Source organism: Polyodon spathula, chromosome 6, assembly GCF_017654505.1.
Source record: "Polyodon spathula isolate WHYD16114869_AA chromosome 6, ASM1765450v1, whole genome shotgun sequence".
Classification (NCBI taxonomy): Eukaryota; Metazoa; Chordata; class Actinopteri; order Acipenseriformes; family Polyodontidae; genus Polyodon; species Polyodon spathula.
The window spans coordinates 44,108,766-44,180,854 of record NC_054539.1 but is presented as its reverse complement, the minus strand read 5'-3'; the positions used below and the strand labels follow the sequence as shown (position 1 = coordinate 44,180,854).

At 39.1% G+C, this 72,089-nt stretch overlaps 2 protein-coding genes across 4 annotated transcripts; both read right to left on the bottom strand.

Moving 5' to 3' along the window:
• Window positions 1-16,779: 16,779 nt before the first annotated feature.
• Window positions 16,780-24,031, bottom strand: LOC121316559. The gene is made up of 4 exons (XM_041251604.1): window positions 23,845-24,031; window positions 22,155-22,284; window positions 18,525-18,706; window positions 16,780-17,505 (listed from the first exon to the last, which is right to left on the bottom strand). Exons 1-4 carry the CDS (start codon window positions 23,988-23,990, stop codon window positions 17,304-17,306), a joined length of 660 nt encoding a protein of 219 aa, XP_041107538.1. The 5' UTR covers window positions 23,991-24,031; the 3' UTR covers window positions 16,780-17,303.
• Window positions 24,032-34,549: 10,518 nt separating this feature from the next.
• Window positions 34,550-63,369, bottom strand: LOC121317223. Of its 3 annotated transcripts, none has more exons than XM_041252922.1 (9): window positions 63,230-63,369; window positions 50,792-50,892; window positions 49,563-49,695; window positions 48,057-48,106; window positions 47,102-47,210; window positions 45,149-45,307; window positions 42,236-42,350; window positions 37,852-37,911; window positions 34,550-34,622 (listed from the first exon to the last, which is right to left on the bottom strand). In XM_041252922.1, the coding sequence occupies exons 1-8, from the start codon at window positions 63,324-63,326 to the stop codon at window positions 37,884-37,886; spliced, it is 792 nt and encodes a 263-aa protein (XP_041108856.1). In that variant the 5' UTR covers window positions 63,327-63,369; the 3' UTR covers window positions 34,550-34,622; window positions 37,852-37,883. The 3 variants fall into 3 exon arrangements, with proteins under 3 accessions (XP_041108856.1, XP_041108857.1, XP_041108855.1); XM_041252923.1 differs by lacking the exon at window positions 34,550-34,622 and adding an exon at window positions 37,152-37,320; XM_041252921.1 differs by lacking the exon at window positions 34,550-34,622 and adding an exon at window positions 37,153-37,320 and having other exon boundaries at window positions 37,852-37,916.
• Window positions 63,370-72,089: the final 8,720 nt, after the last annotated feature.

The following is a 72,089-nucleotide window of genomic DNA, read 5'->3' as shown; positions in this document are numbered from 1 at the left end:
GATTTTTACATAGAACGATGCATGTATTTACACTTTCTTTTGACATCTGAAATGGATGACCTGAAATTATGAAAATGTGTGTCAGCTGGGGCACATTAAAACAACACTTCCTTTGTCTGGTGACGTGGGGTCCCATTTTGTGCATTAAATTAGTTCAGTTTGTTTAAGGTGATAAAGAATTTGGAAGGCATTGTTGCATGTATCTAATAAAAAACACATTTTATAAATAATCTTTATTACAACGCACACTGCCTGGCCAATTTGGTTCAGTCTACCTAGTTAGAAATGCAAATTGGGTGTTTATGTGATTTGACATGTGAGTGATCCTTGCAGCACTGTAAAGGTCTGGGAGCAGCACACTTACAACCAGAAATGAGGAAAGACAAAGATCTAAGAGCAGGTGGCACAGTAACAAGCAGTCGTGTTGGTAGACTGCTCCAAGACACCAGTCATCGCAGTGTATCAGCAATGGCAAGTCAAAGGTAAAGTGGTCGCCATGAAAAATAGCTGTGGCCTCAAACAGTCAGTGACAGTCTTAAGAAATGTTAATGACTGAATAAATTACATCCCTCGAGACACCTTCCAGCCCCTTGTGGAGTCTATGCCACGTCAGGGCAAATGGTGGCAAAACACGATATTTGGTAGAGGTTCTAATTAAGTTTGTTTTGTTATATACTTATTTTTCAATTTGGTTTGAGATTATTGTTTCTGAAACTGTATATGCAATGCATAGTTATTAAAAACTCTCCAGAAGCTACAGTTTGTGATAAAATAAATATTTAACTCTGTCCTTCCTCTATCCCATAGTTTTACAAAAGCAGGATGGCACATGATGTTCTAACTGGAAAGGGACTCTCTGTACAGCATAAAAATGGGCACCCTCAAAGGGTATGGACTAACTTGGAGCAGAGGGCTATTTTATGGGTTGTCGAAGAGAAGTTGCTAAAGGAAGCAGTGAAAAGGTATCTCCAGAGAGGGAGACTGACAGAGAAGGCGGCAGATAGTTTGTAAAGAGTACAGGGTTTCATCTTTGCTCACAGAATTTCTGAGGCTTGTTATAAAATTGTGGATCATGGAGTGATTTGATCAGATGCTGAAATCAAGGAGAGATGAAATAGGTCAAGGAGAACTTCAGAGTTCAAAACAAAATGCACAAAATATGATGAAATGTACCTCGTGTTTTTAAGAAACAAAGCCGTAACGTTCATGCAAAGAAGTTCTACGTCGTCCGTGGGCACTGGCTCTATATTTGCCAGGTTGTAAACATAAAATACAGTGCATGGTGGGATAATATCAGATTAATTCCTCCTGTAGTCCACTGTGCTGCTACAAACTAACCAGACTCTTTTAATAGTGTTTGTATGCATTATGCCCGACTAAACATGAAATGGTACTTCAGTATGGATGCTTTGAGCTGGATTAATTAAAATGTTTTTGAGTACATTTCTCGAGAACTGTATAATTTTATTATTTATTTCCATTTTTATAGCGCTTTTTTATACTGTAGTACCGCAAAACACTACAGCATACAGTAGAAAAATCAAACCACAATACATTTATAAAACATCTACCACAACCTTACCATTTAAATAACATACTTAACAACAGTATAATAAAAATAGATATGGGTGGGTTATTTCACTTATAAAATGGCTACGTTCTTTTTTCTTGAAAATAATTACACAAATTAGCTTTTTTAAGGAAAAAAGAAAAAATGTGTTATGTATCCTTCCACTCAGAAAAAAATAGTCCCCAAGATCTGTTTCATTGTTACATATATATTTTTTTACTTTTTTATTTGCCATAAACATTAAATTGAACACTGCCATTTATAGTAACATTTCTGAGATTAAATGGCATTTAGTAATAGAATGATTTCCTACATCTGAGGGAGGATTCACAGAACAGGTAGCCACTGCACTGGCACTTGGTGCTGACATCAAGGGAGGGGCTTCTGAGTGTGAGGACGTGGATGGAGGAGACCAATTTCTGTTTCAGGTTGCACAGTCCTTCCCGTGCGCAGCGACCAAAATATAATTGTATGTGGAACCAGACCTTGCTGAAAAGCCCAACCGCTGTGTCAGCAGAGAGAGCAGGAGAGATCTGAATTTTGTTTAAATCTGTTTCTGAACTCAGAGGGTGGTGATGGGATGTATCTTTGCCAGATTTTCTGTAATTCTTAGTGTTGGATGATTTGAACTCTGTTTCAGTTATTATGTTGACATTTCTACCAACAGAAACACTTCTAACTGTTGCATAAAACTGCCTTAGGACATTGTTCATGAACACTTGACACAGTTTTACAGTCTAAGCTGATGATTGTTTTTGTTTTGTTTCAACCATTCATTAAAACATTCATTGGCATGAAGTTGTTTTTCTCGTTTTCTTTTCAGTTTTGTTCTCCTCAACGTCATCTAGTTTTCTGTTACAAATATTAAGGTGTCTACATACAGACTCAGGTTTTCTTTTTTTTTTTCTGAGGAGGAGTGTGGCAGGCTGGCGAGTGGAAAGAGGCCCAGAGACAGACTGCAGTTCAAAAAAAATAACTATTTTATTATAAATAAACACAAAAATGAAAGGGCACAAGGGCCAAAACAAAGCAATTTCAACACAAAGAAAGACAAAAAGCAAAACTTACAAAAATAACAATTTCCAGGCTGGGCAATGCCTTCACTGGATTCAAACTTTCCAAGCAACCAAAAAAAAAAACCAACCTGCTTCCTCAGCTCCCTCTCTCCAAATGAGAAGCAGAGGCCTCCTTTTATATCAGGTGGCTGGGCGCTGATTGATCGTTAATCAACCTAATCAACTAATCAACCCCAGCCACCTGAACATAATAAACCCAGGCAGGTAGGGGAAGTTAACCCCATCCCTGCCAATTTAAAAAGGGCAGAGCTTTGCTCTGCCACACACCTCCCCCCATGTACAACGTACACCGGCCGCAATCGGCCAACTCCCCCCTTCCCCCCACCCTCCCCCCCCCCTCCCCCCAAGAGTCCAATTATGTCCCTTGGGTGGGCTGGTGGGTGGTGGTGGGCGGGGTTGATGTCGGAGCCCCCAAGCCTTCTTTGGTTGAGGGGGCCCCGAATCTCCAAGGTAGCACGGCGACGGCGGCCCGGCTCCCTCTGGTGGCGGAGGCGGAGGCGGCGGCCCGGCTCCCTCTGGTGGCGGAGGCGGCGGCCCGGCTCCCTCTGGTGGCGGAGGCGGCGGCCCGGCTCCCTCTGGTGGCGGAGGCGGCGGCCCGGCTCCCTCTGGTGGCGGAGGCGGCGGCGGCGGCCCGGCTCCCTCTGGTGGCGGAGGCGGCGGCCCGGCTCCCTCTGGTGGCGGCGGCGGCGGCCCGGCTCCCTCTGGTGGCGGCGGCGGCGGCCCGGCTCCCTCTGGTGGCGGCGGCGGCCCGGCTCCCTCTGGTGGCGGAGGCGGCGGCGGCGGCCCGGCTCCCTCTGGTGGCGGAGGCGGAGGCGGCGGCCCGGCTCCCTCTGGTGGCGGAGGCGGCGGCGGCGGCCCGGCTCCCTCTGGTGGCGGAGGCGGAGGCGGCGGCCCGGCTCCCTCTGGTGGCGGAGGCGGCGGCGGCGGCCCGGCTCCCTCTGGTGGCGGAGGCGGAGGCGGCGGCCCGGCTCCCTCTGGTGGCGGAGGCGGAGGCGGCGGCCCGGCTCCCTCTGGTGGCGGAGGCGGAGGCGGCGGCCCGGCTCCCTCTGGTGGCGGAGGCGGCGGCCCGGCTCCCTCTGGTGGCGGAGGCGGCGGCCCGGCTCCCTCTGGTGGCGGAGGCGGCGGCCCGGCTCCCTCTGGTGGCGGAGGCGGCGGCCCGGCTCCCTCTGGTGGCGGAGGCCCCTCCCTCTCGGGCTCTGGCGGAGGCGGCGGCTCCCTCTCGGGCTCTGAGAGGCGGCGGCGGCGGCTCCTCCCTCCCTCTGGCTCTGGTGGCGGCGGCGGCCCTCCTCCCTCTCTGGCTCGGGGAGCGGCGGCGGCTCCTCACCCCTCTCTGGCTCTGGGAGCGACGGCGGCTCCTCCTCCCTCTCTGGCTCTGGGAGCGACGGCGGCTCCTCCCTCTCTGGCTCTGGGAGCGACGGCGGCTCCTCCTCTGGCCCTCTCTGGCTCTGGGAGCGACGGCGGCTCCTCCCTCTCTGGCTCTGGGAGCGACGGTGGCTCCTCCTCCCTCTCTGGCTCTGGGAGCGACGGCGGCTCCTCCTCCCTCTCTGGCTCTGGGAGCGACGGCGGCTCCTCACCCCTCTCTGGCTCTGGGAGCGACGGCGGCTCCTCTCCCTCTCTGGCTCTGGGAGCGACGGCGGCTCCTCCTCCCTCTCTGGCTCTGGGAGCGACGGCGGCTCCTCACCCCTCTCTGGCTCTGGGAGCGACGGCAGCTCCTCACCCCTCTCTGGCTCTGGGAGCGACGGCAGCTCCTCACCCCCCTCTGGCTCTGGGAGCGACGGCAGCTCCTCACCCCTCTCTGGCTCTGGGAGCGACGGCAGCTCCTCACCCCTCTCTGGCTCTGGGAGCGACGGCAGCTCCTCACCCCTCTCTGGCTCTGGGAGCGACGGCAGCTCCTCACCCCTCTCTGGCTCTGGGAGCGACGGCAGATCCTCACCCCTCTCTGGCTCTGGGAGCGACGGCAGATCCTCCTCCCTCTCTGGCTCTGGGAGCGACGGCAGATCCTCCTCCCTCTCTGGCTCTGGGAGCGACGGAGGCGGCTCACCCCTCTCTGGCTCCAGTTGTGGCCGTCCTCCTCACACCGGCCACACCAGTTTGCCGGTGGCACGTCTGGGCAGGACCGCCAACGATGGTCCTCCTTCCCGCACCAGGAACACCAGGGGAAGAGGCTGGCCGGGTCCTCCAGCGGTGGCTGCAGCAGCTTACATTTTTTTTTTTTTTCAAAAAAAAAAAAAAAAATTATCCCAAAAATTCCACAAAACAAAACAAAAATACTGCTCTGAGCCTCTAGGTGGCACTATCCCACTTCTGACACCAAATGTGGCAGGCTGGCGAGTGGAAAGAGGCCCAGAGACAGACTGCAGTTCAAAAAAAATAACTATTTTATTATAAATAAACACAAAAATGAAAGGGCACAAGGGCCAAAACAAAGCAATTTCAACACAAAGAAAGACAAAAAGCAAAACTTACAAAAATAACAATTTCCAGGCTGGGCAATGCCTTCACTGGATTCAAACTTTCCAAGCAACCAAAAAAAAACCCAACCTGCTTCCTCAGCTCCCTCTCTCCAAATGAGAAGCAGAGGCCTCCTTTTATATCAGGTGGCTGGGCGCTGATTGATCGTTAATCAACCTAATCAACTAATCAACCCCAGCCACCTGAACATAATAAACCCAGGCAGGTAGGGGAAGTTAACCCCATCCCTGCCAATTTAAAGGGCAGAGCTTTGCTCTGCCACAAGGAGGTTGAGAAACGTTTTGTTCTGCATCACCCTCATTAAGAAATTGTTCAAATGGCAATCCTCCTAAAAGGTCAAAATTAACTTGTTGAAAACCACTAATTTTTTATTATTATTATTAAGTACCTCCATCCTCAGAGTTCAGAAACAAATTTAACGCCGTTGGGCTTTAAACAAGGTTTGGTTCGATATACAACTCTATTTTGCTCACCGCGGATGGGAGGGACTGCACAGCCTGACAGAGAAGTAGTTTGTCATCAGTACAGATGAAAATGGTCTGGAGTTTATGACCCTGTTGTTTAATGCACAAAAAAAACCCCATAAAAATATCAATTACATCAACCACGAATGCACTTGTGGTTTGTCCAGCCTGGTGATTCTATGTGCCTTAGCTGTCAACAGTTTAAAAAAAAATGTTTACAAAAGTACCTATTGATTTGGATCAAGGGCACAAGTGGTAGGTCTCATATGCATAACTAATATGGTCAGGTCTTGTAAGGTAAACAGAGAAAGCCTCCAACGTCGTTCTATCAGGTCTAATAGGTTCAAGTAAGAAAGAATGGTCTATAATCTGTTATCCGATCTCTAATATCAATTTTATTTGGGAAAAACTAGTGTGGACAGGGCCAAAATAGTTAAACAGAACACAGACAGTCTTCAGGCTTTCAGACTGAACAATTAATTGATGGATTGATCGGCCCACCAATCAAGACCCAGTTTCCTCCATTCTAGACACATTTTTACATGGCTGGAAAACAGGGAGCCAAAAACCATTTGAATGCAATAGTTGGGATTTTTGACGTATTCCTGCTAAACTAAAACAAAATATAATAATAGTCAGTGGTGTAGTGGAGCTGGAACGTGCCGGAATGCCATCATTGTTCCGCCAATGACACACAAACATGTAAAGTAAAGCATTTTGACAAGATGGAGAAAGACACTTAGATTTAGGACTACACCACTGATAACTAAAACAAAATATAATAACAATGTGAAAGAGGACACCTCATCCTGCCACATAGGTACAGTAATAGGATCTAATCCTACAGCAGATGGGGTCAAAAAACTAAACCTTACATTGTAAACATAGTACTTTCCTCTCTTCACATAATACTTATTTTTACCAGCAGATGTCAGTAGTTCCATTTGCACTGATGTAAGATGGTTATATCTGAAACAAAAACACATTGGAAATGTGAAAAAACATCAAGTTATCAAAAGTGCCCAACCATTTGAAGTAGAGATATCAAAAACACATGCCAGGTTTCAAGAAACCATTGGGGCAACCTTGGCCAGCACCAAGCAAATTGGCACAATTGTAAAAGCGGTGGGGGTCAAAGTTGTCCAGTTTATTTCTTACTTGGCTTGTGTTTTTGATGCAAGTTCGATACGCAAGCTAAGTTAGAAGAAACACACACACACACACACACACACACACACACACTGCGTTGTCAATTCAACGCTTGTCTTCTTTCTATTCCTTAAGGATATTACCTTTAAGTGTTGCTCATCCTTGTTAGACAGCTTTTTGGCTCTTCCAGTCCTGGGTTTGTCAATTACGGATGATGTTTCTCTGTACTTGGTGATTATGCTCCAGATACCACACCTTGAAAATCGAGTGATGCAAGCTATTTCACTCAATGTTTTTCTTTCTTTATGCAAGTCAAGGTTGTTATAATAGTAGAAAAAACTAGTGGAGGCTTTGAGTAAATTGTTGCTCATAATGCACAAGAGTAGAAAAATGCAACATGTCTAGGACTTTTGCACAGCAGTGTGTGCGTGCATGTGTGTGTGTGTGTGTGTGTGTGTATATATATATATATATATATATATACACACACACACACACACACACACACACACACATATATATATATATATATATATATTATATATATATATATATATATATATATGCACGTTAAAGTTATGTGAGCAAAACTATGTATGTTCAGTATAGCAGTATATTTAGTTTTTAACAAGTAACGAGACAAACAAGATTTTGTAAATAATGATTATGTATTATCCTGATTGTATTGAAAGCTTTCATCTGATTTTGCAAACTATCATAATAAGCTTGATCCGTTCATTTAGTATATTGTAACATTTTCATGTTTAGGAAGTAGTACTTGGGGAGACGGTGTTGAATTCTCAGAATGTTTGTTTTAATTGAAACTACAGAGAATTCCTGTTAGGGGGCTGGAATTCACGACACCAAAATAATAATCCTACTTTTTAGTCTTGGCACTTTCACTGTATATTCTCTCCAGTCATAGTTCACAAGCTCGCTCAGTCGCACCCTTAGTTTCTCATTCAAGTTCAGCGCCGGACTGTCTCCATTCCCCAGACTCATGCACCCCCTTATATAACCTCCTGTCTGGCTCATCAACCAGTCACATCCATGCTCTGCACCCCCCGAAAACAGCAACACACATTCTCCCCACTCATTCACTCACTCCCCTTCCCATGCTAAGTAACAGCATGACCCGTTCCCCTTAAAATACATGTAACATAAAAGACAGATGAGACAAATTGAACAGACAAGTCCTGCAGCAAAGCAACTGTCCAGGTTATTACAATATATTTTTGAATTTGAAAGTAAAAATATGTAAAAAATCTTTACTAATATACAATTAAACAAAAACTATTGAGTATTTGTTTTCGTTTCATACAGTATATATGCAATGTTTATATCTGATAATGGAAAATAAGTAAATATCAAGATAGATAAAGAAATAAATATCTATGTTTTGATTTATGTATTCATTTAATTTCAGTGTTTATTAATGTATGTACTTATTTATGTTTTACTTTTACCAAATCTTTCAGCACAGCTAATTCTCAGAAATTTCATTTTTGTCCAGCGGGGATCCCAAATCCTGTTACTCTCACCAACCAGTATCGAGAGGAACCGTACTTACTTGTGCCAATAGTGACCACAATGAGTGTTGCACTGACAAGAAACCAATATTTTTCAGAGATTAAGATCTGAATGGCAGTGATGATAATAATGATGACGACGACTCAAATCTCCAAATTGTAGAAAATAACCAAGTCCTGAGAATTCTCAGCTGGCTGACTTCATCTTTCAAAATACTGCTTGTGTAGCACTGATGATAGTTAATATAACATGCTCACAAACTAAAGGTTATAGCTTCAAATCCAACGCATGCTAGGCCTTTTATTATATTATATAAAAATGATATTTTTTGCAGGCAAATGTGTAGTATATTTCCATGTTGACAAAACAAGTTAATTGTCATTACTTGGATGTCCTGTACTATACATATGAATGAATAAAAGTGCTTTGGGTCTGCAAAAATCTGCAAAAAACTTTGAGAAAAAGAACATTTTTACCTTCCTTTGACGACTTATTTCTCTTAGTGTATGACAAGTATTGGCTTTTTTTTTCTACATTTCACCCAAGAGTGTTGGGAAACTCACACAATGGTATAACTTATACACACCTCAGTGAATAATGTCTTTATTTTAAACTCATAATGCAATACGACAACAAAATATAGTTAGGGTATTTTATTAACATGCAAAATTACAAGAAAAAGTGTTAATAATGAATAGCATTTTAGGTGTGCTATTGTGCTATGTACCTGGCGGCATCATTTTTCAAACAATTTTCATTTTCTTTATTGGGTTATGATTTAATTGTTGTGTGTCAAAAGGTAATTTGGGTAAAATTATACCAATTACAGTATGGGAGTGCCTTAAAAAACAATGATTGTTGTGTACTGTATTTACAATAAAAGGGATTGTATAAAGAGTACTATAAGTGTTTCGTGGATAATCATATTGGATTTTCTTACTATCTGATCAGGTCTGTCATACAAAAGGTGCAAGATAAAACTTATAATCATATACAAAGTCATTAAAAAAGAAGAAAAACAAAAAAACTACTATAAAATACATTAAAACATTTAGTAAAATTGTAAGTCATTAAACCCACTTTGGTCATTTCTAACTTATTCCTGCTAGTCATGGTTGAAATGTGCTTTCTTTCTTGATGGGCAGCATGGCAGCCCCTGATGCTATGGTTTAATTATCTATGTGCCCAAATCTTTAGGTGACTCACCAAAACTTATCTGCTACTGTTTGTGGGCAGTGATGTCAGCTGAGATACCAACCTTGAACATGGTTAATGAGAACATGAGATTGTCTGGATAGGTGCCCAATGTCTTCAATAACATACTGCAGGGCAAGAAGAAAAGTTATAGAGCTGCAGAAAACTAACTGATGACCCTATTTTAAATCAAGGCCATGTTTTCTGGAAATAATTAAATGGTAGGAATGAGTGACAGGCTTAATCATTGCTCATTTTGTGTAATGCCAGTTATTCTTTTGCTCTTCTGAGTAACTAAATGCTTACTAACTGTCATTTTTAATAATTTCTATCATGGGTAGTCGACCTGAAAATCTACAAATTGTGATCTTCTTACAAACATATATTTTTTTATGCTGTTTGAAATGTCAATACATCTCCCCCTGAGTAAACATCAGTGGGAATAATAAAAGGCTCCAGTTTTTAGATCTGCCACAGTTTAGATCAAGGGGTTTCAATCAGGGATATGCATACCCCTGGGGGTACTTATAAGGGTTATAAGGGGTGCGCAGGATGACCCAGAAATGGAAAAATAAAAATGAAAGTAAAGAAAATAATGATCTTGAATTGATTTTTTAACAGCATTATAGAATATATTATCCCTAAACCCAGTGCATAAATGTTTAATTTGCGTTTAGCATCTCAAGGGTATACAGAAGTACCTAATCCGCAAAAAACAAAAAAAAAACAAAAAAAAAAAACAGTATCTACCACATACAGTGGCTCTCAAAAGCATTCACCCCCCTTGGACTTTTCCACATTTTATTGTGTTACAACATGGAATCAAAATGGATTGTTTGCCACTGCTCAACACAAAAAAACCTCCATAATGTCAAAGTGAAAAATAAAATCTACAAATTGTTCTAAATTAATTACAAATATAAAACAGAAAATAATTGATTGCATAAGTATTCACCCCCTTTGCTATGACACACCTAAATAAGCTCTGGTGCAACCAAATGTCTTTAGAAGTCACATAATTAGTTGAATAGAGTCCACCTATGTGCAATTAAGGTGTTTCACATGATTTCAGGTTAAATACACCTGTCTCTGGGAGGTCCCACAGTTGGTTAGTACATTTCCTAACAAAAACTACATCATGAAGACGAAGGAACATTCATCCGGAATAAGGTTCTTTTAAAGCACCAATCAGGGGTAGGATATAAAAACATTTCCAAGGCATTGAATATCCCCCGGAGCACAGTAAAGTCCATTATTAAGAAATGGAGAGAATATGGCACAGCTGTGAATCTGTCTAGAACAGGCAATCCTCAAAAACTGAGTATCCGGGTGAGAAGAGCACTAGTCAGGGTGGCCACCAAGAGACCTATGGCAACTCTAAAAGGAGTTACAGTCTTCCACTGCTGAGCTGGGAGACACTGTGCATACGGCAACAATAGCCTGGCTGCTTCACAAAACTGGCCTTTATGGGAGAGTGGAAAAAAGAAAGCCATTGTTGAAAAAAACTCACATCAAATCTCAGCTAGAGTTTGTCAGAAAGCATGTGAGAGACTCTGAGACCAAGTAGAAGAAGATTCTATGGTTTTTGTTTTATTTATCAGGCGCAACTGCATTTTAATAACAGCATTAGCTGCTTGTTGAATTTGTTTTGTGTTTGTGTTTGAAATAGATTCATTTATTACTTGCAAAAGAAAAACAAAGGAAGAAAACAGTAAAGTACAGAAAGTGTAAAGTGACAAAGTTACAGCGAATCACTTTGGATCATGTTTATGTTGGCTTTAATAAAAAAAAAATTTTAAATTCATTGATAATTATTAGTGTTATTTTGAAGTTAATGTTTTTGATATTGTAAAGATTTTAAATGACCCACAGAGTTATGCTGAGATGAGAAGTAAATAGTAACGTAATAAACATTTAGTGTCGATTATTTTGAATTATTTATAATTTTGCCTAATAGAAAGTGAATACAAGTGTTTTCAAAGAGATTCCCAAAGACTGACTTAATTATGTTCATCCAACAACTTGTAATTAAATGTTTTAAGAATTAAGCTTACAGTTTGGTGTTCTGCCCTTCTTTGTGTTTTGGTAACTACTGCATATAGACAGAATTAAAATATACATATAATTTTGTACATGCGTTTCTCATATTGAAATAATTAAGACAACTCATCTCCCATGGATTGAAACTGTAGACGTTTGTTTTATTTAATAATTCAGTATTATCCTTTGATTCCCTTCCTGGTTATACAGAAGAGTGTGTCAGAGGAGCGCCACAATCCCAGTTAGCTATACAATTCTACTTCTGTTCTTGGTACTTTCACAAGCGGTTGTCGGAAGAGCTTCTGAAGCAATGATTACACTTTCATCAGTGTGCTTTGCTTTAGTTTTTTTTTTTTTCCGACTGCTTGGGTGTACAAAGAAATTAAGAAAAAAAGTTAACTATTTACAGCAGTGCCAATGGTGCTTTTTATCTTTTAATGCTTGGACCATCTGCGGTTTTACATGAAGGTCTTCAGATGGTAACCGCCCGTCTTCACTGCTTGGGTGAGTCAGTAGAGAGAGGTCTGCTTTGGCCTAAATTTAAAATCCGATCTGAACCTGACTCGACCAAACAAATCCACGCCCGACTCGAGCCTGAGACCTTTGAAATATTTACATACCGACCCGACAATCTCCACAAACATCTCCAAACATACACTATTGAAACTAAGTACCTTCTCTGCAGTTTATTCATGATTTCATTATAGACAAGCCTATATCATATCAAACCGCAAAATTAATGTTCAACAACAAATATTAATTTACACCATAACTATGGCTCATGAAGTCTTCTTTTAAATTAAGTCTTTTTGATTTGAAATAAGTTTACTGCACATTATCCTGTTGATAGTTTTACTGACTTAAAATTAAAAACGCTCTATAATCCAATCACTGATAACACAGTGACCCGACTCGATCTGAGCCGAGCCTGAACTCTAATACCCAGCATGCCTCTTTTCCACTGTACAACCGAGCCACACCAGAGCCGTACTGAGCCCTCATGGTGAGGTTAAAGGGGGCCTGGGTCGAGCTACTGACGTCACACAGAAATACAGTTGTTATTAATTATTGTTATTAATTAACTCAGTTTGCAAAAAGATCTGCAAACAAATGGCATTCAAAAATGTAGACCAACGGTGCAGCTGTACCTTGTAGCACTATATTTTGTAAATATATTTACAAATGTATTTATAATCCACAAATTTTACTTATTATATCAACTTACTAATGTCTAATTAGTTGTGCTGAAGGGGAAAAAACAAGGTTTAAAAAATATGATTTGCCAAAGCTATCTTGTTTTAAGGATAGTTGTTTTTTCTAGAGTTTTTTTTTGTTTAGGTGCTTTAAAAAAAAAAAAAAAGAAGCTGTGCGAGCATAACAAGAGGCGTAGTTGTATGAACGGTACAGCTGCATTTTGTTTTACTATGTTTTTGTAAATAAGTTTAGAATTGTTTTATTTTCTGCATTTTTGTCTTTATATTAATATAATAAAGTTCAAGGATGAGAAATCTGGTAGAATTTAGTTTTGAGTGTGTGAGTTAAGTGTACGTGTGACGGAGAGCGAATGAATCCAAATCAACAATCTCCCTCTCGAGCGGTGAGGGCACTGAACAACAGGAGCTGCGGGCTTCCTACTGAATGGTTGGGCAGTTCAACCCGGGGACAGTCGGGAGCCGGCCATTCAGGAAGAGGGCGGCGTTACGGTACCTGGAGTCATCGCCCTAGTACGGTGAGCGAAGTTTCAGTCATGAATTGGAGGAGACGTGATTGAACTAGCTATCGGAGGGGGCGGGGCTTAGGGTACTTTAGGGGGACGTGACGCCGTAATCGTCTCCTTTGTTGTGGTTAATGGGAGGAGACAAGGACGGAACCTTGAATGAAGTGTGGGTTCATTGAGAAGTGTTGTGTTTGTTTTGCCAGACAGCTGATACGAAGCTGGAGCTGCAGCAAGAAGCCCGGACCTGAACGCGCACGAGCACCAGCACTCAGAGCACTGCACCTGCACCAGAGCACCCAGTTTGGAGACGTGTTTTCTGTGGTTATTATTTCGGGACTGCAACCCCTTTGTTTTGTAGCTGGTAATACCCATTGCTGGGTAGAACCAGCTTTATTATTTTGAGTCCAGTTTTTGCTGGCAATACCCATTGCTGGGTAGAGTCAGCTTTATTATTTGAAACCTGGTTTAAAAGGGCATTAAAAGAAACCTGACCGGTAAACTTTGTGTTTGTCCTTTGTTGGAGCACCTCAAATCACCTATACACCGGAGCACTACAAACCACTTTGCCACAGTACCATACCTGCGGTTTATGTCCATTTGCTTCAAATCGTTAGAAATTCAGGCATAAACATTCTCATTGCTGACGCACAACTCCAGATCTTCCTGAACACTTCTATCTGCCCACAGAGAAACCAGAGCCTGCACTTCCTCAGCATCCCAAAGCTGTACTTTTCTCTCATAGCACTCGCTGCCCGCTATGTTTGTCGTTTGTCTTTGTGGAGTGCACTGACTGAGGCAACGTAATGACGAAAATCCTTAACCCTGCCTCTGGCCTCGCTTGGCTTGGACCTAGATTCAGATGTCTTGAGAGGCCGGAATTTCACAGTTTGGTTCTTGTTTGGGTCGACAAATACCCAATGGAGAACGACCCGTACCCGTATCGTACTGAGCCCGCACAGGTCGGATGTGCCAGTGGAGAAGGAGTATTATTGTCGGGTCCCGTCAGGTTCGGGTTGGGTAGCAAGGCTTTAATTCATAGCCCAACAGTCCACACACAAACATGTTGTAGACCAGGGCTTCCCAAACCTTTTTACCTGCGGCCCACTTATTCAGCTGCATTAGGCACTGCGGCCCACTATTAGCACTTCTTAAAAAAAATTAAAAAGTTTGTTTTTGCACCCGCAACCCACTCTGAACTGTGCTGTTCAAGTTTGGTAACCCCCTCTGTAGACAACAGACACAACAGCTATTTAAACAGCAGGAACAGGCATAACCACATCTTCATCACACAGGCCTGCTCCACACAGGTGCTTTCACTCTTCAGACATTCTTTCAAGCAGGGTGATTTTCATTGAGGTTAAGATAGGCACACCCCAGGTGTGTCACTGGCCAGCCTACAACACCTTCAGATGGCTTCACAACACCTGTGTCTGGGAAACAGTCACTTCTACTTTTGTGTGATTATGACATCTTCCATTATTGATAATCAGCTGCAAATGTATAAAGATAATCACAGGATTTTTTGGCTATATCCTTAGTACACTACTTGACTTTGTTTCTTATAGTTTTACCTTAGAATTCTGATTTTTTTAAGTTATGGATGATTTACCCGTATAAATAAAATGTCCTTCTACATGTGGGCCACTGTTAGTGTTAATGCTGCGGTTGCTTGGTAAATGTGAGGTAGCCAGTTCATGCGCACTATTTACAGGTTACACAAGCAGTTTGAAAATGAGTGATTAATTGCATGCCAATTGGATTTATGCCATATGAGAAAGTTTGACAGGTGTGTTTTTGTTGAACAGTTCCTACTCTACTGTTGTTATGTTTTCTGGTGTTATAGTACTTAGTAACTGAAACACAATCAATGCTAAACCCTTAAATGGAACAGGGAAATTAAAAATATGTTTTTGGAAGTGGCTTAATTTCTCTCTACTAAAGTGTAAATATGTTTCCGATAAAAGCTACAGTTACACATTCTCTCCATTGTATTGTTGAGATTATAAAATTCTTCCCTTTGGAACCTTTCAGGGTTCCGACCTCTTTCAAATTGTTCAGTGACGGCTTGTAGACTGTGACCTTCTTTGTTGTGCTGTTCCCAGGTTTTGGATTATTTCTTCCTTTTGATTGTTTTATACTTCCTGCAGCAAAGCCCATTGTCTGGGTAAACAGAGTGCTGTATATTGGATTTGTTTTTATATCAGTGTGCAGTACTAAATCATCAGCACAAAGTTTTCCAAGGAGGCCCAATTTTTTCAAATATATTAATGCTAGTATGTGGACAATTTATCGGGAACAATTACAGTAGGAATTCATGTGGGTACATCATAAGTAAGGTCCTTATTTTGTAAAAAAAACATTCCTAGGTGTGTCAAAAGCCATAATTCAGTTACCGGTTCCTTTTTTTTTTTTTTTAATAAAATCCATTACTCTTGAATTAATGTGCTTCAAGGCTATATCACACAGCTCTCCCATTGTTTTCAAACAGAGGTGAATAAATAAATAATACAGCAATGCCATTATCCCTTAATTATTGCCTAAACTACCTGTACTTTCTGGCACCTTTATTAACTACAATTCTTAAGTCTACCTTTATATATTGCCTTTGTATTGTCCAAACACAATAGACCCCCCCAATCCCCCCCAATCCCCCCCTTCCCACATATTTATGTGAAATCTGAAAATTATTTGCAAATTATAGTGTGAAATGGGCATGATAATTAAGATCTAGACTGTGCATCTTACCCCGTTCACACTACTGTGCTGGCCCAGGGCCACCTCAGGGCTGCCGCATATTTAGGTCTGCAAACCTGCTCACATTTGTGACTGAATGCAGGCCTAAAATGTGGTGAATTGCTTGCTTTTTTTATGGAACGATAGCCTGAATGGAAGAGCTACTGGGATATACAGTAATCCTTGATTTGTGGCAGATGTTTCTTATGATGTGATACGAAAAGGCGGCCCTAAGTCTGCTTTGCATTCATGTACAGTAGATGTCAGTTATTAGCAACCCTGATAAAGACAACTTTCTGTTATTAACAACTTTTTCTAGGAACCAGTCCCATCCCATAGACTTTAATGTTAATGGAATTCTAATATTAGCAACTGCTTAAGACAACTTTATTACTAGCTGCCGGTACTAGAGTGCACTTGCGTGATTTATGCACATACTTCATGCAGCATTAATAAAAAATGACTTTGCAACTGGGTATTTCTGGCAGTCTGAGGCAGAATCAATTCAAACTGTCTATGAAGCTGCACATAAAACTGAGATGGATTTACAGCAGGAGGTGGTACATTGTAAAAAGCATCAACGTTGGATAATTTCTTATTTTAAAATTGTGTTCTTTAGAATTGATTTTAAGTACAGCACATATTTTTTATGTTTGCTTTACTCATTGTAAGGACAATTGTAGTACCTCATTGTGTAGAACTATTTAAGCCTTCTCCTTTTTTTGTTTTACACACGCGTGAAGTAAACAGTTCTTTGGGTATTTCATGTTTCTCATGTTAATTTTTTAATACTGTAACATTTAAAACACATGTATTTCAATATTTCTCTTTCATTTCCATGTATTTTCTTTCTTATTACCTCAGTCCCAAATGTATGTTTAGCATGCAGACAGTACCTTACCAAGGACTACAGCTTTCTATCACTGCCACGCACATCTAGTGTGATTGTCCTGTACTTTAAAGCAGGGATACCCCATTTCCAATTATCTGCATGAAAGATTTCTGGTTTCGGTACGTGGAAACACAACTGGACAAATCCCTTATTTTTCTTGTGAAAAAAGACATCATTGGGCTTTATAGGTTAATGAAGTGTGGTGATCAAAATTGAGCAGAGGTTAATACCCTGCTCAAAATTAAAGTCGTTAATCATTAAACCAGAATCTTTTCCCATCTGATAGACATGTGTAGATTTTTGTTCCTCTTTGATCCCTGATAGATTACGTCAGAAAGAGCTGAGAAAGAGACCTGCTTCTTCTTACAATACTAATTGTTTGGCTCCCAATGAGTAAGGGAAGGCAGGCTTTGACTCCAGGCAGATTTTCTGTGGGATGTGACCCTCATCCTACTGCTGAGAGGTTTCAGGGGCTTTCTAATCCCCCTAGGCTTGGTCTCTTCAGGTTCAGGAAGGCTGGGTGCTGTGTTCCACTGTCCACTGAGAACTGAGAAATGAGAGGATTAGACTTTCGCAGAACAACAATCCGGGAGCTCTGGCAGCTGAGTAATGGCTTCAACTCTTCCTCTCCACAATCCACCACGCTCACCCCGTTCACCTCCAGGAGTCTAAAATGGAAACAGATGGATGTATAAGCCTCTGACCTGTAGTAATTGAATCACTAAGTAACAGTTTAATATTATTAATGCTGTACCAGCCTCAATTTATCCATGGCTATGTTTCCCTGAGAAGAAAACTGATTGTTGCAGAGAGGCTGCATTATTTATAGGATTTTCCTAATCGCCTTTTAAAACATAATTATATAAAAATAAAACAGGCCTCACAATATTGCAATTTAACCTTTTTTGACAACTAGGTCCAAATAGCGGTTCCAGCACTGTATCTTTTAGACATGTGATGGGATATTTATTGAGAAGTTGTAGTTTCTTAACACCTCATGCTATTTTGATGTCAATATCGTAAAAATTGTTATTGACAAATTAGCACTCAACCATGTGTAATGGTTTCTGGAGAATGACACAGGAGCCCACGCACTTAACTGCTGACTTGTCTCAGCTGTAATAAATCTATACACAGCTTTTAAAAGTGTTTTTTTTTTTTTTTCTGCTGTTGCACATTCTAAAAAGGGAAGGGATTAAGTACATTGCAAAATATGGTTTTAAAAATGAATGTTCTTGTTCTAAATATCACAGTATCACTATCACTTTCAAAACAAGTGCCAATTTGAAAACATTACATTACATTTCAATCATCTTGGAAATACTTTTTGTCTTTTTTTTTTTTTTTGTTTTTTTGCTGCAACACAAAAGTAAAAGTGTTAACTCTAACATTGCCACAAAACTTTGGATAACCATATTGCATGTCTTCAATCGCTGCTGGACATGCTCTTCGTATAGCCCCCAATCAGTTTTGACTCAGAATTAAGACTCCGCTACGTCTACATGTTTGGCATTCCAGTTCAAAATTTTGTTAGATCTGGAGCAGAAACTGAATTCCTGTTACATAAACACACTGCTTATTACTAATGACCGTCCTGCAATTGCAAATGATTCTATTTTGGAAGCCATAGCTGTGACTCTAGGCCCCTGTGAGTGGCTGTCAAAAAGACCTTTAAATAAGAAATTACCTGTCATTAATGCAGAGTTGTGAATTTACAGCCTCCACTACTAGTAGACCATGACCTTCCTTCCATCGTATTGTAAATCCATATCCCCCAGGTCCTGACGTCTCCTGGGCAACTAACAGTAAGCCAGGGGACTGAGGTGTTATCAGCTGGGTCAGTGCAAGGCTCTGCTTAGTGTATGACTCCTGCAAAAAAGGGATGGAAAATAGGCCTTTGGCTATTATTCCACTGTTTAATATACTAGTTGGGTGAAAAAAGTGCTTTTTGCATAGCCAGCAATTCAGAACTTTTTATATTAAGTTAGACAAGCATTTAATCAGAAGTTTCTTGGCCAATGTTATTATTAGACATATTAGACACTGTAGTAATACCTAGTGGCTGCATGCGTACATGTTTATGGATACATGTATTACAGTACCTGTTCTGAACTTACGTATTTTCCCTATATACTAAAAATAAAATAACTTTGGTTCTCAGTCTTTTGTAGCATTATCCTGTTTGTCAATGCACGTTCACTGCATTATGTCAGAATCTCTGGGTTTACTGCCATTTCCTCCAGCACACCAGTGACCCCCAGGGGTAGTCTGATGGGGGAATATATACAGTATATTCATCCAATTTTATGTATCCATAGAAAAACAAAGCGGATATTAGATTTTAATTTAAAATAATTATAATAATTATAATCAACTAGTAGTTAGTAATGAAGGAATGTCATCTGTGGTTTGCAGATTTTTACATTTGTTAAGAGCTATACAATATAATGATACAAAACGTCACTCTCTGCTTGTCAGTAACCTATGGTAAGCAAAAAATTGACATGCCTTGCAATATTTAAGAGACCCCCCGTACTCAGCCTTTTAACTGTTCTTTTAACAATTAATTAATGGAAACAGTTGATTAATGCTGTGTTTTTCATGTTAGTTGACTGCCAACTTCTGTGGAGTTGAAGCTGTAAAGGGCAATTAAATACAAATCTCTTTTCAGTTATAGTCAGCAATCTCTGCATTAAATAACTTGCCAAGCTTCACAACAATGACAAGTGCATTTGACAGAAGATGTTCACTGCATATCTTCTCAATGCCGAAATAATGCACAAGCCCTCGTGTTTCTAATGAAATGCCACTTAAACCAGCTGCTTTAGTGCAGAATATCAGTAAGTTATCCTACAAACTGTGTTAATGCCCCCAAGCTCTCAATACTACTCTGCTCCATGCAAGGCATTTAAATATAAAAGTAAAAGGATGGCTTTAGATCTCAATAGAATACCTGTTGAAAATCAACACCTACAATGCGTTGTGTCTTTTATTTAATTCTTATTTGTTATGAACAGAACACTGTTTAACCTACTTGAGTAATTATTCAGTTTCGGTAAGGCTTGAATATGTTTTTTATTACTTCCTACTTCTGCAATGACTTGTGGCAATCTACTTTCACAGAAGAAATAAACCAACTGGGCTATGAACAAGTTTGCTTTTTGATAAACTGCACTACAGATTAAACTAAGTATGTAATTAATAAATAGACACCAATGACAATGCAGTTTAAGAAAACTTCCAAATCAAATAACAGACCCATAATTAATTCACGCCAATTTATCTGGTAATTCTAATAGCCTATAAAATGCAGTTTGACAGCATTTATTTGAACGTTTTTTTTTTCTTTTCCTAAAGCAACCTATGAAGTACCTACTGAGGTTGGACAGATCGTTAAACTCTTTTTATGTATTTCACCCTTTCCTTATTGGGTACAGTCTGAGATGTTCTGAAATTCCAATCGATGTAATAGATTGAGATTGAAGATTAAAGATTTCCTTATTGCCTGTAATGAAAAACTAGCAACACCATGAAAGAATATATATTCTGTTCTGCTCCCTATTAGAAAGAAGACTTCTGCCTGGGAAACGCAGACTGACCTGCATTATTTCTCAGCATTTCTTGTGTGTGACCTCTATGTTACCCTTGATTAGGTCACCTGATAAGCATTAGCATCTGACTTTTTCCCACAAACTCAGCACCTAAACCATGCCCTGGAGGTACTATGATACACATGGCATCCAGCACTGGAGATAGCACATCATCAATCTTCGAAGTAAAGATAGGATGAAAGAACTAGATAGAATTCTATGACAGCAAATGGAGTTTTTATATTCTGGTAGGATATGAAGGTGGCCTTTTCAGGGTGTACACATCTTTAAGACATCACATTTGGGGCATATACCATGACTTCCCTGTTGTGCTTTGTGACTTTTCTTGAAAGCAAGGACTGAAAATTGTAATGCTGTCTGTAGCCATCTTGGATTCTGGTCAATGTATGTAAAGTTGGACCTGGTCAGTACTTGACTTGGTTGTGGTACAGTATTTGGTCTCCATACCATGGCTAGAACTCAACCAATGTCCCATTATGTTTTTTATTCTTGTGAAATATTAATGCTGAGACCACTAGACTCATTTCACTTGTGACCTGAGCCAATTTGTTAAACCCATGTCTCCAGTGATGAAAAGCGCATGGATCATACCTGAAAATAATGTTTTGCATCTCAGTATCACGTATAAATAAAGTACATTTTTAAAGCTGTTACTCAGTTTTTCCTTGTTATTCATTCCTTTTTATAGGGAAAAAAGTAAAAAATATGAACATGATTTTAACTATGGTAATGTTATGGGAATGACACAACAATTAAGGACTTCTGCTCATTTCTGGAACAATGTCAGTTTGCATTATTAAAAGAACCGATATTAAGCTTGTTGTCCCTAAACTCAGCATACATGAGGAAACTTGTTTTCAGACGCAGTGTTTCCTCATATATGCTGGCTGCTTCCGTGTGTTCAGAAACCAGGAAACCTGGGTTCTACGTTGAGAAACATTTTTAGGAAACATTTTGCCTTTGGCCAGTCTGGTGAGACTCATGTGAATTTGCAAGATGGCGACTTCTCCAGACTTCTGCAGAGTACGGATGCCTACATTTGTGCAGTGTAGTAATTTCTATTTAGTCTAGCAGTAAAAATATATCATAAAAAATGTAGTTTATTTAAAATATTAGTTATACGTAATGACACGTTTCATTTGTGCTGTATTTACCTGTCAAGCATTTATTTAACTGAAACATTAATAAGAATTAGCTTAGCAAAATAAGACAATACTGCCGGTGTTAGCCAGATCACAGGAGCATGCATTAATATTTATGTGAGCACGTCTCAAAGAACTTGCTCCAGATTAGTGTTCATAACTATTTATTAGAAACGATGATGTAAAACTCGGAATTTAAGGTGATTAAGTGAAATAAAATTTTGAAAAACTTTAGGCAGGGGCTGATGAGTCCAGTGCTGTTTTTTATGTTTGGTTAATAAAACCCATTTTTTTCTTGTGAACCAGCCACACCTTCTACAAAGTTTTAATGCAATTATAAGTGCAGTACCACTCAGTGCAGTAAGGCTTTCATCCATTGTGAAGTGGGTGGCAGGAATGACTACGTGCCGCTTGAAAAAGTTTCCCGACAATGTTTCTTGATAATGTTGACAATTTTTGATGAAACATGGGCTTAATAGATGCGTCATTTGATGACTGATCTTCAACTCAGGCCCCAACATGAAGGGACAACGCCTGCTGGTTAAGTGCGATGAGAGAATATACCTTGGCTTTGCACATCTGATGCATTGACCTCAAATAAGCCTTTCGTCGTTCTAGATATAATAGGCTGATCTCTTCTATAAGGATTTGGCAATCAAGTTTAATCTTGTCAAGAAGGTGTACTTCAGCAGGGCTGGAATAAAAAAAATAAATACATTGTTAAACAGTCTGTTCTTCTACAGCTCCCCAGGCTCTAGGCGGTCACCCTTGTTTGTTTTTAAACAGGTGTAAAAAAAAAACAGCTAGAAATAATAAAGCACTGTAGGGCTAGAAATGATGTCAAACAAATACATTATTCCCATTACATTTTAAAGCAGTCTTGTAGCACACGCGTTTGTGTAAATGGGCTATTCTGCCTGATTCATTTGTTACCCAAATGACATGCCTGACATGTATCTTCCTGTTGCAAGGCAGTCTCGGTCACTGCAATGACGTTAAGCAATCAGCTACAATAGGTGCCTCTAACTAACCACAACTGTGGTGGTTTGGTTATGAAGACACATTGCCTTAAATAAAGGATTCAATGGTCAAAATGCTGTGTTCTGCAGGTTTTAAAGGTGAGAAATACCTTCCTCACAACAATTTTTCTGAAAGTTAATGCAACTAGCATGTCAGTGACATTCATCCCCAGCCACGGCTGTAAATACAGAATTCATCAGTATCATGAAGATCACCAAAACCTACATCCAGTAAGCGCATGTAAAAGTTTACATTTGACACAAAGATGTACATATATGCCAAGCTTCTGCTATTCACTAATATAGTACCATTTTACTGAAAAGTGCACTGGTTCATACAACTGTTTTGTCACTATATTAAAATGGTGCCATGGAATAACTATGTAGCTGCTCTTGTGCTGCCATTCAGGATTTCACAGTTTCCCATAATACCTGGCAGGCAGCATGTTTCTGGTGGAAATTAACGATCACAGACACAGAATAACTGAAATAAATAAGCTGACTCATTAGCAGTTAAATTACTTGTGAAAAGTAGCTTCCCATGATGTTATTAGTCTAAAAAAAACTAGGGAGGAATAATTGTTATGCCATAAATTGGGATCTTGTATTTTCAGAGGAAAGGTTACACACTTGTCTCTTCCTCAATAGTTAATTAATTGAGCTGTACAATGGAGAAATACAATTATAATCTCCACTTTAAAATGATTTCTGAGCTCTCAAACCAGATTGGCTTCTGTAGCTGCTTCAAACCTGAACCCTGCCAACTTCTATTATTTTTTAATATATATAATTTTGAATCTCCAATTATTTCAATTTTTTTCTGCCAATTTGGAATGCCTGATTATTATTATTTTTCTCCTTCACCGCGATGATTCTCCATATGCTCAGGGACCCAAGGACCCAATCTGTGTCTTTTTACAACCAGGAACCTGACAGTAGATGTCCGCAGGCTACCTGGCTCTGGAGGACAAAGACCAGTCCAGCAAATCTCCGCTCCCAAGCTCACTTGGCACTTGGCCTGTAGGGGTGGCCGCAGAGCCATTCAGGGACCACCCAAGTTAAAGCATTTTAGGCAACTGCAAACAGTCTGTTGCCGCTTAGTGCAGAACTATTGTATTGCAATTTTAGTGCCACTGCATTCCATTAAAGACAATTTGGTAACAACAGAAAAGGTGATCCAACTAACACAGTAACATAAACAGTATTCATGTATATAGTATTATTAACAGTCATACCTCACAGATTGTGCATCTTGTTTGCTGCATCTGTGCTGCCAAGACTGAACCAGCCTTTCCTTTTCCTGGAGTTTAGACTCATTCTGGTTAAGATCATGTTCTATATCAGTCAAAGAAGTGAGCTCTGTGGAAAAGTCAGAGTCCATGTGTTCTAAATTAAATGAAATCAGACTTTGCTGAAGGTCTTGCACCTAAAAAAAAAAAAAAAAAAAAAAAAAAAAGTTTGACTTATTATTTTGTATGGTCAGCGAAAGCCAACACCCATGTGACAGGTCCAGGTCCATTCTGACATAATGAAAAGGAGAGGTGCCTAAACTATTATTATTACGTATTATAAAATATAATTCCAAAATAAAAGATGTTGTCATATGCCTTTTTATATATAGAAGAGTATGATGGGAAAGCATACAATGTGCCATTTTCTACAGCCAGGATTTAAAAAAAAAAAATCATTTTACTACAAATTGTACCTTAAATAACAAGCGATAAACACGCAAATGTAAGGTTTTTGAGATCACTCAGTATTGTATTTATCTGTTTAACCAGCATGTTCAAGAAACAGTATTGGGTATCTAAAATGCAAGATGGTGGAAGCTGGATCCTAAAATACAGGAAAAGGTTTATAATTTTACAACAATATGGACAATGTTTGTTATTCTATTGAAAGAAGATGTACATGAGATTTGCTTGTATAGTATACTTGTACGACTGCAAGACCACCCACTACCCATTATAAAGCTATACTAATTATTATTATTATTTTTAAGTGCTACTATAGGAGTAGGCTTTAAAAAAAGAATGTAACACATAGTTTCCCTCTTTCTTATGTTGGAATGTAAGCCTGAATTCACAGCACTGCAAGAGTAAGAGGTAAGTGCTTGCCAGAGATGCCAAGGATAGATGAGATTATAAGATTTGTGAATACACTCCATTAGTGCGTTGACATCTCCTTTTGTTTTAACCGATAAAAGTGAGGATTAAAAGTTCATAAAATTAGTGAATCTTACTACAAGTAAATTTGACTTGGCTGTCTGTGTTATGAAATATAATATATTATAGGAATTAATACTTAATTAATGTTTGGAATAGCAGATAACCTTGTTATTATACCTGATGAATAACATCCTTAAGGGAGTCAATGTGTCGGTTCAATTCATTTATCTTGTCGTTTCTTCTTAAATCGTATTGCAGGTTTTGAGTACAGGTCTCTGGTTTGGGAATAGCCTGGGAACATATAGTAGATTCAGTGTGATTAGTTGCTCAATTTGAGCTCTCCAATGAAGGCATTTTGCATCTGCAGTTTAGTCTTTATGAGAAAGAGAGTACAACCTTTAAAATTGCTGCATAAGCAATTCTTGGTGAGCTTAACTGAATATTCTTTTGTTATTATGTACTACTTTAAAAATAAAATAAATAAAATAAATAAAAAACAGGATTTATATTGTGTATTTGTACAGCAGATGAATATATGAGTAACTCCATGGTAGCAGGGAATCCTTTTAATGTAACAATGTTTTCTTAAGTGTATTACTCCTACATGTTAAAATGCATGGGGAATGCTAACTATCTGTTTATCTATTTATATATTGATGCACAACACTCAGGTCTAATGGATTTAATTAAATATTTTAAACACAGATATCAAACAAGATCACAGAAAATGTGAACAAAAATACAGATCAAATAATCATGATAAGTCTTCAGTATGAAACGTGACACACTGTCAAAATGAAAACATTCCAAAGTTCGTGTCAGGTATGATCGGAAAAATTGTTGCCTCAAGGGCTTTGTCAATGTATCGCTGAGCAGTAAGGTTGCCCTCAATCAACACCAAAGGTGTTCTTGTGTTAAAGGAGACTGCAGTCTGAAAAAGATTACGCAGATGGATCAGTCGGATGTGACAGTCCTGGGCCGGTGTGGTGACCCTCTGCCTTTCAGAACGTGGCCTGTCCCTCACAGAGCTGGTTTCTTTGGACTAGTCTGCTGATTGTTGAAGCAGAACATCTTATTCTCCAGGAACTTCTCTCACAGACAGGCCACCTTCAATCATTCCGATAGCAACAGGTGACCTTCTTTACTCAAGCGGGGCATGGTTGCATAGTTCGCTGTTCTTGCATTAATTCAAATCATATCTTTTAAAAAGGCTATTTATCAGATTCTTAATCAACTCATTTTGGTAATTTTAACGCAACTCAAATACCCAAGATGTACCCACAATATTAAAACAAACAATCTTTCTCTATCCTGCTCACCATGTAAAATGTAAATAACATTTTTTATGTGCCCGCTTGCTGTAAAAACTTAACGACATTTTTGAATTCTTCTGAACGCAAAAAGTGACACGTGTGCTAATATATATATATATATATATATATATATATATATATATATATATATATATATACACACACACACACACACAGTATATATTAGAAAAAGGTAATGTAGATACACAAAAATGTGAATAATTGATTTAAAAAAAAAAAAAATCTATTATATCAGGGCGTTTCGAACTACAAGTCCTTCTGGAAGTCCTTTGGAAAATTTCTGTGGCAGCAAAGAGATAAATGTCTTCAGAACATTTCTTAGGCTTAGCCAGCGGACCTCACGTGAAATAAGATCTCCTTATATTCTGCATAAACCTCCAGGAGATAATTGAAAATGACGACGATTGGGCGCTTTTGCACTGATGAAATTCTCGATTTTCACTACCTTATCCATGCATTTTATCTGTTTGCCCCATTTGCACACACAAACCTTCCTGATGAATAATGCAGTGGAAAGCATACAGTCTGTTTACAACAAATTCAACTAGTCCCCTCGCAGCAAAGTTGTGAATCCACTGAACAGCCAGCCATTGCTGCAGCACCATCAATTGAGCAAGATGCAAATTTTCCCAAAAACAGATCGAATCTCAATACAACTGCAAGAAATGCATCCATAATGTCTTTACATCTAGTGCGATCTTTCAGCTGATATAAGGGAACCAGTTTTTCTTTTATCCCTCCATCTTTTGTCACGAATATTACCCAGATGGAAAGGTGTGCAATGTCTGTTATGTTGGTTGACTCATCCAAGGCAATGCTGAAAGACAGGCCCTCGCTGAGTGTTTCATTTCAGCTGATTTTTCAAATTTTCAGCCATTTCTTTGATTCGCGACACGATTGTTCCTGGACTGATTGGAACACTCATTGCCAACTGCCGAATTGCGTCCCTTTCTTTCTAAGAAAGAGTTTCTGAAAGAATTTCAAGACACCAAGTAACCAACTTTCTTTCATTCTTTCACAACGTGTGTGTTGCTTCCCTCTCGCAAGAATCCAACTCACTTCATAACTAGCCAACGTCACCAATTCAGAGTCATAAAACATTTCCAGGATGCTTCATCTGCAGAATTTTGGCTTTTCGACTGACAGTGCCAACTCACAAAGTCGCTGCGAATAATTTCATAATGTTGTTTAACAGTCTGAATGATGAATGAATGATTGGCAAAGAAGGCTCATTGGTTTCCCGTTGCTCTCCACAAAGCAATAGTCACTGCTTGCAAGTCTTGAGTATGACTGCCACTGGCACTCGTTTCTGCTGCCAGAGCTGAAGCTTTACTTTGACTGGATAATGCATCCATAATTAAGGATCAAATTCCTGCAATGACCAGCAACTGTATACTGCTATGATGCGTTTGTCCAAGCTGCGCCAGTGTATTCTGTGCTAGTATATACTGCGCAAGTATATACTGCTGCCTAGCAACCAGTGGCATGTTTGTCCTAGCTGTGCACACAGGTGAGCAACAGGTCAGTCAAGATGGCGCGAGGTGGGGGAGAACAAAAATAAATAGAATAACTGTAAATTGATAAATAAAACAATTAACAATGCTCCCGGGTCGCCACAAGAAGCCTTGTGGGCCACCTGTTCCCAGCCCTGCTTTGTAGGACTGCACCTTACAATGTCACAGCCTTATGTGTTTTTAATTTATTTTTTATTTAGTGTGCCCAAATATTTTACAGTTGATTTTCTACACAATTTGAAATATCCCATCATTTTTTCTCTCATTGCAGCACTTCTCCGCAGAGCTCAGGAGAACTGAAGATTCAGTAGGTGTCCTCCAATCCCACGACCAAAACAGCTTCCTCTTTTACACCCAGGAACTCAAAAGTGGATGTCAGCAAGCTACTGACCTTTTGAGCTCACTGGACGTCTGCAGGATTCACTGTAGCATGACAAGAAGAAACAGTCCCTGGTGGTTTTGCCTCCATAACTCCTGCGAGCACCAGAGCCAATGTAACACTTCCTTCGGCATCCCCAGCGAAGACCTTCTACTTCATGACTCGCCCTGCACACCACAAGGCTGTGTTTTTACAGGTGAGCCACTCGGGGACCCCATATGTTGCTTTTTAAGTTGTTCTAATTTTTACGCAACAGGGAATCCCACATCTGTTCAGAAGCTGCAAATCATTTAGTGTCATCCTCGAAGTACAGGTTCCATAAAAGTTAAGGCTCTGTAAGGACAGGTTTTTACTTGTACAAATTCACTTTCTAAAGGCACTGGTACAGGTTAAAATATGCCTACAGCAGTATAACCTTCCTTAAAATCAAGTGTGTGGTATTTTAAAAGGATATTACTCAACTGTATGGTTGCGTGAAAGGAATTCTGTAACATCTACTTTTGGAAAATCTCTATTAACCTTAGTGCCCTTGAGAATCTATCTTGTAGCAGTAACATCATAATAGCGGCTTCACCAAGCTCCGATTTTTAGTGAAAAACACAACATAAATTACTTAATGAAATCTATCCTAATGAGTAAATGGTTAATTACAGTGCATGTGATATTTACGTCTTGCAGCCAAGGCAGGACTGCGAATACTGCTTGGCCTCCATCATACTTTAATTTTTGGGTTGTACCGGAACCTCCCTGGCCACTAATGGCATGCAGCAGGTCCCCCATAGTGGTCCTTTCTCTGTGAAATGCTTTTCTTTCTGTTCCTCCTCACTGCAGGCTTCCAGCTGACCCCTGCATCCAGAAGGCCCCCATAGTGGTCCCTTCTCCTCCAACTAAAACCTCTCAGCTTCCTTCCCCTCACTGCAGGTGTCCAGCAGGCCCCTGCAGTGACCTCCCTGGCCACTATGGGCATCCAGCAGACCCCCCCATAGCGGTCCTTTGTCTGTGAAATGCTTTTCTTTCTGTTCCTCCTCACTGCAGGCGTCCAGCAGACCTCTGCAGTGACCTCCCTGGCCGCTATGGGCATCCAGCAGGCCCCCCATAGCAGTCCTTTCTCTATGAGATGCCTTTCTTCTTTAAGCTCATCAGCAGTTTATTTAAAATACTTACAAATTCTGAGTTCATTATAACTCTCTGCAATTTCAGGGACATCATATGTGAGTTCTACCCCAACCGCCAGCGCAAGTTGGTTATTGTATGGCGATCATTTTAGACTTCAGTTAGATTTGGAGGTTCCCATTTCTTTGAATATTACAGAGTATTTTCTGCCAAAGCTGCTGCCCATCTCCAACAATGGAACCAGAGCATCTACTGGGGCGCACTGGACCAAAACATATTCTCCCGTTTTTCACAGGTCTTCGCTTCTAGTATGCTCAGCATGCGGTTCAACTTCTCACCCCACTGACCCTCCACTCCGTCCCCTCATGTCCCTCCCTCACAATCCTCATCTTTTCATCCTCTCCAGATCAAAAGACGCTCATGGCTGCAATACTGCATACCCTGGAGGCTGCCAGATTTGTAATGACTTCAACAAAGGAACCTGTACTATTCTGCAAGTAACTTCCTTCATTTCCGCTCACCATAACCACACCCAGCATCAATAGTTTTAATCCCTCTCGAAGATTTCTCCCTGCAATATGCAAAAATCAACCATGCCATATTAACCAAAATTGCTGGGAAAGCCAGCCATGGGTTTAAAGCCGATATATCAAACACATTTTTTAATTATGCCCATTGAGCCTGCTGTCAGGGACCTCTTCGGAGTACAGTGGCTTTTCAAATGAATTTTCTGTTCACCTGACGTTCGGCTGCAAAAGCAGCCCATAGATATTCAATACCCTGTCAGAAGTGCTGTGCTGGATCCTCCTTAATAACTACTGCATTCCTTTTGTGCTGAATCTCCTGGATGATTTTCTTCAATTTGATTTTCCCCACGCTTCCCCTGCCCAGAAAATAACAATCCTCATATCATTATTTTCAAATCTCGGCATCCCCCTAGCATCAGAAAAGACCTTGGGTCCTCTCACTTATATCGACTTTCTAGGCTTCACCCTGGATTCCCAATCTTTTTCACCCTCTGGGTGCAATCGTATTGTTTCTATTTCCATTTTTCTGTCCGGTCGCCCTCCTACCAAACGCAATCTTCTGTCTCTCCTAGGCCATTTAAACTATGCAATGAGGATAATTCCTCAAGAAAGAGCTGTCGCCTACCTTCTCTTGATCCCTTCTGTTGATTCCCTCAATGATGTCATACTCATGGATCCTTTTTGCCGCAAGGAACTCTGCCTATGGGAGCTCCTACTGAAAGTCTGGAACGGCATTACTTTATTTTATGCCGTGTCTCCTGCTGCACAAAGACATTCAACTGTTCACAGATGCAGCTCCCTCGCTCGGCTTTGGCAGATACTACAAGGGCAAATGGTTTTCTGCTCCATCAGCATTCCTATCCCCGATCATTCCTTGTCATTGTACGAAATGTATCTAGTTGCTGTAGCTGCATTCCTTTTGGGGGTCTTCCTGGGCCCAAAAAAATACATTCTTCTTCACTCAGATAACTCAGCTACAGTCCAAAAGGTCGTTCATCCTCCCACCATATAATGATAATATTCAGAAGGATTATTTGGTTACCTTTACTCATCAGTTCATTCTCAGAGTTCAACACATTCTCGGCCACCTGAATGTAATCGCTGATTCTCTTTCTCATTTGCAAATGTAGAGATTCAGAGCATTAGCTCCTGAAGACGACCTCCTGCCAACTCAGTTTTCTCTCTTTTCAGATCTGATATTCATGTGAGCCACCCGCTGCATTCCCTAATTCTGCAGGCTCAAGAAACAACTTTTCTCAGCATCACTCCCCGCTCACTGCAAATATGCTGGTCATCTTGGAATTGCATTCCGTTCCCTTCATTTTCAATGCCTGTAGTATCACCCTATATTATGCCCCTTAAGAATTGGGCTATAAGTTTCCTCCATCAATATTTCAATTTCCGGCATTCAGTTTTTCTACAAACTCATTTTCAGCATCTCAGCTCTACACTCGGCAACTCATACATTTTTTTAATCCTGAAAGGGCTTCAACGACCTGAATATTTCTCCCCCTGCTTGCTTACCTATCACCATCAACATACTCTCTTGGTGCCTCTCATCCGCTCCAGCTACTCCTCAGTTTTTAGATAAACCTTAAAGCCCTTTTCTCTTAGCCTTCTTGGGTTCCTTAGGTGCTCCAGTCTACATCGGTCTCAAATTCAACCCCCAGATTCACCCCTGTATCTCTGACCTCGTAATCACCTCATCTGATACCTTTTCCTTCCTGCTCAAAAAAAGTAAGAACTGTGCAAGAAGATTAGGGAACCATTTCTATTTTGTTTATAAATAAAACTCCCATGTTAGCCCCTTTCTCTCTTATTCATGTCTGTCTTTCTCAAGGTGCATCACCACTGTTTATTAACAAAAATGGAACAATCGTCACCCGCCATTGGTTCTTCTTTCACCTTCGCCGGATTCACAGCTGAGTAGTTCTCTGGTCATTCCTTCAGAATCGTAGCAGCTTCTTGCCACAGAGTTCCAGGCTCCCTTATTAGACGGTTAGGTTATTGGTCGTTCATTGTTTACCAAGTTTACATTAGAACAAATTACGGATCCTAAAAATGCTTTTACAAAATGTACTCTTAAGCGTTAGTAGCCTGCCTGGAGGAAGGGCAATCGAATCAGCCATGGATTCCCAGAGGTTTATTTCCCAAAAATGGGTTTTGTTTTCCTCTCCTACATGCTGATGATCATTTGTTAAGGGTTGGCTAAACCTTCAAGTGGTCTATATTTAATACTAGTCGCGACATTGAGACCTGCTTGTTCTTTTTGGGGGTAACTCGTCCTCGTCCATTCGGCCAGTCAGTGAGCCCTCAAACCAAGATAGGTTTGATGCCAAATGAAAGCATATATACAACATCATTCTCTGTGAAATTCCATACTCCACATTCTCCACAATAAATAGTTGTACTAAAACATTTCGTGATTGGTGTTTGTCCCGAACTACTGAATTGATATTTCTAATTAAAGTTCATGAGGAGGTTCAGACACCAATCTCTGCGTCACCAAATTGAATCATTCAATTTACACATTATCTAATTAAAATTGTTAGCACAATAAATACCCTCTTCACTTTCCTCACAGTTGCGTTTCGATTTCATCGTAACCCACCACCTCCCCATCTCCCCCTTTCTTAAAAGCAATTTCTATATTTTATCAATTGGGGTCTCCGCCTCGTCCATTCGGCTAGGCAGCGAGCCCTCAAACCAAGTTAGGTGTGATGCCAAATGAAAGCGTATATACAATATAACTCTCTGTAAAATTGCATACTCCACAATAAATAGTTGTACTAAAACATTTCGTGATTGGTGTTTGTCCCATATTACTGAACTATAAATAGTTCGGGAGTTCAGTCTGAGGAGACAGAGAAGCAAACAAAGTGCGAGAAGGAGAGCGGGTTGGGCGAGGGGAAGAGGGAATGGGCTCTCCCCAGGTTCGGCTGCCGGAGTGGGGCTGAAGCACAGCTGAAGCGTCTTGTCTCCCGGAGAAAGCTGCAGCTCCTCTCGCAGCAAAAAAGTAAGTATGTTAGGAAAGATAAGCATGCATTAGGCCTAATATTTATTTAGTTATAAAATGAATGCTGAATAAGATGTCTGTGTTGTAAAGTGCCAGCACAGCTTTTCTTCAGTTCAGTTACTGTAACAAAAGGGAGAGACAGAAACAGAAGTTAGACTGAGAAGTTGTTTATAGTTTGAACACCGGTACTGTATTTACTGCAGAAATACTGCATGAATCACTAGTATAGGGAACTGAGGGACATGCTGTAGGAACGTTATATCTGAGGCACGTTATAACCGAGAGCCTTATAGCGAAGGAGCATTGTATTCAGTATTGCAGATATCCAAATATTTTTTATGTAATGGTGCCAGTACAGTACATATCTAGGGATTCTGATTTTTGGTTTTTAACTGATAAACGATAAAACACCCCTGACACAAAAAAATTAATTTAACATAAGAACATAAGAAAGTTTATACACTAGAGAAGGCCATTCAGCCCATCTTGCTCGTTTGGTTGTTAGTAGCTTATTGTTCCCAGAATCTCATCAAGCAGCTTCTTGAAGGCTCCCAGGGTGTCCACTTCAACAACATTATTGGGGAGTTGGTTCCAGACCTACAGTTCTCTGTGTAAAAAAGCGTTTCCTATTTTCTGTTCTGAATGCTCCTTTATCTAATCTCCATTTGTGACCCCTGGTCCTTGCTTCTTTTTTCAAGTTTAAAAAGTCCCTTGGGTCGACATTGTCAATACCTTTTAGAATATTTAATAGAATCGATGTATATATGAGAAACACTGGAAATGGTTACTCATTTCACGTTGACTTCATTCCTTTCCCAGTGAAAAAAAATACGTTTCCAGTGCAGTTAGGCAATGTACCTCCTTCGTGTCTCGTATTGATTCGCTCTGAATACTTTAAACCCACCCCAAACACTGAGTGGCAGCAACTTGCTATTGTAGATTATAAGATTATAAGATTATAAGATTACGAGGTTAGGGAGGATTTACACACTCATCAATTTAAAACAGAATTGCAAATCATGGCAAAATATAAGAAAATGCCTAAACACACAAAAACCCCAGAAGAATATGCCTGTGACCATAAAGATTTTGTTGTGGAAGAATTTGGAAAGTGACTGAAAACAATAATTTCATACAGTATATAGAAAGAGAAAGTTGAACACCTAAAAATAAACAGAGAAAAATGAAATTAATAAAAACTGAAAAACAGAAGCCCTGTATATAACCTTTCACTAGCATTTTGTTAATTAATGCTATTGTCTACTAGGGCTACTTAGGGAGAGCTAAGAGGTAATTTGCTCCTTTGTTCAAGGGCCCAATAGATGTAGAAAGTTAATGTAATTTCTGTGCACATGCTTTTCTAATTAACACTTGGTGAATTTAAATGTGTGTCTAGACAATTCCACCGCAATTCATTGAAATCCTACCCCCTAATCCTGTCCTTAATGCACATGAGAAGCACATAGACTCCCCTTGATAGAATGTATGGCAGCTGAGGAAGTAATCAACTTAGTAGTTAATAAACTGTACAATGTATTAATATTTTAAATGTCACTAATTCAAATTTAACATGTGTATGAACTAATACCTGGGACCATGTTCTTTTTGAATATGTTGAGACAAAGTGTAATTCGATTGGTTAAAAAGATTTCAAACTGTCACAGTACAATAAAGCTGCATAGGTCATGATCTCGTTAACCTCATGACATAAATGCAATATATAATGTTTAATCATATTTACCATTTATTGAACAGCCTCCACTGAAGTAAAAAGCGTTCATCATGAACAGCGTGAACATTTTATCACAGAATTTTAAGTCATGGCCTTACAAGAATGTAAAACAGGGTAAAACTGAAACAGCTTTAAAAGTATTTTAAAATAATTTACCTGCTTGACCAGATGCCCCTTTTTTTCTTCTATTTTTAGTTCTCCAATATGCTTGTCCACTTCTTCTAAATCATCTAAAAACAAATAGGTAAAACCATCATATATATATATATATATATATATATATATATATATATATATATATATATATATATATCATATATATATATATATATATATATATCTATATATTATATCGAAGAGGTCGGCGCTAGTACCCAAAAAGCCCGGGCAACCGTCGATTTTTAAATTACCTGACGCTACCAGGGTCTCGTTTTACTACCTAGGTTTCAATTTACTAATTTGAGAATTTAAAGAAAATGTAGAAACTATGGCAATACAGTGGTAAGCGTGGGTCTCTGGCCGGCGTAATAAAGACAACGTTAAAAAAGGCTTTGCATTAAGACTTTTCTTATCAATATTTTATAGAAAACAAAAACACACAGCGAGCAGCAAGTGCAGATCAATAATAATAATAACTGCAGCGGCTATTTTTCTCAGGAACTAAATCATAACAACACCCTGTTGGTTTATGTCACTGATAACTCTGTGATCCATTAATAATAACCTTGTGGCTTCCAATACGTAATGTTTTATCTACAGTTACTGCGCAGATATAGATTCTTAACAAGAAGATAGAATAAGTAGCGTTTATTTAAAAATAAATAAAATACAAATAAAATCATCTGGAGCACATTAAGTAGGTGTGCTTCCCCCTTTGAATTAAATATTTCCTTTGCAGAGTTTGCAAATTCCATTTTCTCCTGCTTGGTAAAGAAATTACACCCAATGCTTAATTAAGCGATAGAGCCCGTCAATTAACTTCTTATAAATTACACACAAGGATTAGACACACAAATATCTTTACACTAAAAATAACTTATTTTTTGTTAAATATAACATGCAACCCCTCTTCTGTCTGTTTAATAATGGTTTGGTCCAGGATCAACCGTAAAGACCGCCGCACACATCCCGACGCATCTCGTCTCAATTTACAGATTCCTCGATCATTTGTGCTCAGATTTGGTTAGACGTCACAATTGAGTTTTTCTCGACTGGGTGTCGCACACTGCTAAAACTGAATTAGGCTGACCACAACTAGATCCGGGTGATTACTATGTATGCAAATATAATTAATACTGCCCTGTACACATTTTTTTTATTAACATAGTAACCCTCACATTATACATGGAATCGTATACTGATTAGACAGTGGAGACAGCGCCACAGGCAACCAAAAAGAAGTGCATGTTAATTTAGCTATTGACCATTTACACCATGCAAACGTTTCAGGCAGTGTTTGACTTTTTGTATAGTTTGTCTACTACACTGTTGTAAATAAAATCCAACCTGTTGATTTTTATTTGATTTGGGGTTTTTTTCTCAGCGTGTGGATCTAGGGGCTTGCGATTTGTGACCTATTGGAGACCGACGCACCGGTTACTTAAGTTTCAACACAGTAAGAAAATATAGGCTGCCAGTAGATTGATAATTAAAAAGTAAATTGATAATTTACCTTTGATTACTAAATGCCAAAAAAAAAAAAACTATTGAAATGTGCACATATATGGTATTTTTGAATTATGGACACTCAGAGCAATTCAAGACTAATGTATTTTGAACTGTTTAACTAAAACTGTCAATATTCTGCCATCTTGTATAACAAGTCACATCACTTAAACCTGCTTCACCATTGGTTGATACCCTTATGATTAATCTGTATTAGTCATTCTTGGTCAGCAACTGCGGCACACAGACAAACAATTTACATTATATACTGCAATAGTCCATAACGTAATAGTGGTGCTGTACTACTGTTAGTTTTAAAACTGAATCTAACAGCCATGCTAACAGCAACAACCACAACAGCGGTATATGGCCAATATATGTCGCAAAGAATCCTGCAGCATGAAGCGCATTTAACATTAATAACTATTTAAATGGAGATGGTCTATTATTATTATTATTATTATTATTATTATTATTATTATTATATTTATTTTTATTTATTTATTTATTTTTATTTTTTTATTTTTTCAATGTTTCCAGTACTGAAAAAGGTTACACAAGTCTACAGATCTGAAGGGACTAAATGTGTGTGTACTATATGTATCATGCACTTAAAACATTACATTTATCCAGATTTTCTACCCGTGCCGACCTCTAATTTATATATAGAAGAAAGTGATTGTCTCTCTAGCCAGGAATGTTCCAACAAACCTTTATCTTTATGATTCAAGCAGAGAGAACCTGGTCGCACACCTTGCGGTTTTTCTTATTGATCCACACAACTCAAGTTTTCCAAGATTTAATTCACTTTATTTCTTCAAAGAATAAAAACATTTTGATCCATCTCCACGATGCATTTCGACTTCTAGTTTTCATTGGGTGGTAAATACTATCAATTACAGCACACACTATTTATACTTTAAACTCTTCATTAATTTAAACTCTTCATTGGTAACTTTTAATCACATTCAGTTTAGTTCAATTATTTTCCAGTTTAAATGGTTAAATTGTTTAAATAATTGAATTTACTGAAATCTTAATGATATAATATTATTAACACACAAAAGAATATTTGTTATCTTAATACAAACATACATGATTAGCAGTGACATACAAAAGATATACCTCAAAAATGGCGTGACTAACACTAAAACAGCTATAATTCCTTTTTAATCTATTACCAATTGAAGCGTCACAGTGTATATGATCTTTTAATAAATATTGACTATTATAGTCCATTCTGCTTGTCTTCTCCTTTCCTTCCTATGACAGCATTCAGAGAGAAAAGGTTATTATGTTTTATTAATTCCTAATATATTCAAGCAGGTGTCAATTACTTTGTCAACAATCATACCCTTGGGGACTTTGAGTTACATTTTCTGTTAAAAACAGTATTCTGTTATGATGAGAAAATTGTCTACAGCAATAACATCATTAGATGCTTCATTCATTTGTGGAATTTTATATTCCATAGCCAGCGATATCTATAGTACTTCTTTATTTGTCATGACACTTACAAACTTGATTTATAAAACAATTACAGCTGATTTCACAAACACCAACAACTGCCGACTCTGTCCAGTTCTATGTAGCAATTTGTTACACCTGAGCCTATTTTGCAAAAGCTCAGTGTAAGGGAACAGGTGCTAAATAAACACAGTCCTGTATTGAAAACTGATTCCAGAAAAGGAGGAAACAGCTCTAAAAATGCTGCTGCTTTATAATAGCATACATATAAAATCCAATTTACGTGATGCATGCAACAAAATACAGAACAACAAATATGTTGCTTACCTTTTATTGCCAATTGTACCAGATGAGGTGTTTTAGGAGTATTGTTGTTTTGTCGTTTGGCTACTCTGGTTGAAAAAGAAGGAAAGATGAAAAAACAAAAAAAAACAGCAACAGGTTTCTTGTAATGATGTGTTAGTTTCAAGTTACCCCTTAGTTTCAGATCAACCAGAACAGAAGATGAATTGTGTGATTTTCACATTAAGCCAGGACAGGCATTCTTTAAATCAATACAAATGTATGTTTTTTTGTTTTTTTTCTTAAATCACATATAAAACCACGAATATTACTATCACACAATTCAGTGCTTATAGACTAAAATACTGTATCATTTGAGGAAATGAAGGCAGGCTCACACAGCTCTTGAATGTAGCAGTTTATTAAGCCAAGACTGTACACTTCACAGGTAAAATGTGCTGCTTTACCAGCCAGTGGTACAACTACAGCAAAGCAGCGTAGTGCTACACAGATTGTGACAAGATAATAAAAGAAAAGAAAAGTCCAAAGCACACAGTTTTGGCCGTGTGCTTCAGCCAACTAAATGCAGTCTCTAGTTTATTCTTTGGTTCTCTTTAACCCTGTTACCACTCTCTTTAACTACTGCAGCTGTCTCAGCGGCAGTAGTAGTCCTCCTCATCTCGCCTGCGCCATCCTCAGTAGAATCCCTGTCGAACCCGGTGCTGGGTTTTAGTGACCCCAAAGTGCCCGGTGTTGGGGGTGCCGTGGTGGCTTTCCGCACATCCTCCCGCATTGCCTGAGTTACCCCCACCTGCCACCAGGCCTCTCCTGTAGCTGGTTCCTTTCATTGGTGCAGAACCCCAGCATGAATATCCAGCCCAGCCTACTTCGATCACAGGCTATTCGTCACTGGCGACTGCAGTGCTACTTCTTTCCAGGGGGCTGCCGCTGGTCCACCAGTCACTGTAGGATGTGCTGAAGGTCAGGATCCTCTCCTTGTTGTTGCCGCCATTCTTCTGCCCCAATCATAGTCATCTCCCGGCAAGTGACAGACCAGGCCCTACTCGTCGATGCCTCCCAGCTCAATTTCTGGTCATGGCCCTCTACCGTCTTGGTCACCGTCTTGGGTCGTGGTCTTGGCTGTCTTTGGCCTGGGGTGGGGGCTCTGTCTCAGGCTCTGTGATTTTGTGTCGGTGGCTGTTTGGTGGAGCCCGTCGGCTCACGGGTATGTTGGTTCCCCAAGCCGTCACAGTCATCGGGCAAGGGGCTGGGCCCTCCTGGAAGTGTAGGGTCCCTGTCTGGAGGTCCAGCTGGCTGCCGTTGCTTCTCAGAAAGTTCAGGCCAAGGATGCAGGGGTCAGGTACTGCAGATACCCACAGGGGGAGGTTCACCGTCTGGTCGCCCATCTGGATCACCATGGCCCCTCTTTCCTGCATGGACACCAGCTCCCCAGTGACTGTGTGGAGTTGCACCGTCGTTGGCTCGAGCTGGACCCACATCGGGTCGCACCATCATCACCGTCGATTCCATGTCGACCAAGGCTGTGCATGGAACCCCCTCAACTTGAACTGGGATGTTGCAGAAGTCCACCACAGAGTCTTTCCCACGACAACAACGGGCCCTGTTGGAACTGTGGCACCCCACTCCCCCAGCTGTACTGTCAGGCTCCCCTGGCTGGCAGAGACGGTAGCAGCAGTGCTGTGTAGGACGATGCGGTGCTCAGCTACTTCTGAGGGCAAGTAGTGTTGTTTCCCCAAGTGCTGGCGCTGCATGCTTTTGGGCAGCAGGGTGGTGGTTGCTGGGCACTTGCACTGCAGGTGTTCTGGCTGTCCACAGCCCCAACACAGGCGTGTGTGGAGACCGATCAGGAGCCCTGTATGGATGTGGTCCTGAGCAAAGCGCCGAGTTCCGGCAGCCGGGGGGGTTGGCCCAGCTGGCTTCGGTGTCCTCTTCGCTGGGCTGGGCCTGGTGCACTGTGGGCTGATATCACGGTTGACATGGAATGAGCTCCTTGTCCTGGAGCATAGTTTCAATTGCCTGGTTCACCACCTCCAGTGTCCGTGGGCCAGCGAGGCGGACCTGGTGTCGCAGCGGTAGTGGTTTCAGGCTGTGCATAAAGGTGTACAGGGCTATCTGTCGACCAAAGCTGTCGGGCTTGTCGATGTATGTCTGTCTCACCAGGTGGGCGACGTTCATGGCCAAGGCTCCCAGCTTCTCTCATGGTCCTCTCCTCTGGCTGGAGCTGGTCCTGCAAGCCCAGGTAGGAGTCGAAATCCCAAACTGCCGTTTGAGCCATCGGTAGTGTTGAGCAGTCGACCCTGTCCTGCCAGCTCAAGTCCAGCAGCACTTCAGAGACTAATCCCTCCAGGTCTTGGGACAGGTAGGTAGCCTTCCTGCAGTCTGTCCAGCCATATTTGATGATGGACAGCTCGAACTGCATGAGGAAGGCTTCGAGGGATGAAGTGTTTTTGAACCGGGGCAGCGTAGGACCCTGGGGTGAGGCGGGCTGTCGGTTCGCCATGGGTGGCAGCATCTTGCTTTCCTCTGCCCTACTCTGCGGTGTCCTCTCTGCCACAGGGGGTAACAGCAGCTTGGCTCTGGCAGGGGGAGTTCCAAGGTGATCCAGCTTGGTAGTCAGGGGTGGACTTCAAGCAGGGTTTCAGTTTCATGGCCCATAGCTTCTCTGACAGCGGCAGCCGGATCTGGAGTGGACTGCAAGGGGGATCCCAACTCTGGCTGATTGGAAATGCAGCGCTGTGATCGGCCATCTTGAGGTCCCACTCTCGGCTCTCCAGAGTGCCTTCACAATGGATGTCGCCTTTAACAATTACAGCAGCCATTGTCTGCTCCTGACTGGCGCTTCAGCCTCCGGAAATCCTGGCTCCCTCGGACCCCGCTGTGTGTCTTCGTCGGTGTTCACTTCCCGCATCACCCGGTCCATAATCCCACTTCTGAGCATCACTGTAGTGTTTGCGGGAAATAAAGGCAGACTCATACAGGTATTTCAGGTTCTCAAATGTAGCGGTTTATTAAGCCAGGACTCTACACTTGGCAGGTAAAGCGTGCTGCTTTACCAGTCAGTGGTACAACTACAGCTGAGCAGCGTAGTGCTACTCAGACTGTGACAAAATCCTCAAATAAAAAAAAGAAAAGAAGTCTTAGCCTTGGTTCTCTTTAGCCCCGCTTCTCAGATTCTCCTTGGCTGTTTCTCACCAATCTTTCTCTCTGTTCTTCAGCTCTTGTTCATCTCACCACCAGCTCTTTCAACAGCCCACTACTTATCCCCCCATCCAGGCTATGTCCCAGGTGCACCAGCCACCAATCTCAAGCACGCATGGCTTCCTGCTCTCGACCCTTTGACTATTGCAACATCTTATCCCCTGATTTGTGACAACAATGTTGCAGCCAGATCCCTGAGCACCTGCTGCAATTGAACTTTTGACTCTGGGTCACAGAATCTTCCCTACCATGGTTATAGCAGATCCAGGGTCATTACAATACTATACTTTAAAGACAAAAATAATTGGACTTATAATTGGAAAAGACAGTTTTGACCATTATCTTATTTTTTATTTATTAACATTTGTTTATCTAGGAAGTCCATTAAAATATCCTTTAAAAGGGAAACTTAAAAAAAGAGTTTTGGTTCATTAAGATGACTACAATGTAATCTACAATGTTGTGCTTTTCAAGGTGCAGCACTCTAAAGTATATTTACATTTTGACACCAATGCACATTTATGTAATCAGATACCAGTCTGAAGGGCAGTAGCAATCCCTTTAGTGGTAAAACTAAAAGCAATTTGACCACTTGCTGGTGCTACAAGGCTTGGCCCTCACAGCTCTGCAATAACATGTCAACCCTGACCTGAACACCCTGCGCCATTTAGTCCTGGTTCTCTCTCAGCAGAAACTGACAAATTCCTCTAATTGTTTTAAATTGTGTGAGCACCATTTTATTTGTGCCCTGACATGGATTTGAACCCAGGCTTGAGAGCCTAGACCTAGAATCTCAGTGGTCACATGCGTAGTACTGCTCTGTTATTAATTCTTTTTCCAGCAGTCTGGATATATTTACCCAGTATAAAGGCCTCTCTATTATCTAGCCATTGGATTTTAAACCACTAGTGTCTGTCTTTTAGATGCCAAGGGAGATCCAGGTTTCATTGACATTTAAAACCATTTTCTATTTAATTTGACTGGCAGCTGTTAATGTCTCTGATAAAGTCAATCTTTGTATTATAGATTGCTTCATCTTCAGCAAACATGTTTAAACGTGATCCTGTCAGGACATCTGGTTCTTTTATCAAAAATAAAAAAGAGAACAACAAATGAATGCAAACAAAAGTGATTCACTTGTATCCTACTGCAGTTATATGAAAATATTTAGTAAATTCAGGTCTCAATGACCTATATTCTGTTGTCTTACCTGTGCTGAAACTGGCACGGGGTATTAACACAGTCTGAATGCTGTCGAGAATTTGCATTGCTGAGATTGACTAATGCTGCTGTAAATTTCTCAACATCGTGAGGCCCAATTGTTTCTGAGAAGATGGATACAGAAAAAAAATATAAAAATAATAATTAGGCTGCATTTATACTAGGTCCATTTCAAATGAACTCAGTCTGGTTCTTTTAGTTTGGAACAATATATTAATGTACTTACTGTTCACACTTATCTGCGAGCAAAGGGACCAAGTGTGTTTGGATGCGTTCTAAAGATTTTTTTTAGTCCTTTTCCATTTTTTCCAGGACAAAGTTAGTTTATGTTCACAATGCAGTTTGCAAGTGCACTCAGCTTGTTTATAGGGTCTGTGAAACGGATGTTTACATTATCCGACAAGGTATCTTGAAAAATTGCAGCTATTAAAATACTACAGTGACATAGTCGCAAAGCAGTTTTTGCTTTGCTTGTTTCCTCAGAATATGAACTAAACTATGTGCGAAATGTTTACTTCCAAGTGGTGTTACCTAGTTAGTTTCCTATGTGCAAAAGGACTGAGTCCAGTAATTGTTCACATTGAGATTTAGCAAGCGAACCAGACTGTGTTTGCCAAACGGACCGAGTCCACTTCTAAGGCTACAAACACACACTGCAGTTGGCTCAACAATCATATTTACAAACGGCACTCGCTGTGGTTGTTTGTTGTGCACACACACCTTTCCTTACTGAAGTGAGTGCACTCCCTGTTTAAACAAACCACTGAACTCGGGCCATCGTTACATGCCGATCGTGAGGTTTTGTGTGACAACATGGAGGCTGTGTTTTTGTTTATGCTTTTGGAAGAAAGTACTGTAAGTAATTGATTGAGAGCTCGTCAAGCACAGGTATGCTCTTTTCTGCAAAACCAGTGGAGATGCAGTTTTGCTTTTTCTGCACTGCTAAATATAGTGGTGATGATCTGCAGTACCATGACGGCAGATAGAAACATTTGGGCGATCTTCCGACCAAAAGGCTAGTGAGAACGACTTGAGTGGTTTCCAAATGTCTGGATTAAAAATGTACGCATGTCTAAGGAGTCGTATATGTGTCTTTGTCATTTAATGAAACAATTTCTGAAGTGCCAAAACACACAGATGAGACGTTCAGTATCAGTGGAAAAGTGAGTTGCGGTCGCACTGTGGCGTTTGGGGATACAACTGTCCCATATTGTTTTATTTAAGTTGCAAAACCAAAAATACATTTTTTTTTCTTAAAACTAAATATTATGCAACTGTACTTTGATTAAATAACAAAAGTATATTATATGTGTGCACTATTTACCATTGTTACTATTCATCAATATTACAAAATCAACTTGGCTTCAGCCATATATATATATATATATATATATAGACTTGGCGTGGGTTGGCAGCCATATAATATATATATAATATTATCGATATATATATATATATATATATATATAATATGATATTTATTACACAGAAATGTCTGATAAACAATAACATGATTAGTTGCACAGAAATCCACTGAGCACCAACTGCAATTATGTTAGTGCGGTTGTAACACACACACACACACACACACACACACACAGTTAGTGTGCATTGACTAACCAAACTGAATTAATAATCGCACTCGATACTTGCTCTGAACAGGATTAAATAGTAAAGTTATCGCTGCCCTTTGTAACCGAACTGTGTGTGCATATACAAACCGTATTAAGAGCAATAGGTGAACTCACAACCGCATTTAGCCTGTGTGTGTACATAGCCTAAGTTGACTCAGTGTAGCTCGTTTCCCAGGCGACTTTGTTGTTCACACACACCAAACGTACTGAACCGTACCGAGTGCGGACCAAAAAACTCTAAACAGACCCAGTGTGAACACAGCCTTAGTTTAACCGAAAAGCACCTTAGGATATACAAAGTAGATACAAGAAATGGCATGTACAGTCCCACTGAATGGTTACTCATTCTCATTAATACAGTCAATTAATTAGTTTTTTGCACTTTAGGACAGTTACCCTGAACTACTGCAAGAAATCTCATAATCCAAATGATCTTGTTTTAGTTTTAGACTCATATCTCTTCAAGCTGTATGAATCAGAATTATTTATGGGAGTAATTCATTCTTATCGCTTTAGAGAGGTGTCAGTGATCTAGCGTTTTAATGCAATTAAAATGAAACAGCTTGCTGGAAGTTTTAAGAGAGGAAAGTGAAGCTGTGCATGTTCTGAAAGTGTAGTGTCGTAGAACATGGTAAAAGCTTTGCAAAGTAGTAAGCTATAGTGGAAATATGGCAAATCATCTATCTCTTTAACTCAATATTAATCTCTCAAACTATCTTCAGAACTTGTACCCTATTACCCTTTAATTAATCTTGCTGCTCTTCACTGGGCTCTTACTAAAGCTGCAATGTCCTTTTTGTAGTGCAGGGATCAGAATTTTTGAATCCTTGCTTATTTGTACTCTACACTTTTTACTATGCAAGTACTCTGTTTACCTTTTAATCCTTACACTGTCAGCTTGCTGCCAGTGACAAGTCTACTAAAACACCAAGGTTTTTCTCATGGCGGGACTGTTCAAGCACTGATCCTTCCTTCAAAGTCAGCCTTCCTACATTTGCAAACCCAGAGTTCTAGGTGTTAGCTCCTAAAATTAATCTGAGCCAAAACAATCCCATTAAGTAAATTACAAAATAAAACAGTTCTATACAGTTCTCAGTCCCTGTGGAATGAGATCAGTATAGTTCTTTGAATGCAAAAGAGCATTTCCTAAACCTCTTATATGTTCATTAATTCTACAATGCGTATATTCTTAGCAGCAAATGAACCCTTGATTGAAGTACTTTAGAGACAGAATTCAGTATTTTTAAAATAACAAAGCGATTTCCTACCCAGCAGATTATCAAGGATCCGGGTGGTTGTGTCTTGGGGGTGAAGCTCCCTGTAGACAGCAGAGAGGAAATTCTCCCTTTCCTCCACTGATGTCAGCTGCAGGAGGTCAAGAGTATCGAGGTCAATTGTAGCGATCTGGGGTCCCTGTAAATTGGCGCCTGTACAAAATGCAAAACCAATATTCACACAGATTGTTTTTTGCAAATCAACTGAGTAAATCTGCTTAATAGTACAGATAAATTCAGCATAGATTCTGGGGATATGCAGTCAGTGATAAAGTTTATTATGCATACATTTGTCCATCTGTATGTCACACATTTTGTACATATATCTGAAAAATCGCTTACATAAAATTGAAATGCAACTTGGCATTAAGATTATTTCACATAGGTATTGGTTTATCAGATTATGGAGGGAAAGGAAGGTGTTTGTCAGTTTGTACATCCCTATCACACTTGCATTTGTACATTTGTATTTTGAGAACAGTAGTTTTTTCCACACTTAATTTGCTTACCTAATTACATCTAGACTTTAAATACCACTTTTTAATACACCACTATTAAACTTTTTATTGGCATGTATTCTTTACTATTCTATTCACATTTATTCTATACAGTTGCATGCTAAACATTCCATTAAAATGTAATCATATAACAGTAATTGTATTTGATTTAGACTATACATGTTTGAATAACTATTTGCATGCACACATATATGGTAACCTTTAGCTACTCTTGACAGAAAAGAAGGAGACCTAACAATGACTTGGTACTTTTTACAGAGTAAGAAAAAAAAGGACAAAGCTGTTGAACGTGGGATTCATACAGCAGCAGCTGGAAAGTATAAAGACAAGTGGAAATACTAATTCTGCCCACAGACACGAGAGACCAGTGTTACTGAAAGTCCCCAGATGGGACTAACATTGAACATAGCTGAGAGTATTTCCTGTCAGTGTAGCTCATAACACACAGATTTAGGACACAAGTTATTATTAAAGCACATGCTGGCTTGTCAATGTATTAACTTGCACTCAGATTAGTGCCTCTGTACTGTATTTTAGTGTTGGGACTACTGATCCTGTTATGCATTTCGAGTTGCTGTAGGCACATTTTATAATGTTGAAAAATGCACCACCATACAAAATGAAGAAAGATGTTGCTGCGAATTTAACATTCCCGCAACACTTTGTCAACCATTCTGAAAAAAACAAGATACAATAATATAGGTCTAGGAACAGCAAACTGTGGGTGCAAGTCGTCAGCATTTCCAATTTGCTCAATACCTGATGTCGAACACCCCTTCCTTTAGTGCTTAAAAATGCCCTTGATCAGAATGGAACATGTAGATTCCAAGTGCAGTTCATTTGAAAGGTATACTTTTTAAAAGTTCACTTACAACTGCAATTTCAATGACATGCACATTACATTTAACTTTATAATACTTTTCATTGTATTGATATTGAAATTTGATTTCAGTGTTACTGTAACAAAACAGCATGCATTTGGCTTAGATTCCATTGCCAATAAAGATAATTTAATGACAACCATGACCAGGTTCGTGAACCCCAGCCGCACTCTGAAAGGGAGACACTACTGCAGAGGAGGAAGTGTGGTGCAGTAGAAAAAAACGTTTTATAAACATTTGGTTTAGCTAAAGCCTAAAAAATAAAAAGGGTGGGGGAGAAAGTTGGCTTAGCCTTACCTAATTTCAGTAAGTCATTACTGCTATAAAAATTTAAGGCAGTGATAATGGAATACTACAAACAAACAAGACAATGTGAAGATTAATAATGAATCCTGTTGTTTGGTTACTTTGGTTTTGGAATTAAGCCTGTCACAACAAACAATAAACAGCTATAGCAATAGAAGCCAGTTATTTATAATATATCAGAATGAACAATATGTGATTAGAAAAGTCGAATAGAGATTATATGTGTTATTTTTGTTGGTTACCTTTAATAAAAGGAATACACTTCTGCAGCCCAATCCCGCTAAACCATTGGCAGACTTCCTCAGTGTTTAGTTCTTCCAGTGTCTTTACTTTGACTCCAGTTGAATCAGTCTTCAGGCACACACACATTATATTCAAAAGACGGTAAAGAAGACACAATGGTGACAATAATGGTGGAAATTCTACATTTCATAAATTTAAAGAATATTACTTTATCTTTCACAACTTACATTTTTCACCCTTCAGTTGCTTAAAAAAAGAATAGGTCCAAAATATGGGAACTTAGGCTAAGCCCGAGCCCAGATTTGTTTTTTGTATTTGTAGCAAACATATGCCTTATACTGTAACATCAATATTTTGTCGAATTAGGATTGAGGAAAATGCTGCATAAATATCACATCATTTTTATCATATTGCACTGAGAGATCCATTGTGTAGTCTGTTGAATAAGAAGGACGGAGTAACTGGACTGGCTATGTTTAAAGGTACAGTTGGCGCCGCTTTATCGGGACACCTCAGGAGAAGGAAAAATATCCAGAATAAGCGGCCTTCCCAAATTAACCAGAGGCAGCCGAGAGGCCTTAGTCACACTTTTTTGATTCTTAATGAAAGAATTATTATAATTAAATGTTAAATACATTATTCAAAATACGAGACAATGTTGGTTAACAAAATGAATCACACCTGTGATGATGACATTCCAACTTTCTTTGCAACAGCAGCCTGAGAAACTGCAGCAGACTCCCCCTTCTTCATGTGGTTTATGCAATTTACAATTCATCCAGTTCCTTCTTTAATGGTTTAATTTATATTTATTTTCAATCACTGTTGATTTTATGACAACACTATGCAATCAGTAAAGCATGCAAATGAGTGTAAGAAACTTGTTCTAATTCAAGATTCTTCTACGCACAATGTTTCCTATTTAATTGAGGTGGTGTTCTTTTAAAAGCTGACCTTTTCAGTGACAACTCCATTTTGTTCTTCTGATGGTGGTATGTACGATGCTGAAAAAAAAAAAAAAAAAAACATAAACATATTTATTGTTTCATTTAGAACAGTTTGTAAAACTTTGACTCACACATAATAAAAGCTTGTATTGATAAATATAGCATTCACGTCCTGGCTATTCATTAACATTCTATGCAAAACTTACTTTGACTGCCATCAACTCAACTGCAGTTACTGGCTGTGGAACATCATGATACAGGTAAGTACTATGTTTATTTTTAGCTCTTTACACCTTTCTTTTTAGGGGCAGGTAAGTATTCAAATACCCAGACAATAGCCCATCACACAGAAAAGTACACAGGATTGCAGTCTGAGTGAGGGACCACCCTCACAGTATCAAACAGAAATAAACATAGGATAGGGCAGCTTTAAAAACAGTACAGCTTTAAAAATGAAGCAGGAGGTATTTGTGTAGTTTAACACTTTATATCTTCCTCAGGGAGAGGGTGTTGTTTTACCCAAAAGAGGGTCTATAAATTACTTCCTTCAAACTGAGAATTGAAATATTTTCTTCACAGACTTTAGCCTGTAGTATACACAGGTATTATTGATTAAGAAGAATGACAAACCCCCTTTGACAGAGGCACAAAACCTTACGCCTTTGCTTCAGTGCTGGGTTCCCAGGCAAGGCAAAGCAGGATGCAGCTGTGGAGAACCACCCTGTCCCTCACACAGCGTGAAAAAAAAAAAAACGACTGCTGGAGGGGCTACAGCAAAGATCAGCCACAAACAAAGCGAGGTGGATCATTCATTAAAAACACATTTTATCAATAATTTTTCAAGCACAGAACACCCTGATCACAATTCTTGGTTTGGAGCCAAGAACTCTGCAGTGAGGTGTGACCATGACAAAAGTCATCTTTTTAAGGGGCGGCACCTTGGTGAGGGGCGGAAGTACGAGTATGTAAATTGCCACTGGAGTCAAGTGAAATTAAGGATACCTGTCAGTTTGGGATTGGTGATCCACTGACTACCGGGGCGGGGTTTGCATACTTTCGGGGTTTTGGTCCTAACTTGTGACCATGATTCTGTTTTTAAATTGCCAGCTGCTGGTACTCTATAGTATTGTATATGATATAAGCTGAGTAAGTTATACATAATAATTTTATTTTTGCAAGCATTCCCATATTGCCTGGTATCTGGTAGTGTGTGGGGTTTATTTTCCCATTATTAAATCAGATTAGACTGAATGACATTCTGAAGTTACCAAAAAGGCACTAAATTGACACCGCCTTAGCAATCAGGACACATCACTGCAGCCACTGAAAGCTTATTACATGGGCACATTTTGCACTTTCACTCCAGCCCTTTCTAAACTGTAGATCTCCACCTAGGCCCTAAAATAAAAATTTTATTTAATCAAATAATAGTGTTGACTGGCCTTCCAGGATTGTGATTGGTCTCCCCTGCATTAGCAGATCAAGTACCTGCAAAGCTATCAACTGTCCTTACCCACAGTGATGCGTCGTTGCCGTGGTGATCCTTCCTCTTGTGAGCCCTCCTTTCCACTCTGCCTTAAAGGCGTCTGAAAGGTCTTGAGTACTGATGATACATCTCCAAAACTGCAGGTTCGAGTCACTAGCTTCTGTATTACATTAAGGCAAACACCTGTCATAAGCATAGCAACACTAACAAACCATTTCAAATGATTTTAGATGTTTCTGACAGAGGATAGTTGGGATAGTCTTATTCAACTGATTTTGGGTTAGTGGTACAGTCGGCGCGGCAGGATTTCTATTTAAATGGGACAGAACTCTAGGAGACGGTTCTTCCCAATGCTACTTATGTTGTTTAATAGGGGCATCACGTTGTTTAATTGGGATACAGTATTTTCAAATGATGAACAGAAGACAGGTTGCGTAATACATAAAGCATCCTTATCTTTCAATCTGAAACTGCCACAGCTATGCCTGGAATGATGAAGATACATAAATACTGAAACATGGGACTATAACTTAAGAGCTTGTTTGCATTGTAATCAACAGTAACAATAAAATGAACACACAAATATATTAAATTACTGGTAGGTAGCATCAATTTGTTGAAGTTATTTTAATGATTATTAAAAAGTTTATGTCATTTTAAAATGGTGATAATGATACACTTAAAGACAGTGTCATAGCCTTTTAGAAACCACAAACCATATATAAATTTAGCAATAAGGAAATTATGTAATGCTAGTTTTTTTCAAAATAGTTCAATACTGATCATTTGAGTGGTAGATTAAATTCTGCAAATATCTTTGATTTACATTTTCTCATAAGAATACAAATGGCCACTAGACTTAAATTTGTGTAATTTGTACATGTACGTATAACAGGCAGAATGTTGGTACTTGAGAGATGAGATCAAGTTTAACAGGCTTGATTGTGCAGCTGTTAACTTGGTATACAGTCATTATGTTGTATTTCTAACAACCTAATAACATAAAAAATATCCACACTTCACTACAGGTGGAGAAAACTGTTAAATAACTTGAAACTAGGTGTTTTTTCTGAACAAAAAAAAACATCACCACAGACATAAAGTGAGGACAATGGCATCTTAATAGACTCGCACACATACACTACCAACCAGTGAAAAGCTAAACCAGTTGGTGATATTGACAAACAGTAAGGCAGAGGCCAGCGTGTTCTTGCAGTCATGTTTCCATGAAGCTCTGAGGTATTTATGTGCCTTACCCGTGAGTGTAGCATGGGGTCCATCTTAGTGATGAGGGGCAGCAGTCTGAGCTCTGCCTTCAGTCGCTCACAGGGGTTCATGTCTTTGTTGTTCAGGTCATCTGCAGGAAAAACATAACAGATCATCCAAAAATACCTAAGCCTAATGGATCTGTAATGGGAACATTGTTTTCTTTCATGGTTCAACTGAGACTCTTAAGGGGCTTCTTAGTGAACTATGGCTTTGGCTGGTCAGTTCAGAAGGATCACGTTGGGCTTCTCCTGGTGCTAAGTTTCCATTAGTAAGTTTTTGCTAATATCTGGGAAAAAAGACACAAGGCTTGTACCTTTAAACTTTAGGTTGCAGTTTCATTGGTTCTGTAAGCTTTTGACTGGTTCAGGGTATAGCATTCTGGGTTCACATCTGGGTTGTGAATATGCTGACTTTCTTTATTTTAAGCAGTGAAAAGTTTAATTATCTTTTTAATTGTAACTCCTTTTCAAACAATGGTTGTTGTTTGGCTAGATTTTCAATGACTACATCAGGGTTGAATTGATTTAAATATGTTAATGTTAAATTTAGAGAAAATGGTTTGGTACAACATGTTTACGCTTTTCTCAACTAAACTTTTCATAACTGTAATGCCTATTTAAGGCTTAAATGTATCATTAGCATTAATATATCTGAACTTTTGAAAACTTATAACAACTTAAAAATCAGTAAATACAGTACACCCTCCAATTAACCTGTTGGGGTCCAAGCATTTTGTTAGTTATATCAAGGGGTTCGTTATAGTGAAAGGACAATCAAAATGAACGATAAACTGTTGGAGTAAGTTAATGAGGTGATATTGTGAATAAAAGTAGAATTACACGTACCTGTTTGTTTCATGTATGCAGTATTCTGCCTTTGCTTTATCCTATTCGTTAAAGAATTAAAACGCAGTACAAACAGCAAAGATCGTGAACTGAAGCTGAACTTTTATTCAAAATCAATCTGACATGAATTGTTTCAAAAGTGCAACCAATCTTAATCCAACACGCAAGAATCGCAAACTTTTTATTCCAAATCAACCCGACATGAAAAGTTCATCAGATCCTTAAGTTTATTTTTTTGTTGTTATTGTTTTTTCTTTAATCAATTTTGCTTTGCCGCATGGCTGCTGAACAAGACAAAAAACAGAGTGCTTTTTGACAACCTATATTCACAACAGAGATATGCATGCATTATTCTTTATTCAAATGACCAATCTAGTTTCGAGTATTATTGCAATTAAATGAGTTTCGTTTTGGAGACATAGTTACACAGCATGCGTTTTTTAGTAAGACAATAGTTGACTTCACTGCATAGGTGGCATCCCGTGTGCACAGACCGTGATGTTGGCAGTGTGTGTTTATATTATGGGGTTTTTTTTGGGTGTTTTTTAAATGGGGTCCAGGGGCCGGGTTCGTTATAGCCGAAGGTTCTGTTAATGAAGGGTGTTATAGCGAGGGTGTATCAACTATATTTGTTACAATTAGGCAATAATATGTGATATGTCACATTATCAACTATGCAGTACATAAGGCCTATAACAATTAGCTGTAACATATCTGTTTGCAAAATGTGTGGCACCAAAATATATAACCCAGGAACACTGTTTCATACATTTTCAAGAAATGGCAAACATTGATTGTAAGTCATTGGTGATTGAAAGGGGAAGATACTGGCTGCAGAGGATTGTGATATCTATCAGTTTGTGACAACTTAACCCTCCTATTATGTTCAGAATTTAGGTACATCTGTTATGTTTTGGGCCATATTGACCTGATGCAATTTCCAACTCATTTAAAAAAGCCTTAAGTTAATTAAATGTTTTTATTTGCAAAGGTTTTACTCTTTTATGCTCTTTTAGTCCAGGAGCTGTGATAAAACTTCTTTGACTGCCAACCTGGGAGCACCTCATTTTGGAATGTCTTTACCAGTGAGATGCTGTTACAATACTGACTGAGAAAATTAGGCTGTGCCTTGTAGGTATATATTGTTTGTTTTGTTGTTCATAAATATCTCCGGACAGGTGCAGGCATATAGGAGAGTGCTGTACTAGAAATAATAAAACAAATACAAAAATAACAAAACAACAAATTAAAGAAGTTTGTTTTAATCCTGCACACCAATCTGCATAGATAAATGCCATAGGACACAGTGACCCGAAACATCTTATTTGTATACATGACCTGTTCTAAAAAAAAAAAAAAATATCTCAAAGGTTCTGTTTTCTGTGTAGAAGTTCATAACCCCAACTTAGGAAAAGTCATAAAATATTACAGAGAAAATGAAAAGAAAAATTGTATTTAAGTTAATTGGAAACTAGAATCGGGTCACATAGACCTGAAACCTAATAGGAGGGTTAATTAGAACCTTCTACTGTTTATACAGCAATACCGTGTATCCTATGGGACAGATTTATTAGGATCCCAGTGCATGTACAGCAATTCATTTTTCTCTGTGGGTCAGATGTATCAACTTTTGGTCGAGCTCAGCTTTACTTTTCTTCTGTCACATCTGTACACATAGGCACCTAATAATAAAACAGTTCAAGACAGTGTTGTGGGAGTACAGTATATGGATTATACAGCTACTCTGCCATCGATCTGGAACAGGCGAGAATCTGTCTTTAAGTCCTATCAACATTACAGTACAACGTATTACATTTCTATTGTTATGTAAAAAGAATATAAAAAAGTAAAAAGGCAAAGCATATAACAAAAGGTATGTTGAATGCCCTTAGTTCTGATTATCTTGATTTTACCTTTATTATATTATGGGGAATGTCGTTTTCACAGTGGTTGCTTTCAGTCGTGTTATATTGCCAAGCCTCCCAGCACTTCAGAGGACTTGCGCTACATTACAGAGAACCTGCATCATTAAAATGAAGATTGGATTGTTTAGAATAAATAAACAGACTTCAAAAGAACTAGAAAGCGGACCCAGGGGAAAAAACCAAAAGAAGCCTCAGTTTGGTGGCTCTCGCACAGCCTTTCAAATTGACATCTCAGCACTGATTGTTGGTTACATTTTCATTATTAAATTAGCAGCTCCGACTGTCCACATAAAAGAAAAAACAAACAGCATGGCAGAGAGATCTTATCTTCTCTTTAAACTGAGCTTTTCAATTTCAGATGAATGGAGGCTGCATTTGTGGTGCATTCTGGACCCGAATTCGATTCCTGGGAACGGTGCAAGCGACTGCACTGAGGGAATTGAGGTACAACAGCCATAAAATAAGTTAAATACCAGCAAGCAGGTTGATTCCACAAACAAGCAATTACACAGAACGTATTAGTGAACAGGGTCCCACATGTCAGGGGCATATTTCTTTTGTTTTTTTTCTTTCTTACTGAAACACAAAAAACTGAAATTGTTTTGTCCTGCCATCCTTTTAAATAAACTATAGTTTGAGTGAATAAAGGAGCTTTTACAAACTGGATGGCTGCCTTAGAGCCTGAAGCTATGGTACCTGATACCACAATCCTGCTTCTCAGTCTCCCTGCCTATCTCTGTGAACAGCAGGATACATATTCAAGCTGCAAACAATAGCGGGCATCAAGAGAAAGAGGGAGCCTGGGCTTTGAAAAAGCGCTGACTGACAGCTCCAGTGAGATCAAAGGGCTTCAGAATTTGTAATTAAAATGCTAATAGAGGTTGATACAAGAAAGCAGTGCAGGTGAGAGGGCAAAAGGGCTGGAGGATAACCTTTTTTGTCAGTGGAAATCTCAAACATTACTCTAGCTGTAACTTTCATGTGTTGCTAGATTACTGTTAGTCGTTTCAATTGCTAGAGAATTTAACCTGAAATAAATATAGTAAATTTAGATCATGTCCTTATAGAATAAAGAGCAGGGTAGTTTTTATAAATAAATAGAGCTGTTTGAAAGTGTGAGGGTCAAGCTCTGATTGGAAACACTCTGCTGTTGAAGTTGCCTTTCAGAGTTTACCACTGTAATTTTGCATAATAATTTAGCAGTTTTCCCATGTTTCTCCCATATATATATTGTACATTTATTGCAGTTAACCATAGTTTTTCATGTTTTTTCATATGCTTTGCATACCTCTCCATGCTTTACAATGCTTGTCTAGGCTATATCATAGTTTTGCTATGCTTCATTACATTTTGCTATACTTTTACTATGGGAAACTTTTATTAATTTAGAAATTTGGTTTTAGTGAAAAAGAGCAGAGACTGGTTGAAAAGAGTGGGAACTAATATTCTGGCCTCAAGTATCCAAGCTAAAGTTGTTTGAAGACAATTTGAAATGATCAGGGTACATATTATGACAGTCTATGAGATTTATCTTTAAGAGTTGGTAATGTGTCAAAAACAACTGGTTGGTATTACTTTCTTGAGCACCTTTTTTGTTTGGTTGTTGTTCTGCGGATATCTGGGCATCTCTGTAACCAAAAACGTTATGTCTTCCTAGTGTCTTTGGTGACCTAACCCAGTAATGCCTAATTAATTTGCCTTGGAAAAAAAATGGTTATACTTATCTATCTTGACATTAATTCTTGTACCATATGAAAAATAACAAAACTAGCTGGCCGCACATAATGTACACACACACACATACACAACTGCTGGCTTTTGTGGTTGATTTGCAAACACAATACAATGCTATAATACATGGGGAAGATATTGAAGCAAGTTGATTATTTTTCCAATCTGACTTTGTAAAGTAAGGTATTGCACAACATGAAACAAAGAAACCAATATTTTTATGCTTCATTTGACAGTATTTCAGTAAAGCATTCAAAACCTGGGAAACCTTGGTTGTGGAAGTAGTTCTTTGTTAACGTCTATGATGTTTTGTTTCACTCAATGTGGCCAATGTTCAATGTTCATAATTTGTGGGGTTGTGACAAAGACAGCTGTAGTGGGGATGTCAGACCAGAAGAAACACACAGTACTGCCAGAGGAAATGATAAATGGATGCACTGCTGCGTGGTTTATTATTATAAAATAAAACAGGACAAAAACAGGACACAGCACTGGCAGCCAAAACAAAGAGACAAACAAAAAACTGAACTACAGACAAACAAGGTGAGCTGAATTTATGATTTACTTTACGTTATTATTTTATTATTACCTCCATCTCCAATCCCATTCTCCACTCACCTAACACACAACATACAACACAAAATTTACACAGGGGCGGGCACTTTGCCACAGGGGTACATTATCATTTATTTGTTATTGTCTTTTTGTTGCAAATAATTGCTCAAATAATGCTGTAATGGTAGGTGAGGTCAAAGGTTAGATTTCAGAACTGTCTGGTAGACAAAACTGCATGTTTTCATGATTACCAAATCACAACAAAAATCTATTGTTGCACTTACCCAGATTTTGTTCTGTAAACTGTATCAGATTAATACCTGTGTTGAAACTTCCTGGAATTAAAACAAAATGGAAAACAGGTCAAGTGGGAATATCCTAATTTAAAACGATTTACATCATTATTAGTTTTAAATCAGGGGCAACGTCACTAAGATGATCATTTAAATGCAGTTAGAACAAGATTGTCAAAAATGTACCCAACACTTCTGGCTCTAGTTGTACTGTTTAAAATCAGGGTTATGTGTACTTCTATTATATGGAACTTTTACTGAAAAAAACCCCATGTACTTTCAATGTGACTCAGCTTAGGAAGATGGCACAGATGAAAAGGAGTAGAGACATTCACAACAATAGTGCAAATTGCACTTTGGATTGAAGACATTGATAAATGTGTCCCTTCAGAAAAAGGTCAAATTATCACTGGCAACTACAATTGATCATAAATTAAATTCAGACTGAGCACCAAAATATGCTTTTGAGAAACATTATACCAGTAGTCTTTCACATGTTTACATTTGTTTACTAAAAGTTAAAAGAACACAGCCATAACAACTAGTGTGGGCCAGATATTATATAATTAAAACAGGCTGAAGTACCTCTGGAATCTATTGTGGAACTATTATGTGCAATGAGTACCACATAGAAAAAGGTCTAGTATACTGTATCTCAGAGTGCTCTAGGATTTTTATCAGTACTGAAATTTGATCATCTCATTTATATGGTTCAAATTAGTTGCATTATTTCTCAGTATTGATTGTATGATTATATGTTATGTATATGTTCATGTATTAAAACTACAGCAATTAATAACTGATGTCAAATTGATCAAACATGAACTGAAACCAGACACAAACAAACAGGGATGGAAGTCCTTCAGTCATAGGCTTTTGAATTTTATAACAAATTAACTTTCACAGATTTATTTCCAACAAACTCTGTATTTACTGTAGGCACTGAAATAGGCAGCAGCATGTTTGCTACTTAGCACTAAGTGGCATGTCTTAGAAAAAAAAAAAACATTACAGTTGAATTTCTGGGGCAAACAGTAGAAGACACAATCCAACTGTATTTACTGTAGATACATAAGTAACATTAATCATCTCTATAAGTCAGTGCTGCTGAGCAAGAACAATAATTAAGAAAAAAAAACTAGATGCCGTTTCCCCTTAAATGCTGCTAATAATAGCTACTAATATTAATGACTAATAACAAGGAAAATATGCACCATCAAATTTGTTTATTATTTTTAAATTAAATTACTTAACCATTTTTTTAAATGCAGTAATGATGACATCAAATGTCACTTTAACTTTCACACTACGTACGGAACCACAAGCTAGAATCTGCTGTTGCTTTGCTAAGCTACTAGCTCACAGCTCCTTTAGAGCCTACGATAGTTTTGGAGATTTAACTTTTACCTACTCTTTCTTGGATACCGTGGAAGAGGTCCCACTTGAAAGTTGCTCCTTATGCTACTTGATTTATCTGCTTCAACCACAGAGCTTGGTGTCCTTGCAAAACCATCCCTTGTTCTATCCCCATCCTTGAGAAGTAGTTTTTCCCTTTCGAAGATGAGAAACCAGGTGTTTTCATTGAAATCTCTTCCTGTGGAGTCTTCTCTTGGTGGGTCAAGAGGAAGCTCACTTTCCTGGTACCTGCACAGAGCCTCGATATTATCTTGCCCTCCCATGAAACTTTCTTGATCCCCTGTAGCGTGGCTCCCACTGCTGTCTATGTACTCACTGCCTGAGGTGTGGGTGCCACATTCTTCCTCCGAGTTGATGTCAAAGAACTGGTCATCATCAATGACATCAGATGGAGTTGGAGGGATGAGATTGATCACTGGCGGGGTCAGGAGACCCCCAGCTCTATTACCAAACAGGTCCTCAGTTTCTTCATCGCTGCAGATGCTTGTCTTGCAACTCCTCTTCATGCAGGTCTGGAGGGGAAGGGAAGATAAAGGAGTGAGTTTTTTTCTCTGCTTGGCTCTCTGAGTGGTGGACACTGAGCTCACGGATCTTCCAATAGACCATCTCTCTGTAGAAGATATGTTCTCCACTCCCCTGCTCTCTGGGTTTTCTGATTCTGTAAATCCAGCTGTCCCGTCTTCTTGAATTTGCATCCGTACCTCATCGTCTTCTGGCGAGTTCAACGTGAAGCATCGCAGCTGGTTTTTCATTTGGTACTTTGAAGATTCTCCAGTTGTACTTGGGCAAATGCAACAGAAGATCCTCCGGATGAAATGCAAACAATCATCTTTGCAAGACTGCCTGACAGACGCTGGTGTGCTGGCAAGTTCAAAAACATCTGACTGCCTCCTTGCCATTGTAAATTATTTACTGTCTTAGAAAAAACATGACATTTATTATCAGAAGACAATAAAAAGGCTAAGCAGTATATTAAAAAAAAAAAAAACTAAACAAAACCTATAAATCCATCAATTCCTTAATGTATAAAACCACAACAGGGTTCTACAACATTATGTCAGCAAAGTGTTGCTTAGAGCTTTTGTAAGGGCGATTCTATGTGCATCTTATGTGCAGAGCTCATCAAAAGTACCTGTTGCTTAGCAGTGGGGAAAAAAGGCCAAATCATAAGCAATGAATCCAGGAATACTTGAAATCTTAAATAGATGCTGCTTTTAATTAGAACCTTTCATATGTAAAGCAGTTCTTGTTTTGTCGTGTATAGTGTTACCAATACACTGATCAAATCTAATACAACAAACAAAAGAGCAGCCACGGGCGGTGTAGGAAAAAAAAAAAGTGATTTATAATATAGGGTAATAATAATACATAATATCACACATGTCACAGAAAGCTCATGAATCTATAGAATCATATTTCATTTAAAAGATGAGACCAATTTGGAAGTATTTTACAAAAGACTTAATGCAACCCTGTGGCAAAGTGGTTTTCTGTGCACAGGTGTAGAGGTGATGCAGTGCTCAAGACAATGACAAACAACAAAATACTGGTGAAATGATTTATATATAATCCAAAGTCTGATGACAACAGTAAAGAATAATGAGAACTAGCAATGCACAATGATGTGTATTGCTCAGTTAAATCCAAATCTGGAAACAATAAACACGGTATTTAAACATACACAGTTGACACAAACACTGTCACAAGTCCAAGGTGAGTGCTGTAGTGCTTGTGGTGAAAATACAATTTATCATGAACAAGTGCAGTGTTGTCCGGGTTTTGTGCTGGCTTGTATCGACAGCTCCTGATTGTGTTAGCCATCTAATAATAACAAACAAGTAGATTTTTAGACAAGACAAAACAAACAAAACACTCATGATAACAAGTACGTTGTTCCTTCCAGTTCAGCGTTAACCATTCAAAGGTCACCTCACTATGTCCCCTTATTTACCGTCAATCACATCCCCTTGTTAACGATTGCAACCGCTCCTTCAATCCACGGCTGCCGTATCGTTTCCCTTCGGGGTCAATGACTTGGTGTATCGTAGCTCCGCTCCCTTTCTAGATGGCCGACTTCCACCTAACCCTGGGAATGATTTGTCTGGCCATCCTGTAGATTTATCACCAAGAATCATTGTGTCTCTGTCACAGACTCCATTTAGTACAGATGAGTAATGAGCAAAAACTGGAGGCTATGCTATTTAGACAACAATGTAAGATTATAAAATGTGTTTTTTTGTGTGATAATCTGTCTACAGTATGTACCTGTACCTCTTTACTTAAAATACTTACTGTATAGCTTACAAAATAATTCCATTAGATCTTATCTGACATGTAGTACCATCACTTTGTAGAGCTCACATGTTCCTATATGAAAGAGCCACACATCTCTTACATGTGTTTGATTTTTAATGGTATTTATTTCCTAACATTTACATACTTGCCAAAATTTGAAAACTGTTCAGTGGGACACTCGTTATCATACACCCGCCCCCAACATAAATACATATTTTACTTACAGTCACTGTTAAATGACCACTTTCTTTTTTTTGTTGCTTTTTATACTTGCAATTTTCATTTGCTGGACCAGACTTTATTTAATATTAGCGCTGGGAGAAATATCCAAATATTCAAATTAATATTTTTTGACATGTATTGGAATACAAAATTCAATTCAATGTTTGTATTGCTAGAAATTACAAAAATATCTTGTACTTACTTACCGCCTCACAAGAAGCTGCGCGACAGTTTCAAACATGGCAAATGAAAATGACGCTGCGGTGCCGTTTATTTAAATAACAAAACAAAAATGAATATTTCAACAAAACAACTAAATAAATGTTTAAATAAAATAATCACAAACACAATATGAAAATAAATATTCCAGGTCAGGCTGTGCAAATCACCTTCACTGTTCCTAGGTTTATGTTAGTTTAGTTTTCTCTCTTGTCTCCACCACTCTTGTTCTCCACTTCCGAACACCCACCCAGAGCAGGGAGAACTCCAGGCTTATATATCATGGCTGAGGGGTTTAACTAGCTAGTAATTATTCTATTACCCCTCAGCCACAAACTGCGCACGTTTATTATTGTGGATGGGACTTCCCATCCATGCTGCAACACAAATACAAAAACAAAACATACGGCTAGGCCGTCAATACATTTACAAATAAATAAATCATAAAACACAAATACAAAATAACACAAATGAGACACAGGGGTAGAGGGGGAGACCCCATTCTAAAAATAAATAAACAAGTACATGTACAGGGCTACTCATCCTGTTACATCTCTTCATTGCATCACAAGGACTCTTGATTGAATCAGACAACACATATGTGCAGGTTATTAGGTACTCTGATTCGGAGTGTACCATCAAAACCGGTATGTAGAGAACTGGACACTGATTGTTTTGTTCCTAGTGTCAAGATACAGATCACTTCATTGGTGCCCAGCCACCGAAAATAGAGTGGCCGGGTGCCATATGAGCATTTTCATAACAAATTGGTAAATATTCATAAGGTAATTCTTAAGTCAAGGTTCTGTCTATAGAAAAAAAATACCGTTCCGGCTTGACTACACCATTGCCTCAAGCAGCCACTAAAGAGAAAAAAATACACTGTGGCAGGAGAGCAAACGTCTAGCTGTGAAGAATTTCAAAGTATAAATATCAGGATTTTCTGCCCCTGCATCGGGACACGGAACATTTGCTAGGAAAGCAGGACTGATCCGGCCATATAGCGACTGTTGGCAAGCATGCATTTGTAAACAATAAAACTGGGAAATATCTTGTTCTCTTCTCAATGCTGTACTTCACAATAACATGATATATTCTATATACAGTACTTGCCATTTATTTTCTTTAAAAGAATCAAACTCTGTGAAGCTAGAAGTATTGGCTTGTATTTCTATGCTTTTTCTTGACTGCCGTTTTTTCAGTGTCGACTTAATCCCTTCATGGGCCTTTATGAAGCTGACATGAAGTATCTGCAAGGAGTGTTCAATAAATATTGTAGCATTCAGCCTTAAGCGGGTTCATAGTAGGATGAAATGAAACAATGGAGACAGTGTGCAGTCAAAAGAAGTTACAACTGATTTTTTTTATTAATGCTTTCAAATGCTCTTTCAGCGTTCTTTCTCAATAAATGGTGTTAAGCGCTTCATTACACTGCTCACACACATAACAACCAGCTGGTTTTTTATAACCATGTCTCCACCCATGCCTCACACCATTAGTCCATTCAAAATACAACATGTCATTGGCTCCGATGGTCGGTTCTTCCTCCTCATTTGATGACTTTACACTCCGCTCTCACACACAGACGCGATTGGGCTAATCAAGACGGAAAGAAGCCGTTACTCAAAAAGTACCATCTGAAAGCACGTCTGGAGTTTGCCAGAAAGCATGAGAGTGACCCAGCTGCGATGTGGGAAAAGGTTTTGTGGTCAGATGAGACCAAGATAGAGCTTTTTGGCCAAAACTCAAAGCGCTATGTGTGGCGCAAATCTAACAATGCCCATGCCTCAAGACACACCATCCCTACAGTGAAGTATGGTGATGGCAGCATCATGCTGTGGGGATGCTTCTCATCAGCAGGGACTGGGCATCGTCTTACAATTGAAGGAAGAATGGATGGAGCAAAATACAGGAAAATACTTCAAGAGAATCTGCTTCAGTCCACTAAAAAACTGAAGCTTTGGAGGAAATTCACCTTTCAGCAGAACAATGATCCCAAGCACAAGGCCAAAACAACATTGGACTGGCTCAAGAACAAAAAGGTGAATGTCCTACAGTGGCCCAGTCAAAGTCCTGATCTCAATCCCATTGAGAATCTGTGGCACTATTTGAAAATTGTGGTCCACAAGCGTCATCCAACCAACCTGAATAATCTGGAGCAAATCTGTCAAGAAGAATGAGGCCAAAATCACTTCGACACTGTGTGCAAAGCTGGTACATACTTACCCCAAAAAACTTAAAGCTGTTATTGCAGCGAAAGGTGGCTCTACCAAATATTAATGTGTGGGGGTTGAATACTTATGCAAGCAAGATATTTCACTTTTTTATTTTTCTTAAAAATATTTCCCAACATAAAACCAATGTCAACTTACAATAATTGATTCTGAGTTTCAGTGTTTAAAAATAAAATAACAAACAGAACGAAATTTCAATGTACCATTTGTAATTCAGTAATATGAGAGAATTGGTCAGGGGTTTGAATACTTTTGTAAGGCACTATATATATATATATATATATATATATATATATATATATATATATATATATATATATATATATATATATATATATATATAGTGCCTTACAAAAGTATTCAAACCCCTGACCAATTCAGGGGTTTGAATACTTTTGGCATAACATTTAAACATTGCTCTATTTCCTCTACAACAAGTATAAACAAGATAAACTGGCAATCGAAGAGGAAGGACACCTTGCAAAAACTGGATTTGCAACATGCTGTGTTCATCCTTTTCACATGTTAATTTAGTTAATGGATAACAGCTGCATACAAAAAAAAAAAGTCCCTCCAGTGTGTGCAATATATAGCTATGGCCAAAAGATTGCATTCACCTAAAATCTGGTGATTGACATATAAAATGTATTTACTTTCATGTAATCAAAGAAACTACAAAACTATACTTACAAAAACTGCATGCACGCGGCTGGGCCCCCCACACAGGAAGAGAGTTGAACAGAATCATGCTTTCAGTTAATTGTGTTCTTCTATGACTGCTATGCATTTCCTTCTTGATTACAACATACCTGCTCTGAGTCTCTCATGCAAGCAGCTTACTGCTAATGTACAATACCAAATGCCCCACGCCTTCTACCTCCTGGGAGAGACCCACCCCTAGTCCTTCTATGTCAGAGGCATCAGCCTGCAGGATAAAATGTATGAATCAGATTCAATTTCCATATTTATTTTTTTCAGTTTTAGAAAACCTGTCCTTTCTCAAATATGCACAGTATGCCTCTTTACCTTTTAAAAACTTTCCTTTTTCATTTGGGGGTTGGAATTTTAGAAAAAAAGGGAGGTAAAGGTATATGTCCAATGTGGGAGGCTGAAGGAAATTCAGATGAGAATGTCTTCAGCCTGCAAGAATGTTTTAAGTTCATAGTGTTTGTTTCTCTTGCTACAAAAAAACCCCAAAAAGTAAAGGACAGAAAAGTTATTCCCCCCTTTTTTTTTGTTAAACTACATTGTTTTGTTCTATTGAATATAATGCTACTGGAGCATAGAAGGGATCTACGAACAGGTTATATATACTACCGGTCAAAAGTTTTAGATCACCTCCATTTTTCCAGTTTTTATTGAAATTTACGCAGTTTAATGTCTCAATGTACTCTGAAATTAAAGCATAGAAAAAATAAACAATTGGAGATAAAAAAGAAATCATGGAATCGTTTTGTTTAACAAAATTTAATCAAAATTTTTGACTCATCAAAGTAGCCACCTTTTGCAGATATAACAGCCGAACACACTCGTGGCATTCTTTCTACAATGGAAATCAAGTATTGTTCGGAAAGTTCTTCCCAACACTGTTGCAGAAGTTCCCACAAATGTGATGCACTTGTAGGTTGCTTTGCTTTCACCCTTCTGTCCAGTTCATCCGAAACCAGCTCGATGGGGTTTAAGTCTGGAGATTGTGCTGGCCATTCCATGATTTGAATCCTACCGTCTTGTTCTTTTCTTCTAAGGTAGTTCTGACATAGCGTGGAGGTATGTTTTGGGTCATTATCTTGCTGTAGGATGAACCCCTGACCAAATAGGCGTATACCAGAGGGTATTGCATGGTGCTGCAAAATGCTGTGGTAGCCATTTTGGTTCAGGGTGCCACTCACTCTGTGCAAGCCGCCGACCATCACACTTCCTCCTCCATGTTTGACAGTTGGTGCCACACATCGAGGAACCATCCTTTCGCCTACTTGACAGCATACAAAAACCCTGCGTGATGAAGAGAAGATTTTAAATTTTGATTCAACGGTCCATAAGACCTTCTTCCAGTCTTCAGTAGTCCACTGGCAGTGCTTCATGGCCCAGGCAAACCTCTTTTTCTTATTTTGCCATCTTAGCAATGGCTTTCTTACTGCCACTCGACCTGTCAAACCTGCAGCTCGAAATCTTCTCTTCACAGAAACTGAGACTTGCTTACTTCGACCAGTGTTAAGCTGTGCTTGAAGCTGTTGTCCTGTGAGCCGCCTATAATGCAAGCTGTTGACTCTCAGAAACTTGTATTCTGATTCTCTTGTGGCTGTGGGTCTGCCAGACCTCTTCCTGTCAGAGTTTCCTCCAGTTTCCAAGTGCCTTTTGATGGTGTAGGAAACTGTATTCACTGACACCTTGGCTTTCTTTGCAATTTCTCTAAAGGAAAGACCTACACTTTTAAGGGTTATAATGGTCTGTCTGTCTTCCTTTGTTAATTGCCTTTTTCTTGCCATTATGATAGCAATATACTACTTCCTGCAGTACAATACTGTCCAAATAATGCTTAAGAAGGTGTAGTAACACAGTCTGTTCCAACACTGCTTTTATACAGACAGAGGGTTTGTAAGTAATCAACAAAAGTTGGGACACCTGTAGGAATTGTTAGCATCAACTTTCAAGGCTTAATTTACTTCCATTGCTGCAGAACAGCTGTAAGTTGTTAACCCATTACTTGTTCCCTGAAAAAGGCCTTTTTGTATAACTCTGAAATGTACATTATTTTTCAGTTGTTGGTAACCTAAACTTTTTTTTTAACCTCTGGCAGTTTACCGCTTACCTTTGTACCATTTCAAGTTATTCACTGGACTTAAATTTCAATAAAAACTGGAAAAATGGGGGTGTTCTAAAACTTTGGACTGGTAGTGTGTGTGTGTGTGTGTGTGTGTATGTGGGTAGATATGTATAGGGATATATAGATATAATATATATATATATAATATATAATATAGATATATATAGTATATATATTATAATATATAGTTTACAAACAAGCCTCAGCCCAGCTATGATCGATCAAAGAAAAAGTCAAAGAAAAAAGCTCTCATAAAGTGTTCAGAGAAGTTATTTAATTCATTCGAAGACGCTTTCTCATTATTACTGATTGGTACAGAAAAAAAAAAAATGCTTAAATTGAAAATAAAGTAAAAGTTAGGAAATACCATCTTGCAATTAACAGTTTTTTACCAGGTTTCTACGATGTTGTGTACAGTGCACTCACATATTTCAAACATTGCATGTGATTCGTATATCCAGTTATGTTTATACTGTGCTTGTTTGTATCTGAATATCTCATAGGGAGCTCAAAGCAACCCACGAACAAACATGAGTGAGTCTCAACGGGACAACGGATCACCCTACCGTGTATGAACTATCCTTAAGAGTGCAGAAAATATAAACCATGTTCACAGCGCTGTATTGGTGCATAACTGTAAAACTATATAAGAACAGGCTATGCAATAACCCCAGACAGAAAGACACCATGACGTTTCTCACATTTTTATATGGCAGCTCCACAATTGGGACAATATATATTTTTTCCTCCATAATGAATTATAAAGTGCATCACCAATCACATTGAACGTAAAAGCTTTTTTTTTTAAAAAAAGAATGCAATTCTCAAGTCTGCAAAACATAAAAGTGCCTAGTTTGGTTTGAAACTGGAAAATGGATGGTTGCCATGCACAGGCATGATGGAACATACTGTAAAGTGACTGCATCTGTATTTGTCACCTTAAAAAAAAAAAACTCCATGACTAAACATGTATTTAAGAAAAAGAAAACCGCACTCAGTTCTTTTCAGTGCTGTGAAAGAGCGAGCTGCAAATGTCTGCTCTGCGCTCTGCTCTAGCAACTACCCCGCTCTCTTTCCCCGCTCCATATACAATTGGCTCCCTCCACTCACACTGTCTGCCCCCAACACAGGGTCGGATTAACCAATGTTCCAATAACACCATTCGCCATAGCGTCAGGCCCTGAATAGTAGTACAGTATTTTATGTTAGATTTTGAAATGTCACATTTTTAAATGTGTCAGTTTTTCGTTAAGTATATGGAAAACTAGAAATTATGTAACATTATTCAGCAGGTTTCATTCAACTTTATGAAGCAAAGTCGGTTAATTCTATAGGGTGATGCAAAACTTTTGACCAGAGCTGTACACCACCTGGCCACTTTAGGACCTGCATACCCAATTTGATTTGGCATCGCCCTGGTGTGAGGAATGTTCTCCAGGTACACCCTTTGTCCCTTGATACCCTAGGATGAGCTTGATCCTCTACCTATTTCTCTACACTAATGGCATGAAATTACTTAACTGATTACCATCTCAAGAGACACCTTCCTACAATTTCTCCTGTCTATGCCAAGGCTGTGATCATGGTGAATGGTGGCCCCACCCCATATTGGGTACAGGTCCTAATGAAGTGGCCAGCCAGTGTATAATAATATAGAATATTCAGGAAGCTTATAGGTACTTATACTGTCTACATTTTTGTAAAATACTAACCAATGTAGTTGTCAAGGTGTATACAGTAAAGCATATATAAAACCTATTATTTTAGTTCTACTGCTGGGATTAAAATCTGCATTATCATGTTACTGTATATTGTTTCATTATGACATGTTTGACCTTCACTGTGGATATCCCCCTGAAGTGAGTCACTGAGCTTTCCCACTACTCGGTTATTGCTATACGGGTGGATAGTGTAACTCTATCTTCAGTACTTAACCAGGGACAGTGTGCGCTTCCTTACTTGCTAATTCCTACGGTTCTGACACTGTTCCAGTAATGACCGGCTGTACTTTGATTTTCTTGAAACAAGACCTTCCCTTTTCCTTTTAAATCATGTTTCCCTTCATGTATATTTTTTTTTAAAACAAATTCTCTACTAGTTTCATAAGGAAAACATCTGTATGAATTACGTCTCTGTTTTTTGTATTAAACCGCTGACAGAGATACTGACATTCATTAATCTCTATGTTCTGTTAAACTGTCCTTGTTCTGCATCATTGGTAACAAGAGGTCAGGACCATGCAAATACTGTAGGTGGTTTATCATAAGGCTAAGCAATAATTCATACAGAGCAATACATATATGCAAAACTTAAGCTTCCAGTACTGGCTATATGAAATTATTAGGGCGTGCATTAGAGTATTATCTCTAATATTGTAGTTTAAACTGAAACTCCATTATACAGTATTGTTTACATGTACCACGTTTCTAGAAGTCAGTGGTTTGCTGTGTACCAACAATTATTGCAGAACACATTTTGTTTTAGTGTTCAAAAATAAAATTAATCAGGTTTGGTTTCTTTTTAGTTAATATATGAATCTTCTTTACATTACACACACTCTGTATTCATTTTGCATGCTGCAGGTTTGTTTCAATGTAGAGCTTTGCTATCTGTCAGAAACCCTCCCCTCACAGTGAAACTGGGCCCGAGCACTGTTATCTTATGTCGGAGTTCCTTGTAAAGTGAATTCCATACCGTATTTGGGAGACAAAAGAGCATTTCTTAAAACTTTTGTATGTTCATTAATTATGCAATGCTCTAAATTGGAGCACTTTGTTGAACTCTTTCGCATTATTGATATTTACTTCAAGGTTTTGATATTTCTGGCAAATTGTGTTTCAGGATGTGGTTTGTATTCCATTACATATTTTCTTTAACTAAGATTAAAACACGCTTATATACATTTCAATTGATTATTAAAGTAATCCAAGTTCTCTGGCATATAAACATGCATTTGTTATCAGACCTTTGCTTGTGGTGGAAAATGTAACTAGAGTGTACTAGTGAATGCATCAGTGTAACGTCCAAATTGTTCTCACAACTGTGCTTTACGAAGTAAGAATTTCATAACTAAGACTTAACTACAACTAGTAACAAAAATTGAAAGAGCATATTTTGAATCCATTAAAATAAACATATTTTATATTGGTTTATCAATATTGATTTAAGGGAAGCAAAATGCTAGTATACTCAGAACCAGCTTGCCTACAACTAGAAATGTCCAGTGCTGTCCCAAATTGTAATATTCTTTTGGTATCCCTCTTTATTTGAATACATATGCCTTCAGTTTACAAAAATGAACAGGAAAATCACAGCACAAGTTTTCTTTTGTACGAGCTGCTTTAACAGAGCTCCTTCAGATACCGTAAATTCCTGTAAATTAGAGGCCTGCAAACCCAGCAGCTCAGATAGGGCCTCTGTTTCATTCTCCCAGTAATTCTGTGAGATGTGCCCCAAGCTAAAAGCCAGTTTTGTTTCTCCTGGGATGAAGTAACTTATGAAGCAGTAAGATGAATAATATGTAAAAAAAAACGGGTGTCAATTTGGAGGAGCTTTTCATCAAACAGCACTGTTTTGTACCACGGAAGCCAGTTGTAGTCTGAATTCAAAATTTGAATGGAATGAACATAACGCAATTTAAAGAAGTATTCTAACATTTTGAAACTTTTAAACCAATTTCATCAATATGCCAGCCACGGTCTGATTCTAAAACAGGCTAAACTAAGAATGGAGTGTGTCTAGAGTATGAAAGATCACAGAATCACTCCCAAAACCAGGCAACAACTTCACACTATTAATATGATAAAAGATATTTATAATGGGCAATAAATGGTAATGTTTAAGAATTTTAGATGTATGTTAAATGAAGACCAACTGATGTTATAATCAATAATGTACCTTGTACAGGACCACTGACTACTGAACATACACTGCATAAGTAAAAAGATTATTTTGGAGGATAGATAAGCCTCTGTCTGGATTTAGTTACTGTGCATGCTGTTATAATGCTTTGTTTGGAATTGGCGGTTAATCGTCAATGATATTTTGAGGTTTAATAAACAATAGGAGGCATACATAACCCACGATATTAACTGAAATGTCCAGTTTAAGGCACTTAAAAAATAACTGGTTACAGCACACTAGAATCTGCTTGCTTCTGCAGTCTGTCATAAATAAACTGGAACTGTGAAGATCCCTTTATCAAGAAACAGAAAGTTAGAATTGTCCTTTGATTGAACAATCATGAACAACAATATTGTATTTCTGCTGACATTTCAGTGCAATCGTGACGTTTAGCTGTTATACGTTTTGATAAATCAGGTTTTCCCCGTGCTAAGAAATGTCAACCCACTCCCCCAATATAACAACTCCTATCTATAAGTTTTTTAGTTTTGTCAGTCCCAGCAGTAGCACCAGTGTCACCAGTCTCATCACTAACTTCAGTAGCAGTGAAGCAAGTGCACATCCGTCAATAAAATCAATCAATAAAAGATCTGCCTTTTCTCTGTGTCAGTCCAATCATAAATGAGCCGAGGCGGGATATAAACAGTTGAAGGTCTTTACTCAGTTTAACCAGTGGGAGAGTCAAAGGTCTGACCCTTGTTATGCAGGTGTCCAATCATGAGCGAGTAGAGGAGGGACATAAATATGCTAGGGTTAGGGTGTAAGAATAGCTGAATTTCACATGACATTGCTTATTATAGACATCGTTATTGAGAGTTATATTGAGAACTTCAAAGTAATATTTTGAATAGTTTTTACAAATTAAAATTCACGGGGTGTCTGCTGGGCTCCGAGGATAGAGCAGTAGAAAAGTACATGAGCTGAGAAAGAATAGCGTGGCTGGGGGTCCCCTCTGACTCACTCGGTGAGAACCCTTCTAGAGTTATGTCAAGGCATCATAATAACCTGAGGTCGGGGGAGTGAATCTGCACTAACCCCCCCCCCCCCCAAAGGATGGACCCTCATCGTGAAACTAACAATTGAGCCACGCCAGTGTATAACATAAATAAAACAGCTGGAAAAGATGGGAAAAGAAGGGAAATACATAACAAACTGGAGAGGTTAAAATAGTGTTAGTGTGGTATGGTTATGTGATTACCTGCCACTCAGTGGAGTGGAAAAAACCTCTTCCTAGAAGGGAAATACCTCTGGTGGCCCCAGCGATCAGGTAGCCCCCACTCTGGGCATGCTAGCTAGTCTTTGATGGCTATTGCTATGTCAGTAGGGGAATGTAAGAATCAACTGCTGCAGAGGACCTCCTCGACCAGGTGGAGATCGATGTTGGCTATGGCTGCGGAAGTAGCTGCTCGATCTGAAAAGATTGTGGAGGAAGTCAGTTCTGGAGAAAAGGTGAACTCACATTCAGAGATTTGGGTTTTACAACTCCAGTTATTTTCCAAATAGTGGAACTCCTTAACTCATAATCAAGACAGATTTCCAGTCTCGTACCACGTCTCTCACCATGTATTAAAGTTTGTAGTATTTGAAAGGATGAGCGGACATACGACTAGATTGATGAGGAAGTCAAGCGTAAATGGCTGCCACGATCCGAAAATTGGAGACAAGCTGTAGCGCTGGGAGCTCTGGAGGAGGACAGCTGTAGATTTAAGATTTAGATCTGCTGTAGTGAGGAACGATTAAGAGTAGAGGACAGAATCTGCTGAGCAGTGCAGAATTCTGCGGAAGTAAACGATGGAGTGCTGTCAGTAGCATGAAGTGGCCTAGCTGTAGAAAGCAGAGATCTGCTGAATGTGAATATTGGACTTTGGGTGTTAAGGCAGTTTAGATGGATCTGAAGATAGGGCTGGCTTCGGGCAGAGATGAAGAATTCAAAGAACTGAGGCAGTTGCATAACCTGAGGATGAAGAATGCAAAAATTAGAACTGTACTTGAAAATTCTCTCTTTCAGAAAATAAATTAAAACAAGCTGGAAAATAGGTTTGAGAATCTAGCCCTTAATGTTGCAAGAGTGTCAGAAGTATAAGCCATATGTCGCTGGACTTGATTTCTCACTCCAGGCGCGTGCTATGGATCATTGAGAGAGCTGATGCCAGGTTGTACATAGGAACGTCAGCCGTGGGGACCGAAGTGTTGGACCGAGATGGCCACCATGATTGGTTTGATCTCTGTAATGCGGGGGCAGCGGGTCTGGTTGGTGGGAGAAGCTGCATTAAAAGTAGACGGTACTGAGTTTCCAACAAAGAATGAATGGGATATTGTTGAGGAGAATCCAGCAGGGAGGTTCCCTGATCTGAATTGGAGTCGGCTTATGCTGAAAATTAAGAATTTAAATTTTGCGCAGAGAACGGGTCGCAGCGTATGCAAGAAAGCAAAATGCTAGACAGAGGAGTGTGAGATTGGGGTTTAAATAGGAGGTTAAAGATGATAGACGTTAATTAATTAGTCAGCCCAGCTACCATCCTCCAAATTTCTCACTAAGGCTAACATTAAAAAAAATGTCATCAGAAAAAATTGAGGTATACACAACAAATACCCAAACTGACACAGGAAGGGAAGTGACATACTCTCCACTTTCAAAATTCAAATTATGAAAGGTATTTGTGGCTTACTAGTAGCTGTCAATTAAAATAAGTATAGATCTGTCTTTTGTTCAGTACAGAAAAGGCGCTATGGAACAGCACTAGCTACATCAATCTAGGATATCTAACGAAAACATTAGCAATTCCAAAGTCACTTGTGAGCCATTGTTACACTCAAAACTTT

Coding starts and splice junctions, on each gene's coding strand:
- LOC121317223 (XM_041252921.1), bottom strand. CDS start 63,326: ATGCATAGCAGTCATAGAAGAACACAATTAACTGAAAGCATGATTCTG. Junction 50,893..63,229: donor GCCGCGTGCATGCAGTTTTT/GTAAGTATAGTT, acceptor TTTTTCCTGCAG/ATGACCTGAACAACAAAGAC. Junction 45,308..47,101: donor GTGTATTCCTTTTATTAAAG/GTAACCAACAAA, acceptor CATTTTGTACAG/GCGCCAATTTACAGGGACCC.
- LOC121316559 (XM_041251604.1), bottom strand. CDS start 23,990: ATGGACTCTGACTTTTCCACAGAGCTCACTTCTTTGACTGATATAGAA. Junction 22,285..23,844: donor CAAGATGCACAATCTGTGAG/GTATGACTGTTA, acceptor TTTTTATTCCAG/CCCTGCTGAAGTACACCTTC. Junction 17,506..18,524: donor CAACTCTGCATTAATGACAG/GTAATTTCTTAT, acceptor TTTCCATTTTAG/ACTCCTGGAGGTGAACGGGG.